General features: G+C 34.8%; 4 protein-coding genes and 1 long non-coding RNA gene across 5 annotated transcripts; 3 read left to right on the forward strand and 2 right to left on the reverse strand.

Annotated features, from left to right (window-relative positions):
* Nucleotides 1–39,754: 39,754 nt before the first annotated feature.
* LOC141700336 (putative histone H2A variant 2) lies at nt 39,755–44,024 on the forward strand. The gene is made up of 3 exons (XM_074504133.1): nt 39,755–39,948; nt 40,622–40,753; nt 43,482–44,024. The coding sequence occupies exons 2-3, from the start codon at nt 40,631–40,633 to the stop codon at nt 43,776–43,778; spliced, it is 420 nt and encodes a 139-aa protein (XP_074360234.1). The 5' UTR covers nt 39,755–39,948; nt 40,622–40,630; the 3' UTR covers nt 43,779–44,024.
* Nucleotides 44,025–45,560: 1,536 nt separating this feature from the next.
* LOC141700335 (beta-carotene isomerase D27, chloroplastic-like) lies at nt 45,561–48,513 on the forward strand. The gene is made up of 7 exons (XM_074504132.1): nt 45,561–45,777; nt 45,882–46,021; nt 46,172–46,264; nt 46,551–46,612; nt 46,948–47,054; nt 47,791–47,883; nt 48,147–48,513. Exons 1-7 carry the CDS (start codon nt 45,561–45,563, stop codon nt 48,185–48,187), a joined length of 753 nt encoding a protein of 250 aa, XP_074360233.1. The 3' UTR covers nt 48,188–48,513.
* LOC141700337 (uncharacterized) lies at nt 45,930–52,270 on the reverse strand. The gene is made up of 5 exons (XR_012566297.1): nt 52,161–52,270; nt 48,130–50,925; nt 47,964–48,047; nt 47,479–47,584; nt 45,930–46,062 (listed from the first exon to the last, which is right to left on the reverse strand). It is a non-coding gene; the product is annotated as an uncharacterized LOC141700337 (long non-coding RNA).
* A 4,329-nt stretch (nt 52,271–56,599) lies between these two features.
* Nucleotides 56,600–60,432, reverse strand: LOC141700338 (uncharacterized). The gene is made up of 4 exons (XM_074504135.1): nt 60,104–60,432; nt 58,670–59,944; nt 58,232–58,421; nt 56,600–57,413 (listed from the first exon to the last, which is right to left on the reverse strand). The coding sequence occupies exons 1-4, from the start codon at nt 60,251–60,253 to the stop codon at nt 56,830–56,832; spliced, it is 2,199 nt and encodes a 732-aa protein (XP_074360236.1). The 5' UTR covers nt 60,254–60,432; the 3' UTR covers nt 56,600–56,829.
* A 6,935-nt stretch (nt 60,433–67,367) lies between these two features.
* Nucleotides 67,368–69,142, forward strand: LOC141700334 (uncharacterized). The gene is made up of 2 exons (XM_074504131.1): nt 67,368–67,853; nt 67,928–69,142. Exons 1-2 carry the CDS (start codon nt 67,368–67,370, stop codon nt 69,140–69,142), a joined length of 1,701 nt encoding a protein of 566 aa, XP_074360232.1.
* The last annotated feature ends 2,947 nt before the right edge of the window (nt 69,143–72,089 follow it).

Here is a 72,089-nt window from a genome sequence, read left to right on the forward strand (position 1 = left end):
CCTCAGTGGAACTACTTATCTCTCTTTTATTACCTGCTGATGCCAAAAAGGGGGAGAAGGTAATTAAGTCCAAATGCACAACCAACAAGACACTGCAAGGAAAGGATGATGGAAAAGATGACCAAGGAACCTCTGGAATGGGTAGTGGTCATAGTCAAGGTAGAAGGTTTACATCAAGACAAGCTAGTCACAGAACAAGTTCTAATACTGGGAAAAGAATAAGTTCTGCTGCTGGTAAAAGGATAAGTTCTGATGAACTTCTAGATCTTGATGAGGAAATGTCAAGACAGTTATTTCTTCAAGAAAATCCAGGAATGGACTTGGAAAGTTTAAAGGAAGAAGAAGCCAGACTTAAATCAGAGAAAGTCACATCTAAATCTGAAGCTTCTGGTAAAAAGTTACTTCCAAAACCTAAAGGCATTGTTATCAAAGAAAGGACACATACTGAAGCAACTTTGGCTAGATCACAACCACAGATAGATCCAAGATCCAAGGGTAAAGAAAAGGTTGGTGAACCTATCAAGCCTTATGTACCTCCTGAGGAAGAAGAAATTACTGATGGAAAAGATGATCTTGCTCTGGCTACAAGAAAAGTTCTTAAAACAACCTCTGACATGGCTCAAGTTGTTCAGAGTCAAGAAATTGTAAGTTCTGATATTCAGAAGAAGCAAGTAACCTCTGACAGTGCTCAAGTTAACTTGATATCAGAAAATAGATCAAAGACACTCCTACCAGGATTCACTAAAGCAAAACAGACTCAATCTTTGAAGACTACTGCAAGTGGTTTTGAAGCAAGAGTAGTTACTGGAAAGGAAGCTAGAGATAAAACTGGATTGGGAAGTGCTGATGAAAGAAGAGTACACAACACTACCAATGATCCAACTTCCTTGAGTGAACCAGGTATTGGAGCAACTCCTGAGAGATTGAATCAACTGGAATCTGTACAGATGGTTTACCATACCTACTTGAAAGAATACATCATGTTGTATTTCATGACAGATGGTAGGGTTTATCATATAAGACAAAATGCCATTCCTTTGAAGTATTTTAAAGAATTGGAGCATGTACTTTTCTTACTTCAAGTGGATGACAGAATAACAGAGACTGCTGTAAACTACTTAAAAGAACAGATTCAGAGACAGAAAAGGCTTTATTCTGTTAAGTCTGACAGCAGATATGTTCCAAAGTACAGAGATCACAATGGTGATATTGTTGATATGAAGCCTAATACTGCACAGATCAGAACGTATCTTGGTATTAAGGGACTTGAATTCAATCTTGAGTCAGAAAAAGCTTATGTCATAAGACTAGATCAGGAGTTAAGAAAAGCAAAGATTAATGATCTCAGAGCTGCAATCTTTCAAACTGGTGAAGATACTGCAGAGCTTAAAGGTGTTAAAAGGAGAATGATTGATGAACTAAGATATGCTGAGAAATGTTTGTTGAAGAACTATCTCAGAACAACTCCTGACATCAGAGAGATCAGAAAATGAAGAAGCCAAGTCGAAGATCTACAACTGCTTAAATTCTGATATTTATACAGATTGAAGTTGTTATCAGAAGTTGAAATTGGTAAAAACTTTAAGGACTGTAAGTTGTAGTTATCAAGTCTATTTCTCATGCATTTGTACTTAATGTTTTTGACATCATCAAATATCTGTTAAACTTGTATATTTTGTTAATTTACAAGTTGGGGGAGATTGTTAGATATATTTGATAATGTCATGGCTAATATGTTTTATGTTTAGCTTTCAGATCTTACGTGAACAGGATAAATCAGTACTTAACTGTTGATCAGTACTTATACTGGAAGTCAGGACTTAAGGATATCAGTACTTATATTATCAGGAGATAATCATCAGAAGATAGATATCAGAACTTAAGTGTTGAAGGACAATCAGATAAGGACAGTAGCTGATTAAAGGAAAGAAGATTGAGATAAACATAAGAAGAGATATGCATGAAGAAGGAATTCCGTGAAGAATGGAATACTTGGAAGAAAAGATATCTGATTGATATATTTTAAGAAGCAGAATTATATTCCATATCAATTAGCGATTATCTTGTAACTGTGTAGTATATAAACACAGACATAGGGTTTACACTATAAGTGTTATCATTATTAGAAAAGATTATTCATTGTAACCCTAGCAGCTCTCGTGATATTTGTTCATCACTGAGAGGTAACAGTTCCATACTGTAACAGAGTTTATTGTTTCAATAAAGTTTGTTTTCTGTTACTTAAGTTCTTAAAGTTCGATTTGAGTGTACTATACACTGTATTCACCCCCTCTACAGTGTGTGTGTGACCTAACAGTGGATATCCAACAAAGATTCCTTCATCAGCTTTTAGATCAAATTTAGATAGCTGTTCAGGATGAGTCTTGAGAACAAAACACTTGCATCCAAATACATGAAAGTACTTCAGATTTGGCTTCTTTTTCTTCACCATCTCATATGGTGTTTTTCCTTGCTTGTTAATGAGTGTTGCATTTTGAGTAAAACAAGCAGTCTGCACAGCTTCAGCCCAGAAATAGGTTGGAAGCTTTGCTTCTTCAAGCATTGTACGTGCAGCTTCAATGAGAGTTCTATTCTTCCTTTCAACAACTCCATTTTGCTGTGGAGTTCTAGGAGCAGAAAATTCCTACTTAATTCCATGGTTTTTGCAGAACTCTTCCATTATCAAATTCTTGAACTCAGTGCCATTATCACTCCTTATGGTTTTCACAGAATCTTTGACCAATTTATCCAGATGTTTGACATGATCAATCAAGATAGATGCAGTTTCACTTTTTGTGTGCAAGAAATACACCCATGTGTATCTGGTGAACTCATCCACTATGACCAACGCATATTTCTTCTTTGCAATAGACATGACATTCACTGGACCAAATAGATCAACATGTAGTAGATGATAAGGCTCAAGAATTGATGATTCAGTCTTGCTCTTGAATGAAGATTTTCTTTGTTTGGCCTTCTGACAAGAATCACAAAGGCCATCAGGAGCAATTACTGACTTTGGCAGTCCTCTCACAAGATCTTTCTTGAATCAGAATTTACACTAGAAGGAACAATGGAAACTTTCTTCAAAGAAGGTTTTAATTAATAATAATCATAGTACAAACTATGATATTCCTTACAAGTATAAATGGAATGCCATAAACTACCACAATGAAAACAAGGATTTTGTGGTTTATATCTAACAGACTGACTCTTAACTCCTGATTTTGAAGGTAAGGAGTTAATGTTCTTATTCTTCCTGCAAAAAGAAGCCAGATGGTTAGAACTTCCACAGTTATGACATGTTTTCCTAGGAGCATCAGGAACAGGTTTATAATTATTGCTTTTATTCACACCTTCCTTTCCATTCCTATTTTTCCTAGGTGATTTTACCTTGTTTACATTCTTAACATCTTTCAGCTTATGCTTAAGCTACTTCTTAGTCATTAAGCCTATGTTTACTTCAGTTGTCTTTTCCTGTTTTAGTTTGTCAGAAGTTAATCCCTCTCTAACTTCTGTTTTATCATTATCAGACTTTACAGTTACAAACTTAACAGGTTTTAACTTTGGCTTTTGCTTAACAACAGGCTTAATTTCTACAATTCCTTTATCATTCTTATCCTCTCCATAACCTAAGCCCTCTTTCCAATTTTCACTACTTAGCAAATTTTGAGTTGTTCTGCCAGAGTTAGTCCAAGTCCTGATTATCTCTCTTTCCTTTTCTAACTCAGTTTTTAGAGATTCATTCATTTTTAGCACTTCATCCCTAACATAAAAAGCATCATCTCTATCCTTCTGAGTTTGATGGAACATAACTAACTCTTTTTCTAAGAAATTATTTCTTTTCTTAAAAGCAAGATTTTCAGAAGCTAATCTTTCACATGTTAAAGTTTGATCTCTATAACTAACAAACATGGTTTTAAGATATCTTCTCAACTCATTAATATCATCAGTATGAAAAGCATAAGTAGTCTGAGGTACCTTTGTTTCAGCAGCTTCAGAACTGCTCTCAGCACTTTCTTTATCAGCATTTGCCATCAATGCATAGTTCTCCTCACTTTCAGAGTCTGAGGTATCTGTCCAGCTTTTCTGCTTTGTGATAAGAGCCTTGCCTTTGTCACCCTTTACCTTCTTACAATCAGGAGATATGTGACCTTTCTCACCACAGTTATAGCATTGGACATTGGTATAATCTCCTCTATCAGACTTTCCTCCTCTGCCTTCAGATCTTCTGAAATTCTTCTTATCAGAACTTATGCCTTTCCTGGAAAACTTCTTTCCCTTCCTGAACTTCCTGTATGCAATCTTTGTGATCCCTTTCACCATAAGAGCACACAGCTTCATCATCTCCTCATCAGCATCAGTCTCAGGCAAGCTTTCAGAATCTGAGTCATCATCACTTTCAGAACTTGATGACTCAGTATCAGACTTTGTGAAAAGAGCTTTACCCTTGTCTTTCCTTGAGGTAGCTGCCTTGGGGAATTCTTCTTCAGCCTTAAGAGCAACTGTCCTTGACTTTCCTCCTTTCCTCTTGCTTCTTTGTTCCATCTCAAGTTCATGAGTCTTGAGCATTCCATAAATTTCATCAAGAGTTGTTTCATCAAGACTGTAGTTGTCTCTTATTGTTGTTGCCTTCAAATCCCAATATTCAGGAAGAGCTAACAGGAATTTAAGGTTTGAATCTTCAAGATCATACTCCTTATTAACCAGTGACAGATCATTCAAGAGTTTGACAAATCTATCATATAAATCAATCAATGATTCATTAGCCTTTGAGTCAAAGTGTTCATACTCTTGAGTGAGTATTGTCTTCCTGTTCTTCTTAATTGTATCAGTTCCCTGACACCTTGTTTCCAGAGCATCCCATATCTCCTTAGCAGTCTTGCAGTTAATTACCCTATTTGACATTACATTATCAATGGCACTATGCAGTAAGTGTCGTACCTTAGCATCCTTAGAAATTGATGCGATATCTTCAGCAGTATAATCACTCTTTTCCTTTGGTACGGTCTTTGCTGCTTCACCTACAACTGCAACAGCGAGCTTGGTTGGTTTGTGAGGTCTTTCCTTGATTCTATCAAGATATTCTGGATCTGTAGCTTCCAGAAACATGGTCATCCTCACCTTCCATATGGCATATTCAGATGGTCTCAGTATGAGAACTTTGATGGTTTCATACCGACTTTGAATTTGTGTCTTTGGACGTTCTTCAGTTTTGGTAGGCTTAGTTGGAGTTTCTGTGTCGGACATGATTGTGTTTGGATCTTTAACTGTATGTGTGTTAACAGATAAGCTCTGATACCACTTGTTAGGTCACACACACTGTAGAGGGGGTGAATACAGTGTAAAATACAATCAAATCGAACTTTTAATATTTCAAGTAACAGAAAACAAACTTTATTGAAACAATAAACTCTGTTACAGTATGGAACTGTTACCTCTCAGTGATGAACAAATATCACGAGAGCTGCTAGGGTTACAATCAATAATCTTCTCGAATATGATAACACTTATAGTATAAACCCTATGTCTGTATTTATATACTACACAGTTACAAGATAATCGCTAATTGATATAGAATATAATTCTGCTTCCTAAAATATATCAATCAGATATCTTTTCTTCCAAGTATTCTATTCTTCATAGAATTCCTTCTTCATGCATATCTCTTCTTATGTTTATCTCGATCTTCTTTCCTTTAATCAGCTACTATCCTTATCTGAACGTCCTTCAGCACTTAAGATCTGATATCCATCTTCTGATGATTATCTCCTGATAATATAAGTACTGATATCCTTAAGTCCTGACTTCCAGTATAAGTACTGATTCCCAGATAAGTACTGAGATCTGAAAACTAAACATAAATCATATTAGTCATGACATTATCAAATATATCTAACACAACAAATCCAGTTTTGTAACCATTCTTGCTAGTGTACTTCCCTTTTCCTTTCCAGCTGTTGTCTTTGTTGAAAGACTATCCTTTAACATTGAAAAATCTTGGCTTCTTTACTCTAATGTTAGAGAATTTTCTAGCCAAATAAGCAATTGACTGATCTAGCTCATCCAGTTCATCAAGAGTGTAGAACTCATCTTCTTCCAATTACAGAATGACTTGTTCATGTGAATTATTTGTTCTTTGCTCACTTGTTGAGGCAACTGGAGTTTGATATCTTAGCTCATCAATAGATGTTTGGATTTTATTGAAAATTAAAGCACTTGAGCCATCTACAACATGTCCCTGACCAGATCTCAATGATTTCCTTTGAATCATTCGTAGTTCATATGTTTTGAGAATTCCATATAGAACTTCCAGTGTTATTCTGCTCAGATCTCTCCCTTCCCTGATTGCTGATATTTTATTTTCCAAATGATCAGGGAGAGTAAGCAAGAACTTTAAGTTCACTTCTCTAGCTTCATAGTATTTGTCATGGAGCTGCAAGTCATTTATCAGCTTGTTGAATCTTTCAAACACATCTGTTATACTTTCCTTTGGCTTAACCATGAAACCCTCATACTGTGAAATCAGTATCCTTCTCTGATTTGATCTAACTTCCTTAGTTCCCTCACAGAGTATCTTAATCTTTTCCCATATTTGCTTGGTAGTGTCACAGTTGATAATGTTGTTGTACATCACATTGTCAAGTGACTCAATCAATATCAATTGCAAGCCACTATTCAGGAAGACTTTCTCTTTTTTAGGCTCAGTATACTCAGAAGGGTCTTTTGGAGCATAATGAGCTGGAATGACCATATCACCATCTATTGATTCTTCAACTCTAACCATAGGAGTGAAGGGCCCATTTTTGAGTATCTGAATATATAGTGGATTGGCCATCCTGATAAACAGTAACATTTTTTTTTTCAAAGATTGTAGTTAGCTTTTTCAAAGGTAGGAATTTTGATGCTACTGATTTTTCAGTGTATTCATTCTTCCAAGATCTTGAATCTGTTTACTTTCAGATTTTGCTCTGATACCACTTGTTAGGAAATGAATAACATGCAGATGGGGGGTGAATGTGTTTTACTGTTTTTAAGCTTTTCTTGAATCTTTTATGGTTGAACAAAGTAAATTAAATCTTGTAGTAAAAATGTGTTCATGCAGAAATTAAGCTTATAGAAAATAAAGAACAAAAATCTTCAAAACTCACTTAATTTTACATTAAAATTAAGAATATTTTGCTACAAAATTTCTAGGCTCTTTGTTGATAAAGAGCCTAGCTTCTTCTTGAGAGAGTTATAATATTTTCTACCTAAATTGTTACAACTGACTAAAGGACCAATGTTAACTTTATAATTCAGTTAACTGCTGGTTTACACAGTGTACAATAAGAGATGCTATTAGCTTTTGTAAACAGTCACTTGTCGTTTCTATTTATTAGGAAAAGTATATATTCTATTTCTGGCTTAGCATATTTTTAGCATCCCGTGATTATCTTGATCTTCCTTTATTAGTTAATCTTCATCATTGATCTTGCACATTCTTCAAGCTGCTTTTTGTAGACTTGTCAATCCAGCTATTTAGATTATTTGTTGATTGTTAATCTTGGATATTGAACTGATCTGCAATTTTGTACTTTGAGATTTTACCTCGAGATCTCCATTTGGTCTATAGAGAACTTGACATCTCGATAAATATATTGGCTTATCAAGATCTCTAATACTCTATAGTAAATTTGACTTGTAGAGGTCTCTGAGTGCTCTATAAGAGAATTTGGCTTGTAGAGATCTCTAGTCTTCATATCTTCACCTTGATTTATCGATATCTCTGAGTTCTCTAATGGTTTAATGACTTATCGATAACTCATAGTTCTTTAGTCAAATTTGACTTGTCGATAACTCAGAGTTCTCTAGTGAATTTTGGCTGATCGATATCTCTGAGTTCTCTAGTGGAATTTGACTTATCGATAACTTAGAGTTCTCTAATGAATGTTGACTTGTCGATAACTCTGAGTTCTCAAGTGAAGAAATGACTTGTCGATATCTCCAATCTCCATGTCTTCAATTTGGCTTGTCGATATCTCTGTGAGTTCTCTAGTGCCTTTCCTGACTTCTCGATAAGTCATTTTGAGTTCTCGAATGACTTCTCTATAACACTAAATCTGTGACTTTTAGAGATCTTGATTTATAACATTTTTCCTAAAACAGATTTATTCAACTCCAAGCTTCTTCATAATTCTTCTGAGGCATGATCTTCTTGATCTTCTTTCAGATAGAATTCATAGGCTTGACACTGTTTATAGAAAAAGACTCCAGTCTACTCCTTTGACATTTTTACAGACTTTCAGTGTTACAAGTACAAAATACAAATTTAGATAACAATACAACTTACTTAGGGTTGACAAATTGTCTTAGTCTTGTTAAAGCACAGTCATGTCTTACACAGCAGTGAAGTATGCAAGTTATTATCTAAAAATTAGGCAAGATTCTGGTGGAAATCTACCAAAGCATTACAGGAAGAAGAAGTTATATCATGGCAGAAGTTCATGGAATTGTTTCTAGAAAAGCACCTACCAAGATATATACAAGAATAGTTTGAATAAAGATTTCTGGAGTTGAAGCAGGAGAATATATCGGTAGCCGAGTACGAAGTTAATTATTCTGAATTGGCAAGGTTTGTGCCAGAATATGTGAATACGGAAGCAAAGAAGGCAAAGAGATTTTAACAAGGACTTGAGTTGTTGATTTAGAGTCAAGTGGCTCTTCTTGAGCTAAGAACATTTGCTACAGTTATATATAAAGAAATGATTGTTGAAGGAGAAAGAGAGGCAATAAAAAGGAAAAATGAAGGGAATTAAAGGAAAATAGAAGATCAGATCGAGATCGGGGTTCAAAGTTCAGAGGAAAGTTTGGAAAAAATGTTGGGAATCAGAGTCAGAAGTTCCAGAAGTTTAAGCCTGGAAATGGAAATCAAAAGAACCGTTTCAGAGATCAGGTCAACGAGTGAGAGACAATAGGCCTTTAATTCAGGAGTGCAAGGTTTGTGGAAGGAGACACCCTGGGAAATGCAACAAGCTAAACGTTACTTATTTTAAGTGCAACAAGAAAGGCCAAAATTCATCCGAATGTACTAATGTCGTGGGAAAATCATAGGTGACTTGTTTTAAATGCGGAAAAGTTGGTAATATGGCGAGGAATTGCAAGGAATCCGTTCAAAAGGCCAATGTTCTTAGAATTGTTGGATCGCCTCCTCCACCAATACAACCAATTCAACCGAAGCACGGACTTTTAATATGATAATGAAAGATGATGTCTAGGACGCGGATGTGGTAGCAGGTACGCTTGCTATAAATTCTGTAGAGGTCAAAGTGTTAACGGATTCTGGAGCTACCATATCTTTTATATTTGAAAATTTTGTTGATAGATTAAAGTGTGATACATATCCTTTAGAATCTAATTTGATTATTAAAGTAGCGAATCAAGAGATAGTTACTGTCAATAGGATTTGTCCTAGTTGTGACGTCGTAATAAAAGGTTGTGAGTTCTCTGCCAACTTAATACCTTTTAAGTTATGAGAATTTGATGTTATAATAGGTATGGATTGCTTAGCTGACCATGATGCGCAGATTGAATATAAGAATAAGAAGGTGAAGTTAAAATCTAAAAACAACACTGAAGTAATATTTAGAGGGAATAAACAAGATAGAAAGTTTCTAACAACAATTCAGACAAAAAGACTATTAAGACAAGGATGCGAAGCTTATTTGGCTCATGTAAGAGATGTCGAGAAGGAATCACTTAAGATCGAGGATATTCCTGTAGTTAGCAAATTTTCTGACGTATTTCCTGAGGAGTTACATTGGCTACCTACAGATCGAGAAATTGAATTCAACATTGATTTGGCTACAGGGATAAAACTAGTTTCCAAAGCTCCCTATCGTATGGAACCCATTGAAATGAAGGAGCTAACGACGCAGTTGCGAGAAATCTTAGATAAAGAAGTTATTCGACCGTGTGTCCCCATGGGGTGCACCAGTGCTGTTTGCGAAGAAGAATGATGGAAGTATGAGATTATGTATCGATTATCACGAACTCAACAAGTTGTCTATCAAGAATATGTATCCTCTACCACAAATCGATGATTTGTTTGGTCAATTGAAAGGAGCTACGTCTTTTCTGAAGATTGACCTAAGATCTGGTTTCCATCAATTAAAGATTAAGGCGTAGGATATACCTAAAATAACATTTCAAACGAGATATGGACATTATGAGTTCCTAGTAATGGTGTTTGGACTAACAAATGTGCATGTTGCATTCATGGATCTTATGAATCGAGTCTTTAAAAAATATCTGGATAAATTCTTGATTGTATTAATCGATGATATCCTGATTTACTCTAAGTCGGAAGGGGAACATGTGGAACATTTAAAGATTGCTTTGGAAATCTTGAGAAAATAAAAGTTATACGCAAAATTTTCAAAGTGTGAATTTTTGTTAAAGGAAGTTTAGTTTCTTGGCTATGTAGTTAGTAGTGAAGGCATTAAAGCGGATCCCGCAAAGATTGAAGCTGTAATGAATTGGGAAGAGCCTAAGCCTCCAACAAAAGTAAGAAGCTTTTTAGGATTGGCTGCTTATTATCGAAGGTTTGTGCAAGATTTTTCTAAAACAGCTGTTCCATTGACCAAGTTGACGAGGAAAAATGAGAAATTTATTTGGACATATAAGTGCGAGGAAAGTTTTCAGGAATTAAAGAAAAGTTCAGTTTTTGCACCTGTGTTGGTTCTATCCGACGAAAAGGGTGAGTTTGTAATCTATAGCGATGCTTCTCATAAAGGACTAGGTTGTGTATTAATGCAACATCGAAGAGTGATAGCCTATGCTTCTCGTCAGTTAAAGCCTCATGAGCAAAAGTACCCTACTCATAATTTAGAATTGGCCGTGATTGTGTTCGCACTTAAGATTTGGAGACATTATCTGTACAGAGAGAAGTATGAGATTTATACGGATCACAAGAGTTTAAAATATATTTTACTCAGAAAGAATTGAATACGAGACAAAGGAAATAGTTGGAACTAATCAAAGATTATGATTATACAATAAATTATCATCCTGGAAAGGCGAATATTGTAGCAGAAGTTTTCAGATATTAAAGAAAAGTTCGGTTTCTGCACCTGTGTTGGTTATATCCGACAAAAAGGGTGAGTTTGTAATCTATAGCGATGCTTCTCATAAAGGACTAGGTTGTATATTAATGCAACATCGAAGAGTGATAGCCTATGCTTCTCGTCAGTTAAAGCCTCATGAGCAAAAGTACCCTACTCATAATTTAGAATTGGCCGCGATTGTGTTCGCACTTAAGATTTGGAGACATTATCTGTACAGAGAGAAGTGTGAGATTTATACGGATCACAAGAGTTTAAAATATATTTTACTCAGAAAGAATTGAATACGAGACAAAGGCGATGGTTGGAACTAATCAAAGATTATGATTATACAATAAATTATCATCCTAGAAAGGCGAATATTGTAGCGGATGCATTGATTCGCAAAGAAAGATTGAACATGTTATTCACGTCGGCAGAATTGGCAGAAGAATTTGATAGAATGGGCATTGAGATACGAGTACATGAGTTAATGTTAGAAAATGGAAAGTTTGAGGCATGTTTTTGACATGTTCTTAATGTAATTTCCTAAATCTAATTGTTGAAGGTTGTTCCTTGTAATGAGGACTTAAACTTTCATGTTTGGATCTAAGTCATTTTCTTAGTGTAATCCATAAAGAAATTGAATTGAAGTTAGTAGCTTGAAAAGGGTTGTGTGGGTTTGTCCCAAATTGATTAAGTAAGCGAGGAATTTTATTTAATGTTTAATTATAATATTTACTGACTTATTATATAGTTTGAACATGAATATTGAATCTGAATATCAGGATTTGGTGAAATGTACTGAACTGATTATCCACCGGTGTACAAAGTGTGGATTATCCACCGGGGTACAAAGTGTGCATTATCCACCGGGGTACAAAGTGTACATTATCCGTCGGGGTACAAAGTGTACATTATCCACCGGGGTATAAAGTGTACATTATCCATCGGGGTACAAAGTGTGCATTATCCACCGGGGTATAAAGTATACATTATCCGTCGGGGTACAAAGTGTACATTATCCACCGGGGTACAAAGTGTGCATTATCTGTCCGGGTATAAAGTGTACATTATCCTTTGGGGTACTAAGTGAACATTACCCATTTGTGTACAATGTATGGATTATCCATCGGTGTACTGAGCATTATCCACCGGGGATGGGTTGTTTCTGATTCTGAAAATATTCATTAAATGCATTTAAGTTAGAATATTTATTTTAATTAATATAACATATTCAGTTATGTTTTGGGATGTATATATATACTGAACAAAACATTTTGGAATATAGAGGTTGAAATATACATACGTAAAACCTTAGTTATCATCTTCCTTCTTTTTCTCTCCTCCAAAATTATACAGATTAGCATAGTTTTTGGCGACTGAGGTCTGATCGTTGTTTGTACATCGAGTTGCTATGAACCGGTGTGCTGTTGTTGTTTTATCCTGGGGGTCATTGCAGTCTCTGAACACAGTAAGTGAGGGTAATAAACTCTTCAAGAACAGCCTCTTCCTCTCGAGGGATTGGCGACTCAGCTGTGATTGAAAGCTTTATTACACTAAGCTTTCTTTCTCTTATTATTTTTCTTTTATAGTTGCTGATTATATTTGATTTACGACCTTCGTGTTTTATTTTTGTTATTGGTGCTATTGCCTTTGTTCTTGTTATTGGTTATATAACGGGTTAAATGGCATTTTGGTCACTCAACTGACCGCAAACTTGCAGTTGGGTCATCCAACTCAAAAAGCTTTCAATCACATCATTTTACTCTTAAAACTTTTCATCCAGGTCACTCGCCGTTACATTCCGTTAAAAACTTGACGGAATGTTGACTAAGCTTTGTGACTTGGCTTAAATAAATTCACCGTGGCATGTACAGTCAGCTGATGCGGCATTTTGGTCACTCAACTGACTTGAAACTTGCAATTTGGTCATCAAACTGAAAAAACTTTCAATTGTATCACTGACCATTATGTCCATTAAAAATTGAAAAGAAAATCGAACGAACTGGTCTTATACAACAACATTAAGGCCCCTCCCATCACACCCTTTTACAACAAATAAACAGATTACCATTAATGATTTTACTCATAAAAACTGGGGGTGCACATGGGTCGGGTTGGCCACGTTAAATGTATTTTAGCAACCCGACCCATAGTTTAAAATTTTATAACCTAACCCTACCATTTGTTCGTTGGTTTTGATCGATTTAAATTGAGCTAAACGGATTATTAAAAGCCATTAAAAATAAATAATTGTTAAAAAATATATTTATGATAAGAGAATATTGTACAAACATACGAGTCCAAAAATAAAACCACTTTACGAGTCATTATAAAACAATTTTGGGATTTTGAAATAAAATCCCAATAAAAATTTTGAGAATTTTTTTCAAAATTTTGAATTTTTTTGAGAAATTTTGATATTTATAACGACTTTGATATGAGAATTGAACACCATATTGATACATTTATTTATTGCATTTATATGTTCCAAAATTTTGTAAGAAAGAAGACAGTGGTTGTAGAGGTGCTCTTCGTTCAGTTTTTTCCCCAGTTTTTAATGGGTGTAATGGTCAATGACTTGAATGATTTTTTTTTTGTTTGATGACCAAATTGCAAGTTTTGAGCCAGTTGAGTGACCAAAACATCGCTTCATCCGACTGTAATGCCATGATAGATTTATAAGCCAAGTCACCAAGCTTAGTCAGCATTCTGTTAAATTTTTAACGGAATGTAATGGCGAGTGACTTAGATGAAAAATTTTAAGAGTAAAATGATGTGATTGAAATTTTTTTGAGTTGGATGACCCAACTGCAAGTTTGCGGTCAGTTGAGTGACCCAAATGCCATTTAACCCATTATATAACTGCCTCATTGTGTTAGTATAGTAGTAATTTACTATTGTTAATTTCCCAATAATCTTGAAGAGTTTATTTGTTATATAGCTATTTACGAGATGGTTATCGAAACTGATACTCCTGTTGGTGAGACTCCTGTTGTTGTTGGTTCTGGTTCTGGTTCTGGAGTTACTGCGTCCACTATAGATTGGACCATGTACAGATTTCCACAACCTATTGATTTATCGGGCATGCCTGATAAATTCAGTGGGGGGCTTCTTTTTCTCGCTGGCAGAAAAAGATGAAGCTCTGGTTAACTGTTAAGGGTCTATGGCCGGTGGTACAGTATGATCCTCCTATTGTGGATCAAGAAAAGTCTGAAACTATGACTGTTTATGCGCTATGGGCTGAGAAAGATGGGGTGGCTAGAGCATCCATTATGGTTGCTTTAGCGAACACTCTATTTGATGTTTATTCGTCGGATGCTTACAGTGCTAAGCAGTTGTGGGAGAAGCTGGACCAAACCCATAATAGTGATTCTCAAGGTCTTGAGAAGTATTCTGTGGCGAGGTTTCTTGAATTCAAGCTGGTGGATACCAGGTCCATGACTGAGCAAGTACATGAGTTTAAGATGTTGGTGCATGTTTTGGGTGAGTCTGGAATGGACTTACCTGAGAAGTTTATGCTGATGGTTGTGATTGAAAAACTCCCTAAGTCTTGGGAGGAGTTTGCTCTCTCCCTGAAAAGACAGAAAGGAGAGATCACATGGACAAACCTTATGCTGGACATCTCTGTGCAGGAACAGCACAAGTCCAAACAAGGACATGTGATGCCTGTTGAACATGGGAGTAGTTTGAAGGTGAACGTAGTGACTGTTGGGCATAAAAGGAAATCTGTCAGTAAGAAGGATAACACTAAACCGAAAAATGATAAGAACAAGGCTAAGAAACCAAAGGCAAACAAACCTTGTTGGTCTTGTGGACAGGCTGGCCACTGGAGTAAAGACTGTCCAGTGAAGAAAGTAAAGAAAGCTGGAGTGGTAGCTCAAGCAAACACTGTGCTTGGACTTGCAACCACTAGTGGGCCTGTGGCTAACATGGTTGTTGGTGAGGTTGTTGCCTCTAACGCCAACGATGGGTATGTTAACTACAACCCTGAACTACTTTCCACTTATCTGTCTAATGAATGGTTGATTGATACTGGAGCTAATGTGCATATTTGTGCTGATATTACTCTGTTTGTATCTTATCAACAGACTCATGGAGTGACAGTGACGATGGGGAATGCTAGTGCTGCTCAAGTGCTTGGAATAGGAAACATGGACCTGAAGTTTGCTTATGGGCGGATTCTATCTCTCACTAGAGTGCATCATGTTCCCTCTATTCGTAGAAACATTATTAGTGGAAACAGTTAAGAATGGCTTTGAACTTTCTCTCAAATGTAATAAAGTAGTTATTACATATACTGGTATTTTTTATAGCAAGGGTTACTTGTCTGATGATTTATTTTTAATAAATGTGGAGCCTGTTTTGGGCAGTTTTATTAATGATAGTGTTGCACCTTCTGTTAATTATGTAGAATCATCTGATTTGTGGCACTTATGACTTGGTCATTTAAATTTTGGTGCTCTAAAGAATATGATGAATTTAGAGTTGATTTCAAAGCATGCCATTGATAAGAAAACTAAATGTCAAGTATGTGTGACTGCTAAATTAACAAGGAAACCATTTTATAATGTTGTTAGGGATTCTGACTTGTTAGATTTAGTACACATAGATATATATGAATTTGGTGGTGTGTTAACTAAGGATCATTGTAGATATTTCATTACCTTTATAGATGATTGTAGTAGATATTGTTATGTTTATTTGTTTAAACATAAAGATGAAGCATTAGATAAATTCATTATGTTTAAAAATGAAGCTGAAACACAAACTGGCAAAGTATTTAAAAGGTTGAGGTCGGATAGACGTGGTGAGTATACGAGTACCTCGTTTAATGAATTTTGCGCAAGCAATGGTATAGTTCATGAGGTGACTCCTCCATACACACCTGAGTCTAATGGGGTGGCAGAGCGAAAGAACAAAACTTTTAAAGATATGATTAACAGCATGCTGATTAATTCGGGGTTGCCTAAGTACATGTGGGGAGAGGCTCTGAATACGGCATGCCATATTCTGAACAGAGTCCCTCTAAAACACATGGACAAGACACCTTATGAATTATGGAGAAAGCGTAAAACTAGTTTGAGTTATCTTCGTGTGTGGGGGTGCCTTGCCAAGGTACTTGTCCCTGAACACAAGAGAAAGAAACTAAGACCGAAAACTGTTGATTGTGTCTTTCTGGGCTATCTTGAAACCACAATTACTATGAGATTTTTAGTCTTATAATTTGACATAGATGGTATTATGGCGAATACGATAGTTGAGTTTCGTGATGCAATATTCTTTGAGGATGTATTTCCTATGAAGACTGGTATACCTCAAGGTACTCTTGATGATGATCCCACTCGCACATCGAGTTCCGTTCCCGATCATGTGGAAAGGATGACGAATGTGGGGGCGGAACTTGGTAGTATCTATACTCCTAACGAAGTAGAGGAACCTAGAAGGAGTAAGCGTGCAAGGCTAGTCAAGGACTTTGGAAGTGAATACATCACTTATAATGTCGAGAACGAACATTTAACTTTCCGTCAGGCCATGGATTCTTTGGAATCCAGGTTCTGGAAAGGCGCCGTGAAGAGTGAGATGGACTCCATTGTTTCTAACGGAAAATGGGAGTTAGTCAATCTCCCTTCTGGGTGTTCTACTATAGGATGTAAGTGGATTTTCAAGTGAAAGTTAAACCCTGATGGTTCAATAGATAAGTACAAGGCTAGGCTGGTAGCTAAGGGTTTTAGGCAAAGAGAAGGAATTGACTATTTTGATACATACTCTCCTATTGCTAGAATGATAACAATCAGATTGCTTATTGCATTGGCTTCCGTACATGGTCTTATCATCCATCAGATGGATGTAAAGACAGTTTTTCTTCATGTTGACTTTGAAGAAGAGATTTATATGGATCAGCCTGAGGGATTTGTTGCTTCTGGTAACGAGAGGAAAGTATGTAAGTTAGTCAAATCCATTTATGGCCTAAAACAAGCTCCTATAGACTGGCACAAGAATTTGATGAAACTGTTTTAGGCTTTGAGTTTTTAGTTAATGAAAGTGACAAGTGCGTCTACTATAAAGTTAGAGGCAATGAATGTGTGATTGTGTGCCTATATGTGGATGATATTTTGTTTTTTGGAACCAATATTGAGATTATCAATGAGACAAAGAGTTTCTTGAAAAGGCACTTTGAGATGAAGGATATGGGTGAAGCTAGTGTGATTCTTGGGATCAAGTTGACTCGGTCAACCGATGGAATAACCTTGTCACAGTCTCATTATATAGAGAAATCTATACTTGAGAAGTATGGTTATTCAAATTGTAGAATCGCTAGTACTCCATTCGATCCTAAAGTTGGCCTTATCAAGAATAGTTCAGGTGTTCCTCTATCTCAGTTAAGGTATTCTCAGATTATTGGGAGTTTGCAATATCTTGCTAATATGACTAGACCAGATATTTCTTATTTTGTGTCTAAGTTAGCTAGATATACAAGTTGTCTGAATAAGACTCATTGGGAGGCACTGGATAGAGTTCTAAGATATCTCAAGGGAATAATTTATCTTGGCTTGCATTACCGGAGATTTCTGGGGGTACTCGAGGGGTACAGTGATGCAAGTTGGATAGCTAAGAAATCTGGTTCCAATGGAGTGACTGGATATGTGTTTACCCTTGCAGGTAGAGCAGTGTCCTGGAAATCTTCTAGACAGACTTTGATTACTCGGTCTACTTTTGAGGCTGAGTTGTGTGCACTTGATGCCACGGGGACGGAGGCTGAATGGATACATGGACTCATGAGTATGTTACATATAGTAAGCAAGCCGCTTCCTGCCATTTCTGTTCATTGTGAAAGTCATACAACTATCGACAAAGTCAGAAGTGTAGCAAGAGTTTTATAACTCTGAATGGGGTCAAGTCGTAAGATGAGATGTTAGCAGTACATCTTTAGAGATGCCCAGCTAAGCGAATGTTATTGTGAGGTCGCAATTAGAGGAAAGGGTTATTCCTCGAAGCATTCGACAAACAGGATCGAGACACAACCATAACGTCTTAAAGCCGCAGATCTGACCATAGCTTTTGACTTGTCGTCGTCTATGGAGTGTGGTTACACTTCACGGATAAAGATTCAAGGTGAAATATTCCATCTATATCTGGTAGCCATCGAAGTAGAGGACTTAGGAGGGTTCAAACCTGGGAGGGTACCGACTCTGAAAAGCAAGTCATGATAAAATCTGATATGCATTTCTGTATGGATTTGTGGGGTATTGTTAGAAAATGGAAAGTTTGAGGCATGTTTTTGACATGTTCTTAATGTAATTTCCTAAATCTAATTGTTGGAGGTTGTTCCTTGTAATGAGGACTTAAACTTTCATGTTTGGATCTAAGTCATTTTCTTAGTGTAATCTATAAAGAAATTGAGTTGAAATTAGTAGCTTGAAAAGGGTTGTGTGGGTTTATCCCACATTGATTAAGTAAGAGAGGATGTTTAATTATAATATTTACTGACTAATTATGTTATTTTAACATGACTATTGAATCTGAATATCAGGATTTGGTGAAATGCACTGAACTGATTATCCACCAGTGTACAAAGTGTGGACTATCCACCGGGGTACAAAGTGTGCATTATCCACCGGGGTACAAAGTGTACATTATCCGTCGGGGTACAAAGTGTGCAATATCCACCGAGTTACAAAGTGTACATTATCTTTCGGGGTATTAAGTGGGCATTATCCATCGGTGTACAATATATGGATTATCCATCGGTGTACAAAGCATTATCCATCGGGGATGGGCTGTTTCTGAAAATATTCATTATATGCATTTAAGTCAGAATATTTATTTTAATTAATATAACATATTCAGTTATATTTTGGGATGATTATATATACTGAACAAAACATTTTGGAATATAGAGGTTGAAATATACATACGTAAAACCCTAGCTATCATCTTTCTTCTTTTTCTCTCCTCCAAAATTATATAGATTAACATAGTTTTTGGCGACTGAGGTCTGATCGCTGTTTGTACATCGAATTGCTGTGAACCGGTGTGCTATTACTGTTTTATCCTGGGAGGGTCATTGAGTCTCTGAACAGAGTAAGTGAGGGCAATAAACTCTTCAAGAATAGCATCTTCCTCTCGAGGGATTGGTGACTCAGCTATGATTGAAAGCTTCATTACGCTAAGCTTTCTTTCTCTTATTATTTTTCTTTTATAGTTGCTGATTATATTTTATTTATGATCTTCATGTTTTGTTTTCATTTTTGGTGCTATTGCCTTTGTTCTTGTTATTGGTTATATAACTGCCTCATTGTGTTAGTATAGTAGTAATTTACTATTGTTAATTTCCCAACAGTTAACACATAATGTAGTTTACGCAATGACATTTATGTCCGAAATACTAAAAATGATTCGACGTTGTCAGGAGCAATTGATGGATCATGAACAGGATAAACTGTTTGGTGAAGAAATCAAGGCTAGAAAGGATGATAAAGCTATATATATATATTCTATTCACGCATTTGGATTTTTAATGTTACATAGTTAAAACATGAGATTTTACATGAAGCGCATAACTCAAGATTTTGAATTCACCCCGAAAATATGAAAATATATACGGATTTGAAAGAGAACTAATGGTGGCCAAATATGAAAAAGGAGATTGTTGAATGGAACAGTAAATGCTATACATGTCAGAGAGTAAAAGCGAAACATCAACGACCGAGTGGGTTACTTCAACCATTGGATATTCCCGAATGGAAGTGGGAGCACATCGCAATGGATTTTATGGTAGGATTGCCAAAGACGAAAGCTAATCATGATGCAATATGGGTGATTATTGATCGATTAACTAAGTTCGCGCATTTCTTGTCAATTAATAAAAGATTCTCATTGAAAAAGTTGGTCAATTTATATTTAAATAAAATTATGGTGCGGCATGGAGTACCAGTTTCTATCTTATCTGATAGAGATCCTAGATTTAATTCAAGATTCTGGCAATAATTTCATGATCATTTGGGTACAAAGTTGAAAATGAATACTGCTTACCACCCACAAAAAGATGGACAAATCGAGAGGACTATTCAGACAATCAAGGACATGTTAAAAATCTGTGTATTGGATTTCAAAGGAAATTGGGATGATCATTTTCCATTGATAGAGTTATCGTATAATAACAGTTATCACGCAAGCATTGCATTCCACCATATGAAGCGTTGTATGGAAGAAGATGTAGATCTCCTGTGTATTGGGACGAGGTTGGTAAACACAAACTGTTGGGTCCAGAATTGGTCCAACAAACAAAGGAAAATATGGAATTAATTCGCGAAAGGTTGATAGCCGCTCAAGACCGACAAAAGAAATATGCAGATCAGAATCGGAAAGATATGGAATTCAAACCCGGAGAAAAAGTGTTAATAAAAATATCTCCATGGAAAAGCTTATCAAGATTTGGAAAGAAAGGAAAGTTAAGTCCCAAATATGTTGGACCGTTTAAAATATTAAAGCAAGTTGGAAAGGTTGCGTACGAACTAGCTTTACCCCCAGAAATGTAACATCTTCACAATATGTTCCATATATTGTTATTGAAGAAGTATAATCCAAATGCACGTCATGTAATAGAACTGGAACCCGTGGATATACAACAAGATCTATCCTATATAGAGCAACCAGTTCAAATACTAGATTGAAAAGAAAAGACGCTTAAAAATAAGATAGTACCAGCACTAAGAGTTTTGTGGAGAAATCCTAAGGTCGAAGAGTCAATTTGGGAACTTGAAAGTAAAATGCTTGGAAAGTATCCCCATTTATTTACTCAGGAGAGATTTTGGGGACATAATCATTTTAAGGGGGTAGATTGTAACGACTGGGATTTTGTGCATTATTTTATGCGGATAAAATATAAATTACATGACTTGTGTGTAATTTATGTCAATTAGTGAAGGAATATATAAAAATACATTTTTCCAGTTTGACGAGTCAGTATAAGACTTGAGATATGATATGTGAATATGATCGGGTCAGAATGACTATTGGGCCGTCAGTTGAGACGCGACCCGTGAAAGACGATAATGTGAAAAGTGGATTTGATGTTATTATTGAAAAAGAGAATTTATTGGATTATGTGAAAAGTATGTGTTGTGAAGAGTTTTAAAGGTTTTGGTGATTATTTGGATGCAAGTATGTGAAGCCATATCGTTATTTAAATTAGCGATTATTTGATAAGTATGTAAATAGATATAATTAAAGCTAAATGGAAACACGTGCGGATATGAGATTTGATTAATTGGGATTTATATGTATATATTATTTGATCCCTACGTGATTGAATTTGTGATTGTAATTTTTTTAATTATTTTAAATAATTTATTGAATGATAAATAAGGGATATTAGACCTCTAAATATTTTTATAAAATCATCAGAGTATGATCAAATTATGAAATTTATTTTATTATCTCTAAAATAGTCCTAGAGACTTTTTAAAAATAAGAGTTGGAATTTTTTTTAAGGTCTAGGTATTTTAAAATGTTTTTTCAAGAGTTATTTCTATATTATGGGCTATCTTGTAAAATCCGCACAAAATAAATCATTCGCTCAAATATTATTTTAAAAAGACCGCGACATAGATATTTTCATAACCTTCATTTTAAAAATGAGTTTCGAATTTATAATTACTTTTTCCTATTTATTATTGAATTTATCAATGATATTCAACATTGTTTTGATCAGAAAATTGTTAATTGAAATGTTTTTTGAGGAAATTACTAAACTGCCCTTGGGCATATAAACCCAAGAGCAGCACTCATGTTCTCTCTCCTTCTCTTTCGTCTCTCACTCTCTTCTCTCGAACTCTATCTGTTTTCTCTTTTCCTCTCTCGGTAACCACAACCCACATCGCCTGATTCTTTGATTTTTAGCTCGAATTCGAGCTTGTTTCTTGTTGTAGTCCTGGTTTTGTGCTTGCATATGTGTATCGTGTATGTATCATACAAAAATTTTGAGAGCCCAATTCGATTTTGATTCGATATGTGATTATTCGGTTCAATTTGTTGCAATCAGTCATGGATACGTGACTGGTAATCGTTATCGACGAAGTTTCGAGTTGGAAACCCTTTCGGGGCACCACCGGAGCTTTATCGTCGCCGACAATAAGCTCCATCGAGCTGGCAGTGGGAGGTGATGCACGTTTGAGCCCTATAAATCGTTATAATCCTATTTCCATTCATGCATGTTAAGTTCAAATCAAAGTTTGAATTTTCGGTTTCTTAAATTCGAAATTTTGATTCAGTATTGATGTTTTATAAATGATTATGGTTCATTAATGTGTTAAATATAACTTGATGTCGATGCATGTTTCTATCGTGTTTATGCAGATTTTTTTAAGGGTTTAAAATTTTTAATTTGGTTAAGTTGTGTATTTAGTCGATAATATAATTCATTTATGTTTTAAATTACAACATGAGATCGTGCATGTGTGCTTTAGATAAAATTCAGATTTTAATTGATTGAGGATTATAAGTTTTAAGTTGAAATTTGTAAATGGTAATTAGTTGTGGTGTTGTTGTGTATTGTTGATTGGATTGGTTAATTGACTAGCGTATTTATGAACGAGTCATGTCGGATTTTCGGTAGAAATTATGTAATAACCCCAAAATTTTGAACTTTTTTGTAACCCTTATGAATAGTGTTTTTGCTGATATTGCTGAATATGAAAACTTTTCATGTCACACTATGTAGGGGTTCTTTTATTTTTATTCTGAGATCTTATTAGTACTCTATATGATATATAAGTATATGTAAAGATCGTCAGAATCCAAATTCGAACACTTTGATTTTTCCCGAAAATCCACCAGATACCGAAAGAATTGAGTATAAGGTAACAGGATAAAAATGATTTAAATTAAAGGATTATAAGATAGGATCATAAAAGGAATATAATGTATTGAGAAAGGTTAAAGAAACCCAAGTAATAAGATCCCGGGTATGATCCCTCAAATGATAAACGAAAACGAAAGTTAAGCGAACCGTATAACAGATCAGCGGTCATTAGCCAAGTAATTAGGAGTTAATCAAAGGGTTAGTGGAGAGTGATGTCATCTCACCAACAAGAAGAGGACAAGTGTGGGAGGATTACATAACATGATGACCTAAGCATGACCAAAGAGAAGTGTGTTGTTGGTTGATTAAAAACCACACAAAAATCACCATGGTTAAAAGGTAAATAATTAAAACAAAAGCCAAAAACAACCAACTAACAAATCATTTCACCAAAACACAAGTTGACTTCACTTTTCTTCAAGAAAAGCTCTCGGCCTCTTTTCCATTTCAAGAAGAAAAAAATCAAAATCCAAGTTCCAAGCTTCATTAATTAGTGAGGTAATTATCTAAGATTCCTTATGCATAGATATAGCTATCCTATAAGTTTAAGCTTCAAATTCCTTCACAATCTCTTCCTAAAATTCATGGAAGAAGAGGGTGAATAGTGTTTTTCAAGAACTTAAAATTTTGTTCTTGAGTTTTTGTTTAGATTAAGCTTTGGTAAGGACTTTCAAGGGTGATTTCAAGCTCCTTAGTTACTTTTACTCACCAAGGAAGGTATAATCTCAAACCCTAGCCCTACTTTTGTATATTTAGAGCTTTTGTGTTTAGTATGGTTCATGAGAAGATTGATTATTGAGTATTTAGAGATGTGTTGGTTTTGTGATGTGTTTGGAGTTGTAAATCTTGTTGATTAGTTAAAGAACTTAAGTAAAGCTTTTAGTTCATGTTGGGAAGTAGTATAAATTTGGAAATATTGAGTTGTTGGGGCTGTTGTAGCATTTTAGGTATGGAGTTTGGTTGTATGGTTGAATTGTGGTTGATTGGTGGTTGATTTAGAGTAGGATAAAAATTGGTAATCGCGTAAACATAGCCGTCGTAATGTCCGATTGACTTTAGACTGTTTTGTTCTTAACATCAGGACCCGAGGACTCACTGTTAGGTTTTGACCATTGTCATGATTAGATAGTTCATGTTACGAGCTTCGTTTTGATATGTGGTTCGTTTGAATCCGATGTACGGTTTAGGAGAAACGACCGTTTTAAGTAACGGCGTTTCGCGAACGAACCATTACCCCTCGCCTTACTTTGGAACATAGGTTAAAGACCTTAAAGGACTAATTGGAGTATGAACCATGTTATGCTTTAAACTATTTACCCTTAGTGTTCCGTGGGGTTTTTATTCAATATATATAAACTTCGTAATCATCCGTCTAAGCTTCAAAGGTAGATTTAATCACACGAGTTGACCAATTACTTTGCATTTCATTTATCTTGATCTTGGTCAACGCATAGTTCGTGTATATAGTATAATTATGAAAGGTATCACTTATAACCCCTTCTAGCATCTTCAGTGTTCTGGGGGATTATAAGTCGATCAATAGTAAACTTCGTAATCATCCACCTAAACTTCAAAAGCACAAATTCAAAGCCAATTACTTGTACTTCTATTATTTGGACCTTGGCTAAGAATTATAGAACCTATAAAGTTGCTTGAAGTTAAAAGTATACTTTGACCACATAATCGTCAAATCATAAGTATAATAAATCCATAAGCCTAAGAGCTTAAAAGGATAGGTACAATTCTGAGATTGTAACCAAAGTATTCTTCGATCCATAAATATATAATCGAAAGAAGAAGAATACAAAAGAAGTCATAAGCCATAGTGCTTATACATATATACAAGACTTCTTATTACTCCGATAAACATATATTTTACAAAGACGGAGTAATCATGAGTATACTTGACATATAAATATATATTCCGAGTAAAGTATACGTATTGAGCTTGAAGATCAAATAAGTCATAATCCATATTGATTATACATATAAAGGACTTCTTATATTACTCCTATTAACATATAATCCATAGAGACGGAGTAATCAAAAGTATACTTGATATAACATTTTATATCTCAAGTCAAGTATACATATAGAGTATTAATATTCTTATTTGAATATTATACTATCTTTTGGGCTAGTACCGTAACATACTAGTTCAACACATATTTTCTCTATACTTTGTGTTTTGTGGATTGTCTTATTAGTTTTGCAGTGAGTTGAGGTGACGTGAGGTGATCTTCGTTCTAAGACCCAAGTCTCATACGCACTAGCGGGGAGTTAGTCGTATTTGCACCGTGAAGAAGAGGAAAGACCCAAGACCGGATACTAAGATCCGAGACCGGTGAAAGCTAAAGAAGCTAAGTCCACACAAGGGATCTGCATCAACTTTGAAGAGATAGCGGGAAGTTATTATCTAAGATAAGTTTGTGTAGGAATTACATTTATTTTGAGGTGGTGACCCTTGTGTTACGCACCAAGATAAGTATTTGTAAGGGTGTAAAGGCTTCTCCGCCTATTAAAGGAGCGAGTTTATATTAAGGGAAAATCCCGAGTCCGGGAGAGGAGCTCGGGGACTGGAGTAGGGGTGAGCGGTTCTATTAGAGGTTGCGCCATTGCAAACCAGGATAAAATCGCCGTGTGGTATTTTCTTTCCTTGTACTTTATTTTCCGCACATATAAACTGCATAACCACTCGGTAAAGTTTTAAAAAGGGATAAAATTATTTTAAAACGCCATAATAAATTTTAAATTGGTAATTAAGCTATTCAACCCCCCTTCTAGCTTAATATAGCCCTCATACGAAACCTAACAATTGGTATCAGAGCAGTGCTTTTTAACGTGTTTGTTAAGTGATTTGCAGATTTACAGGCACAACAAAAAGTGGTCCAAATGGCGTATATTAATCTCGTTGGTTGTGGTGAAGGATTGTCAAGCTCACGACCTCCTCTGTTCGATGGCACCAACTTTGCAAGATAGAAAACTAGATTTTGCATTTATGCAAGATCTCAAGGAGTCAAAGTTTGGATGGCTATCGAAGACGGTGTTCACATACCTACCAAAATTGTCGATGACATCCTCATCGAAAAGAAGGTTAGTGAATACAATCTCGAGGAAGAAGCCACAATGAATATAGCCGACAAGGCATAAATGGTTCTCACAAGTGCACTTGCGGAAAAAGAATACAAAACTGAAAATCTGCAGAATTTAATGTACCCTTTCCACTATGATATCCCACTTGACAAACCATGCCAAACATCAACCAAAACCCAAACTAACCCTCAACCAAGGTAACCTACTGAACTAACACTCCCACACACAATATTGGCTTAGTGGAGATCATCCTTATCTAGAGTGCAATATAGCAAAACAAGAGTCAAAATAATATACTAATTACAAGTCATCTCAATTTCGCAAATACCAACTTAAATCCTCCATATATATATATATATATATATATATATATATATATATATGAATCAAAAACACATAACAATGAGAAAATATCATAATTAATATCCTAACTTAACTGAAATTAGAGATTATTAACAAAAATCAATCCAAATAATAAAGAACTTTCGAAAATCATGAGTTAAACCTATGCATGCATACTTTCGAACTTACAAGCCAAAAAAATATGGTTTCCATATAAATTTCATCATAGAATCAACATGCAAGCCTAGCATTAACCAAAACTAATATGATAACTTAGCATGCAAAGAGTTTTATCAAGTTTTTATTTCCAAATCCATGCTATTATCACATAAACACACAAAAATCAACAAGGCAACAAGAACACCATCCATTCGGCTCCTAACAAGTCATGGCCGAATGGATTAGGGTGAAAAAAACATTTGCATGAGTGTGACACACTCATGTCTAGCCATTCTCAACCCTATGATAATATATCTCATGGTGAAAGCCTTCGTATCACAAGAATCAAGGGTGTTCACTTTGAGTTTAACAAAACACTACCATGCAAGATCAAAACGTAGATTTTTCACCCTAAACTCTTTGGATTATTAAAGAACAAGATATGGGAAGTAAGATTACTTAAATGGAAGATGGATGCTTGAATGAAAAATGAAGAAAAAAAGGGGGTGGGGGCTTCGGCCGAGAGAGAGAGGGCCGAGAGAGGGAGAGGAGGTGAGAGTGGAGTGAAGTGAAGTGAGAGTGAGGTGAGAATTATGACAACTTGTCCTTAATTTTATGGTTTTAATTTGATTAAAATGTGAGTGGAATTGAGAATTGACAAAAGTGACCTTCTAACAAGCTTGTGACAATTTTGCATGCAAGGGTAAAGAAGTAACTTGGCTAGTGAAGTAGTAGTTAGTGGGGTTGGAATTTCCAAATTTGCCCTTATCTTGAATAGGGAGCAACATGCATGCATGGACAACTAAGTAAATTGCAAATTAAAAATCAACTAATTTATATAAAACAATTGCTATAGAAATAAATACACTTCCATAAATCACAAAATAAGTATTATAAAATAGCTTATGATTTTAGAAATTTAATGATATAAAATTTGAAAATTTGTTGTTAAAAGATTTTAAAAATCGATTTTTCATATAGAATGAAATACTTTTGATTATCATTTAAAAATACTAAATAATAAGATTTTCCTTTCAAATTTTTTTATATAAACTAGTACAATAAACACTTAATTTATAGGCACTCAACATATAGATCACCCACATTTATAATACCACATAATTTAAATCTCAATTATAAACACACAATTATATATAGATAAGGTTTAGAAATACCCGTCGTAACATGTTACATCGCATAGTTAGTACAGAAGGTGGCCAGCCTTTAGTACTTGATAAGCAATTAAACAACATGTGGTACCTACTAGGCTTCTATCACACAGATAGATAGTCATTCGGAAATACCTCCCCTTCTGGAAGGGTTTTTTCTTCTCAGTTTACACGAAATGAAAAGGAGAGAAAAGAACAAATTTAAGAAAAAAATATGGTCACAAAATATCTGTTTTGGAATCTACCTCTGAACTATAGAGGTTTATCACAGGAGAACGAAACATATATGCATATATATCAACATCTAGTATTATCGCATAGCAATTCATGTGCCTAAATATTTACTAATCCATCTGTCATTTTATGGACCCATGCTTTTGCTCGAACTTATGAACAACCACCTTTGAAACTCCCTCAACATCGGAAATCGAATATGGGATTTCATTCTAGACATCGTTGTTACTAGAATTCTACGCTAGCCCCACAACCTTCCTCATATGGTAATACGACTCTCTATCGATTAGAAGGATTATTAATTCAATAGGTAGATAATCGACTAGTTAGTCTATCAATGATAACTTATATATCACCATGATCCGATTAGTGGTACTCAATCTTAACATCCATTACAATACAACTCTCACGGTTGTTACCGTCTCATTATTCAAAGAACCATTGCTGCATTGCTATAGTCCACCATGGACTTACGATAATCATTCATTTTCCTTGAAATCTTAATATCTAACCATACGGAGTCCATACCTGTCGTATCGAATTCTTTTATGGAGGCAACATAATTACCATTTCATGATTCATAAAGAACACTCCTGAACTTGGCGTACATATGACATGAAGCAGATAAGATTACAGAAGAGTTTCAATCAAAGAAACGATAGCAGGTTAACGCCATTATTAACCATATGTCTTTATTAGGAGACATGAAGCTTAAAGGTTCATTTAATTATTTCGTAACATGGTCCTGGATTATCTCAAGATAGGACCTTCTAAGATAGATAGACCGCCCACGGCGATTGCATGAATTAAATCTTTACCAAATTACTATTACGGTTAAGTATCACACAATCATCAGAAGGAATGTCAATCTTTCACACCATAATACAACATTCACGGCTTTAACCATCATCACTGTATTCCTAAAGCACGAGCGCCTATAATTGCTCTCTTACACTTAGAGTGTCGGCCACCTCATTGGCCTTTCCTGATAGTAATAGTTCCTTATAATCAATGTCTTTTGAACGATCTCCAACTAAACTTTCTACCTCATTTCCAATCACTACTTGTGTGAAAATGCTCTTCCTTAAGCTTTGGTGAGAAAAAAAATATCACCATTTTTCTATACGTTATTGCCTCGGTCTTTAGAGGCAAACATTGTCATGACTGACTCTCGATCATACTTAGGACGTCTCTTAGCTTGGGTCCTTCTTGTTTCACCAATCTCGACCTTCATTGGGTCGATCTATACTTTCTTATGGTTCAACACGTGTCCACCTGGCATTATTATAATTACGTCATATTTCCTTTATCAAAATTTATATTCTTCAGAACTTTGAATATTACCCTTCTCCTTGTAAAACCTCTAAGGTTATCCTTGAATAGTTCCTTTATATTCCCTAGATACAGGGCATATCAATATATCATTTACTAATACTAGAACCATTGTCTATGTACTTCTGAAAAATTTCTTCACTGATCCTTAAAGGTTGTTGTTACCTTAATCCTTTCCAATTCATACTGTCAAAACTCATATTGTCCCTATTAAGGGTGAAATGCCAACCTTTATGCATTTCCCTAGGGTTCATCTCAAGTTATCGAGGTTCTATCCTTATTTCCATATTTTAAAAAGGTACTTGCATCCTTCCATGGATAAATCAAGTCTTATATTCTTGATAAGGGTATCTTATTCAATCATTCCTGCCTCGATAGTCTATACCTAATTTCACAATAGCATCCTCATTCAAACTGAAGTCTATCCATATGGCCTCCAAAAGATAACAATGGTTATCCGCTTTTCTTTCCTGATTTGGTAATGATAAGAAGGATGTTCTAGAAGATATTGGTCGTGTTCAACGTGAACTTCTTCTTACTAAATCCTCATTTACTTTTATTGTTTATCTCAACAGTCATCTCAATGTTGGGATATCTTCTATACTTGGTGTCTCCCTTTTGGGCATCAAGTCACATGTGTTACATACACTTCACATTTTTGAAGGTATTTCCCTCATCCAATTTCTTAATTTTTTGCTTTCCTGTCTCCTCAGTCCATCCGTGTTCCCTTATTAATCCATCGATCTATCTCAGAGTTTCATCGAATACTCTCAACTTAAAGGGGATTAATTATACGTATCGCTTACACCTTCAAACCTTGACTTTATCTCATGATCAGTCACCATCGCGCTGATGATGACACACTTCTCTATATTTATTGCTAGGGTTTCTTAGGGTTTTACATACCTAACTCCCTTATCGCTTCTCAATTATATTTCCTTTATATCCCTTTATGCTCATTCCCATTTTAGTCTTTTATTTTCGTTTCTATTATAACCATTTCATAAATCAACACAACATAAGCATTGATTTCAAAATCCCGTCATTCTGGATTCGTGTCCTTCAGACGAACCTTGACGACTTTCACAACCTAGATTCACGATTCATCATACATGTCCGTCTTTGGTCTCGTTTTAAAACTTCTACACTTTTTCTCTATCTTCCTTAGCCTTCCACCAGCGGGTGGCCTCTCTCTTAGGAAGGTAAGTGGCAAAAAAAGTCCTTTGCGCTTCGTCGATCATTTAGAATCTCAAATGATTCCTATATTTTCTTTAGCCAGGCTCTTGCCTCGTCTGGGTCAGCTTATTCCTTGGAACTCTGGGAGCTTAGCAACTTAAAGGTCGTGAAGGAATTTCCCACCGCATTGTTTCCTTAGGGTGGTGGTTGGGGATAAAAGTATAAGTTTTGTTTAGGCAGATCCATGAATTGCCCTATAGGAGTACCGTCCTGGCTCTCCCTATCTTGCTCGACTTTTGTTTTCTCAGTATAAAATATTTCATCCTTCTCCCATAATCGGGGTTATCTAATACGTTAAAATCCTTGTTTTCCTCTTAATTATGTTATGGGTTCCTTCTATCTTGATGGCGACCTCCCTGACTATCACATTCAGGGTTTACCCTAAATCTTATTCCTCGAACTATGGCTTTCATCTAAGATCCCGTCCTTAAGCTCTTGAACGTTTGGAACCAAAATTCTATAGGAATACCTCATTATTGCCTTATCATCTTTCTCGGTATTAGTCTCTTCTCCAGTCATTGGCTCTCTGCCTTCATTTTCACTTTTTTCTCTTGGCACAATATGATATTTTCCAATAATTCGGGCTGTATTGCAATCTCAACAGCTTTTCGATACCGGCTCCGGTTACCTTCACTTCTATTTCCATTTTCTCAAAGTATCTTTTATCAACTCTCACAAAGACATTATCATCTTGAGTCTCTCCTTTCTACTAAGGGTGTTAGCCACCATATTGGCTTTCCCTGGATGATAAAGAATCTCATAATCGTAATCCTTGATCAGCTCTAACCACCTCTTATGGCGCAAGTTGAGCTCTTTCTGCATGAAAATATACTTGAGCTCTTATGGTTTTTGTAAATCTCGCACTTCTTACCATACAAGTAGTGCCTCCAATCTTTCGGGCAAAACTATTGTCGTGAGCCCAAGATCACGGGTGGGATATTGAATTTTATAATCCCTTAATTGTCTTGACGCGTACGCGATTATCTTGTCGTGTTCTATAAGAAGCACCCTAATTCCTTATGCGAAGTGTCACTACAAATCATAAAATCTCTTTTTCCATCTGGCAACGCCAACATAGGGGCCATCACCAATCTTTTCTTCAGTTCTTGGAAGCTGTTCTCGCATTTCTCTATCCATTTGAACTTCTCAGTCTTACGAGTAAGTCGCGTTAAAGGGGCTGCGATCTTTGCAAACTTGAACGAACCTACGATAGTAACCGGCCAATCCCATCTCTAGTAGTCACCTTGACTACGGTCATCAATCCTCAGCGGTCCTTTCTTCATTCTTGTCAGGATCCTCCACGGGGTCCTCTTCAACAACAATCCCTTCTGGGATAACATCCTCAATCGCTACATTCTTAATATGAACAACATCTGGTCCCTCGTTAGAGTGCTCCATTGGATTCACAATCTGATCCCTAATATGTAATAAAACAGCATTGCGTTGTTGCTCCTCAACCTCAGGGTTCGGTGCCCCGCTACCCTATACGATAACGAACTATGTTGCTATCATGATATTTATAAGGGTTCCCATAAGGGTTTTAACTGTCATTAGACTATGAACTTGGCAAGAGTTCTTATTATCTTAGTGAACTTATCATTTTAACGATGCATCATCTCTGAGGTTTATAACGCTTAGCCCTGATACCATTTCTTTAACACCCCCAAATCCGGGGTCGGGGATCCGGGTTGTCATGAGTTCCATTCCCCTTAATAACATTTAATCTTAATAAATAACCAACTACTGCATACTGTGACCCCATAATATACACACACACACCACAAGTTAAAGTCTCAGAGATGAATACCAAAAATAACACAAGTCATTTTATTCCACAATTATAAGCCATTACACCTCAATAGGGTTTTGGAATAAATTTACATTTTCTTTATCATTATAACAGTTCATAAATATACATAAGTCTGGTACATCAACAGTTGAAAACCTAGCCTATTGGTAGTTCCTACCTCAGCTACAGCGGCATCAACGCCTACAGGAAACCGCGGAACGTTTCCTATCCGCTCGCGAGTTGGGAGCTTGGTTCTGTTCATCTTGTCTAGCTGTTGTTGTGTGATGAAAGAATAAAGCAAGGGTGAGCAACAAGCCCACCAAAATAACATGTGTAATAATTAACAATATATGAGCATTCTTATAGTACTCATAAAAGTCTTGGTCAAGAAGAAATGAACCAAGTTTGACGCGATCAAGTCGCAAAATATTAAGTATATATGTATATATACTTTTCAAAATCTTTGAAATCATCTTCCATGCATAATATACACAGAGTTCCAGTTTATAACTGTATAAAAATATCGTTGCAAGGTGATCTCATATATCTAACCTTGTCTCATGTTTTTCTAAAAAATCTTTGTCATGCATAAGATAATCCTTTACTAGATATAAGATGAAAAGATGAAGTTACAAGATACTCCAATATACTTATATCTTTTCCGAATACTGCTTGAACTACCACCGTTCAAGGTATAATCAGTTTCAAAAGTTCATCACATAGATGAGACTACAAGATAAGACTTGAATATAATCAATCTTTGAAATATCATTCAAAAGAAATGAAGTTACGAGATACTTCATTAATTCCCGATATATATACACCTATATATATATCTCATACACTTCTTGAAATCCTCGGTTAAGAAAAGTATAAACAGAGTTGTAATATCCAATGAATTTAGAAAGAAGAAAACTTTGGCATAAACCCGATATCTTGCTGATCAGGAAAAGATACCAATTAAGTAACATTTTCTACTAGTAGATGGATGAATCCTCCACCGGTCATCACCCTTGCCGCATTAGGGCTTATGTTGGACCACCACCCGGTCTCTTACGCGTTGATGGACTGCCACCCAGCCACTTACACTTTGATAGACCGTACCCCGGCCTGTCGCTTATGCCGACTCATTTAGAATGACTTACTTCCCGAATGTTGGGCATGTAATCAAAAGCTCTTTATCAAATCAGCAACCTCGTTATGAATATAAAATACACCACAGAGCCGGATCCTTTAGGTTTTGAGCGAGTATTTAAATCCTCTTCGAAAGGAAGATCTTAAATTGGAAAATGAGTTTTGGGGTCCGCTCTAACTTTTAAAATCATTTTGAAGACTTGAAAACATTTTTGAAAGCCTTTGGAATAAGGATGATTTGATAGAATAAATCAATTCCAAGATAATCAAAGAATATTTGAATATTATGCTATAAATAATATTCCAATAACGAATAGCTTTTATCAAAGCAAATGAAGTAAAAGTTTTGAAAATAACTTTCTGAAAATATTTAATGTAAGAATGATTGACGATATCAATCATTTCTCGAATACTTGGCGAATAACAAAATATTATTCTTTAAGAAAATAATGAATATTATTTAATAAAATAAACGGAGTCATAAGTCCTCGAATGAATATTCAAACTAATATTCACATATATTTTAAAACTATCGAATAAATATTTTCGATTAATAGTTTTGAAAACTATATATATATATAATATACTCGGGAACATCGTCTCCCGGTTTTAGAAAAATGTTAACCTTTAGGTCCCCTATACTAAGGGTATACGCAAATAATGCCTATCTCTAGCATAAGTATTATGCAGTTTATAACAATTGAATCAACAATGAGATATCAAGATTATGAAACAGGCATGCATATACATATATATATATATATATCAACATGCTTCAATATATCGCAAGATTTGCTAATAACAATCATGCACTTATCACAAGATAATGCATATACATATATACATCACAACAACAGTTATACGGGTAGAAAACTTGCCTGAGTGTCTCGGGGTAGACTTAAACTTAGAGTGGGTCCGGTAACCTATAAATAACATATAAGCCAGAATTAAACCATGGTCGCTTAAGAAACTAGACTTTATCCCCTTAGACTCTATCATTCGCTTCTGCGCTTAACGATTTTCATTAGTCGCTCGAGTACCCTCGGTTCCACCATTTTTATAAAATTACCCGTTAACTGTTTTAAGGCGACTCTTTCGCGAGTACTTTACCAACTGCCTAATCCACTTTACATATTTGTTTCGTAATTCAATGAGTCTTTTAAGGGTCATAAATAAGGTCTTAAAGTTACGCGAGGGGTAAGGGTTCGTTTGCGAAACGCCGTTACTTGAAACGGTCGTTTCTCCTAAACCGTACATCGGATCCAAGCGAACCACATATCAAAACAAAGCTTAAAACACAACCTATCTAAGATTGGAAGTTTTTAGTTCGTAGCAGTGGGTGTTCAGGTCCAAAATTTATGCACAAAACAGTTAAGGAAAATTGGGCATTACGACGGCTATAACCTAACGATTTCCAAATTTTACCAACACCGAATCAACACCAATCCAACCTTAACAATCCAAACATCAACCACAATCAACCCAAAATCCTAATCACCATTATCATCCAAAAAACCAAATTTAAAACTAAGGGTTCAAGAGTTTATACCTTCCTTGGAGAGCGGAGAACTACTACTAAAAAACCTCTAGGAATCTCTAACTATCTCTACCAAGCTTGGATCTTAAAGAAAACATACGAAAACAAAATGTTAGTTCTTGAAAACACTATTCATCACGAACTTTGAGGAATTGTTTAACTAAGGAATCCTTGGAATCTTGGCTTCAAACTTATAGCATAACTAAGTTGTGAAATATAGGATCTAAAGAAACAAACCTTGTAATTTTCCATGGCCTAGAGCTTGAGTTTTGAAAATCTATTTCACCATTTCTATGAAAAGGTCGAATGGAAGAAGTAGAAAAAAATGGGGGGGAGCTTTTGCTTTCTTGGTTTGCCTTGGGAAATGAGAAGGAAATACTTGGTGGAGGATGATTCTTGAACAAATATCTTGATAAAGTGATGACATCACTTGCTTAAATCATTGCTTGCATCATTCCTTTGCCACATGTCACAATCTCATGGTGTGAGGGTGTCTTTACTTACAACCACATCTTTTAGCTTCTCTTGGAAGCTTCCCTCCCATGCTACTTGCACGTGCTTGCCCGTTGGTCATTTATTTATTTTACGGTTCACTTAACTCTCATTCTCGTTAATCGTTTGAGGGATCATATCTAGGATCTTATTACTTAGGATTCCCTAAACCTTTCTTAATATTTTATATTCCTTAAATGATCTTCTCTTATAATTCTTGAATTAAAATCTTTTTTATCATGTTACCTTATACTTAATTTTGTCGGTATCAGGTGGATTTTCGGAAAAAAAAAACAAAGTGTTTGAATTCAAATTCTGACGATCTTTACATACCCTCATATACATTATGGAGTTATAATATGATCTCAGAATATCCATTAAAGAACCCCTACATAGGGTGGCCTGACAATTTTTATTAATCAGCAATATGAGCAAAAGTTACTATTCACCAGGGTCTCAAAAATTGGGGTTATTACATAAACCTTTATGTGTTAATTGCAAAAAGGGCATGATTGTAAAACCAAATATGTGCTTACGTGGCTTCATGTTTACTTGAGTATAAATAATGGATCAGAGGGACCAGTATATACAAGAATATGGATATGAATGTGTTTTATGTGATCGATGTGAATAAGATATGTGCATGTATAATTGTTTTTATATGCAAAAGTTGGTATAAGGTGATTTAAGGGTATAAGGCACACTCATCTACTACTCGTATAGTGTGATCAAAATTATAAGTAAAATTACGAGTTGGTTTAGTTTACGCGAATTGGAGTAGAAAGTTAGAGGTTCAGAGAAACGTTGATTACTTATAGGGTCCCTAATTAGGGTTTACTGTTGTGTTGTAGATTTGAAAAGACAAGGCATTCGAACTAGGTTGGAAAATGAAGTTCTAGGTGGCAGTAACTCAACCGCTATGAAAAAGAACGCTTTATGAGGTAACTAACTCTGCCATTTTTTTATAATTGCTAAATGAGAAAAAAATGATAGTAGAAAGTATTTATGTTATGAAATGATAAAGATAATGAATATGGTAATTTTGTTATTCGATCTTGTTGATAAACCTTGTTATTAGCCTGATTCTTTCCGGATATGATTACCTTGTTGGTATTTTGTTCTTTTTAATATCCATATTCCCTATACTCACTGATGAATCATTTTTCCCAATTAATACCTTTAATGTCCTAAATCCCCATATTGATAATACGCATGCTTTGTTAACACCCTTATTCGAGATATTTTTGTTTAATGTACATTGTTAATACCTATACTTACCTTGATCACGCTATAATTTACATTTTTCCCTTATAACCTTGTTTACCCCATCTGAATTCCTGAAATGAAACTAAGAATGATATTCGACTTGTAAGAGTCCAAATGATTTCAAAAGATGGTAATTGTTAAAAATGGAGTTAAGTTTAAGGAAAACAAGAACTTTCCAATATAAAAGTTTTCATTGAAATCATAAAGTTTGAATATTGCGTAAAAGGCTAGTGGGGCTAGTCCAACTAAATAAGAAACTAGCAAGGCTAGTCCACTATTAAAGGCCGATATAGTGCCTTAGGTACCTTATGACCAGATGGAGGTTGGTACGGGCTGATCACCCGTATTATTGTTAAAAGATGGATATTCAAATCGAAGGTTCTAATTTTATAAAAAGGAAGTAAAGGTTTTTAAATTGTGCTTTAGGCACTATTTCTATGTTGTGTTTTGATTAGAAGTTTAAAAATAAGTAAGTTAAATCTTTCCAAAGTTCTGATAAATCCTATTCATAAAATGTTGATTGTTTTAGTTAATGAAATGTTCAGGATTATGACCTTGATCCCTTGAAACCCTATTAGAGAGGTCCTTTTGATTAATGTTAAGTCACTGCCCCACACACACATATAGACACACATTGATATATAGAATTGTTTTATTAGTTACTTGTTGAGCCTTTTAGCTCATATTGTTTGAATAGATTTAACTTTGACAATTAAGCAAGAAGATGGATAGACTTAGACGCACCGCTCGTAAGAGTGTCCATGGTCCTTTACTCACATTTAGATTCCAGGTGCCATATCAGGTAGAAGATGGTGTGAGGAAGCGTTGGTAGTCTTTTAAGAAATGTAGTAGTTGATATTCAGATACATCTGGGTAATCTGGCAATTCCATGTCAGAATTGTGTTTTGAATAATTTGAAAAAGAGTTGTATAATAATTATTATCCAAATTGGTAGTTGTAATCTTGTCTCATACTTTATCATGTGTCGATCCTTGTAGGTTTTCGAGGTTTATTTTATTGATGTTATGGTATTTCAATTATCATAAAGGTGTCGTTGGTCCTCATTCCTAATTCCGAGTTTAAGGGAGTCACAAGGTCGATCGGGATTTACGTGACTAATTGGCTGAAGGTCTCATTTGGAGATGGGCTTGGGTTACATTGGTCGAAAACCAAACCTTATCCATGAAAATTTTACCAAGAACTACGTGAGACTTGACCCTTATAAATAGGGTACGTAGGCACTTGTATTAAACATGAGTTGACACTTGACAAAGAGTAAAGAAAACCCTATTGTTTATTAAGGAGTCATTATACAAGCTCAACCACCACCATACACAACCTTCCTCCGTCTTAAAACACCATCATTGATCTTTATTTCGGCCATCAACCTCCAAACCACTATTAAACAAAATTATCCCTTTAACAGTTTTCTTGAAGAGATAATAGAAAGATTTGGTGTAGCCGTGAGAACCGTGTATACCTGATTTGTCAGAACTTGTCCTAAAAATTGACCATAACTGTGATATCATGCGAATTGTTCCCAATAAATCGTTATTATGAGCGCCTTGCAGATATATAATATCTAACATTAAAACACGAAAAAACTCTCACAATCAACTCTCACGAGTAGAGACTACCAAACTGACAAAAGCGGTATGAAAAACTCAATTCCAAGGTTGAAATTCTCTCAAAAAGAAGAAAGATTTTATTAAACAGAATAAAAATTAAGCCAAATACAGTACAATGGGCCTTATAATCAACCAAAAAGGTTGATGATAACCCCTAAATTGAATAGGAGATTTAGGGTTTGTTGGAAAGAAAAATGAGAAGGTGGTTGGTTCTTTTTTAACTTCTTCGATAATATTTGGGGTACTTGAAGCATCCACGATCACCTATCAGGTAAAAAGTCTAGGTAACATTATGATATAGATATTAGTTAAAAAATATAGCCCTCCAACCATTACACATGTTACTGTATCACATCTTTTATATTTGTTGATCATGTAGCCGATTAGCAAAAAATCCACGTAAACTTTCCAACTTTATTTAAATCTAAACCTACTCTACGCATTAATATATGCATATATATATATATATATTACACTTGATACATATGTACTAAAATTCTTATATATATTTAATATTTTAAACTTTAATAATTATTTTAGTATACATTGCATATTTGTATGAATAGTAATAAATATTATGTAATAGAATTTTATATTTTATAATAGATATAAGTCATGTTTATTTATTATGTTTCGTCATATATAAATATGTTATTATATTTCAATTATAATATATAGTAGATTACTATTATATTCAATATATTTTCACGGAATATATATATATATATATATATATATATATATCGTAGTTAACTCGCAGCCGCTACCCTTTGGGTGCGCACTGGGTGCGCACTGGGTAAACCCTACGGGCTCACGCAATAACATGCAAATCACGTGAACCAAGATAAACTGCATTTAAGTGACAAACTCTGACTCATGAGGCATAATCATAAATTCTCCTCCCGTGGTATTCGAACGAATATATATTTTATTCTTTCATTTTTTTAAATATAACATTTAAGCTATAAAATTTTCATAGACACACACACATATATGTAAAAATGGTAATAAAATATTTTTATTAAATATAACTGACCATTATAGTTGGTAGTTGGTACCACTGGAATAAAAACTCTTATAAATTTAATAAAATTTTAAATTATTATTGTTTAAATATTTATTTTAGCTAATTAGTCTCGGACATGCTCTACTCAAATTCAGAAGATTAGGTAATTGGTGTAGTGAATTTCCTGGAAATGTAAATGAAAGAATGAAGACCAAAAATCCCTATAAAACATAATTCAGCCCAACTATAAATTGAAGGCCCAAAAAGCCTTGAAACTCTACGGCCTACGAAACTAAAAGCCCTATTAACTCAGCTCACTTGCGTAATCCACAAACTTAACAAAAGTCGTTGACCGACAATTTTGAAATCGATGAAAAGTCTACCCCGGGAAGTACAAAGGGACACACACATAAATTACCCAAACTCAAGGGACTGAATTGTAATTAACATAAATTAAAGGGGCCAAAAGATAAATAATAACAGTAAATAAAAGTAAACTCTCTCTCACCCAAACCCCATCTGCTTTCTCTCTCTAGCATTCGTCGCCTCTCTCTTCACGGAAACACACAAACCACTCTAAGGTACGCTTTCTCTCTCTACAACTTTATGTATACGTACACGCGTGTATGTATTTGTTTATATACATGAATTGTGATTTTATTTGTTAATTCGTTGAGAAAGCTTCGATCTTTGACCAGAATTGACTAGATCTCGTATGTATCTCTTCACTGTTTTATATAGATGTTATTTTGATTATATATAAAGTTTAATTGGGCGTGTGTGTAAGATTGTGTTTGTTAATTGTTGCTTTTCATTGTATAAGAATTTCAAGTTTATTTGTTTCTGAGACTCGAGAGAGAGAGATAGGGAGACAGAGATACGAATTTTAAGTTTATTTGTGTAAGAGACTCGAGAGAGAGATAGGGAGAGAGAGAGAGAGGAGAGTGAATTTGTTGATTTTAGTTTTTCTATCCTCTACAAATTTAAGATTGTTGTGTAGGGGGGGGAAAGAGAGAGAGAGAGAGTTTGTTGATTTTACACAAATTTTAATTTTTTTTTTGTAAGAGAGGGAGAGGGAGAGAGCCACACACACACACATATATATATATATATATAGAGAGAGAGAGAGAGTTTGTTGAATTTATACAATTTAAAAGTTTGCTTGCGTATGAGAGAGGGAGAATTTGTTGATATTATTTTTTTGAATATTTACAAATTTTAATTGTCTGTGTGCATTTAATTTGTTTTGTTTAGGGGATATAGATGGCGGGAAAAGGAGGAAAGGGACTTGTAGCAGGGAAAACTACAGCAGCAGCTGCTGCAGCTAATAAGGGGAAGGATGACAAGAAAAGGCCGATTTCTAGGTCATCTCGTGCTGGTCTTCAGGTATAATAATCCTCACTCTTTGCAAAGAAATTAGTGTGTAATTGAACTTTTTATGATTATTGTATCGTTTTAGGTGAATTAATGTGGTTTATGTTTAGTGTTTAAGAATTTAAGCAGATTTAATGAACTCCATACGTATACCAACCTCCTTATTTGCAGCGATGACTTGTGTTTTGGTTAAGGACTTTATAGTCATATAAGTTTACATTGTTAGGAATGATTTAGAAAACAAGTAAAGATAGACAATAAGTACATCTCTGGGTATTTAATGGCTGATGTAGAATTATTTAAATTTTAAAATAAGACTTACAGTAGTAAAATATAAAGAATTTGACCTTTATTAAAATTTTAAACTAGGGAGTCGTCTTTAGATAGTTTCTCTCTCTCCATCTTTATGTTTTATAAAATCTGATGGCTGATGGATAAGTATGTAAGCAAGTGATTTCTTGTAATAATATGTCAAATAGGCTTCTTGACATTACATATTGATTACAACCCTCTCTCCCTCTCTCCCTCTCTCTCTTCAAACATTTACATACACTATATTAAAGTTTGTGTGGGTGCATACTTAACACAATATTAAAACTTCTAAAATTCAAATGTATCCTGTTGAAGGGGGACAAGCTTTGAGAAATACCTGGTCACTATAATTTGAGAGATTCTTATTTGTCACTCAATATGTGAAAGCTGATTAGGTATTAGTTTTTCTGGGAGTTCTTATCAAGATATGTTGTGGTTTGTTGTAATGTTTGTTATCAGGAAAGTGTTCAATGTCTTCGTTTAATAGTTTAGGAAGACATATGATAGTGATATTTGCCTGAATTTTTGTTTACCACTATAGACTAATAAATTTTTGCTATTGTTATTGTATTCGAAGTTTCCCTAAGTTCTATGATGTCTTTGCATAATCATATATGTATTTTAATTGAAGTATTTTACTCTCTATTGCTGGTGCCTTGCTCCATCTTTGAAAGCTCCAGAGACCAAAGTCAATATTTGTCCTTATAATCTTGTTACAGGTAGTTTTTTATGTTATCTGTGATCTTAAAAGAAACTGTAGCTATAGACTTCAATTCTGAAAGATAGTAAGAAACATGTATTGCAAAAGTCAAATTGTTAATTTGTGATGGTAAATAAAGTGTATCTACTTTAATTCTGAAAGAAACATGAATTATGAAAGTCAAACTGTTACATATACTAAGTTGCTAGATGTGTTCTGTATAGACTATAGAGTAGAAGCTAGAGCCTAGAGGTAAGAGATGTACTAGGGAATAGTACTGCTGGAGAAGGCTGTTTCAAGCTAGTGATCCAGACATGCTATGCTAGAGCAGTATCCGCTTGCACACTAGGTGAAACTCACCACTTAAGTTCACAAAATCCTTGAGAATATAAATTTAAATAACAGTGAGTATCGGTAGAACCAAATAGGCTAACGAGTAGAAGAGGCATGTGCTATTAGAGCTGGTAAGTTGAATATTAAACAGTCATGAGAAACTTTTTAATCACTAGTTTTGCAACAGAGTAATTTAATTGTTATACAAGATATGCTATGCTAGAGCAGCATCCCCTGCACACTAGGTGAAACTCTTCGCTCCAAGTTCAACGAAATCCTAGACTGTAAGTTTAAATAACAGAGAGTATTGGTAGAACCAAATAGGCTAACGAGTAGAAGAGGCATGTGCTATTGGTACTAGTAATTTGAATATAAATCAGTCTTGAAAAAGTTACCGACAACTAGTTTTGCAACAGAGTAATTTAATTGTTATACGAGCTTATTTCAGAGTAGTTAACAGTAGTTCATATTCATAGACTGATCTTTTTTTTTCATCAATTAAATGATCATCTTCTTGCTCGGTCTTTCCTGAACTTTTTTTTTTATAACCTACAGGTAACTTTTTAGTTTTTTCTTTAGTGGTTTACATATTTGAATTTTTTTTCCGAAACCACTAAAGGCTAACTGGTTTAGTTCTTGCAATTAAAATCCAGTCAATGGACCTCATGATTGTCAACATATACACTGTTAATGTTATTTAAATGAGCTTTAAGCTTATAAGTCTGTTTTAGATATCCTTATGTCTGTGGCGGATGCAGACTTAAAAGTTAAAAAGTAGGGAGACTTTGACTATAATGTGGTCATATGTTGCTTGTGTTGTTGATTTTCATGTATCTATTGTATAGATATGTATTTTCATGGTTACCTTCCAATGTTTCACAGACATATTACATGGTCCCAACTGTTGCATTATTTAATCTGAGTGATTTTGAGAAGATGTATCATGTATACGCAATTTTCAAATAAGAACTCATCTTTATCTTGTCCCTGGGTTATTTAGTTTGTTGGTCTGGCCATGAGTCATCTAATATATAAAACTGCATATATGGTTATCATGTCATTCCAGTTAGTTGGTTATTATGTCCTTGGTTGTTGCAATGGCAGATTGCTAAGCCATCAGTGCACCTCTCAGTTAGATGCTACTGCGGGTGTGCATTTTAGCCATATATGCAGGCTACTAGAAGTTGTGTTGCCGTTTTTGACAAATTTGTCTTTTTTGTGCTGTTGTTTCCCTAATCGTGCCTAAGGTTGTTTCATTAAATCTGTCAGCTTACCTTGTTTTCATTGTTTGTAGGATTATAACAAACCTATTTGCTAGTATATTGTGTATGTTGCAAGTTTTTATAAGAAATGCTTAAGTTGATGGTAATTGATTTTTTTTTTTTGTGTGTTCAGTTTCCAGTTGGCCGAATTCATCGTCATCTGAAGACAAGGACTTCTGCCAATGGGCGAGTTGGTGCCACTGCTGCTGTTTATTCTGCTGCTATCCTTGAATACCTAACTGCGGAGGTACTTGAGCTGGCAGGAAATGCTAGCAAAGATCTGAAGGTGAAGAGGATCACACCAAGGCATCTGCAGCTGGCTATTCGCGGGGATGAGGAGCTTGACACCCTCATCAAAGGAACCATTGCTGGAGGTGGTGTTATACCCCATATTCACAAATCCCTCATCAACAAAACCACCAAGGAATAGGTTATCTAGTCACGCGTTTCAACTTTGTTCAAGTTTCAATAGTGTGCTCAACTATGGCTTAGTATGGTTTCCTGTTAAGCTGTGCTGGATTCCTGTAGTGTAGTTTAGACATTCTTGGGTATATAACTCCATCATCGGTACTCTTTTGCTCCACAGCTTTAATTAGGAAGAGAATTATTAGTTGGGATTCAATTTTATTCTTGTTTGCTAACCTTTTACCGTGTTATGGCTTGTGTTAACTTTTAATGCTTTCTGGATTATCTTCGAACTTGGGTTCCAACTGCTATATGCTGTTAAAATTACGCTTATTGATTTTAAATCTTGGTGTAAGCTGTAAGAAGCGTCCAACCGAAACGTCAAAACCTATTCAGTGTTTATAATATAATAAGTTTCTCTAGAAAAGGACCACAGCAGATTTAAACATAATTTGAAAAAAAGCTCTGATAAAGATGCGAAAAACATTGTCAAATGAAGACACTCCTTGTTTTATTTTTCTTTATAGTTGTTTACCCTAGAGCTACGAAGAGAGGTAAATGTTAAAAATCAACATATGAAATGTAAAGAGAAGTTGACACATCAAAGAAGCTTAATCGGCCGGCCAACGTAGTTGTTCAGCCTACCTTGAATTTTTCCTAGAAGATGTCGACCTCAGTTTGTCTTGCCAAAGTTTATAAACCATTTGCAAGCTTATATCATATACATTATCGGTTAGCCACTTGCTTGCAGTTACAAAACAGGGAATCTATATATTGTCTCTAGTACACAAGTTAGGATCTATAATACCTTGAGTTCTTGTGATTATCGATTTTATTCCGGTTGCAAATACTAAATGTTAAAATTCGGAAGCAAGTAGCAGTAGAACAAGCGAATGAAATAAGCCTGTTTGAATCCAAGAACAAAACTTGAAAGCCAGGTCCAGACAGGGTGTATAGAGCAACTAAAAGGTGAGTTTTAGTTACCACACAACAACAATGCCAGAAGCACTCCGCCCGGTTCAGATTTGTTCTTAAAAAGTTAAAAAAAATATATTTTTTTTGTTCTTACGATTATCTAACTATATATTCTAAACAAATGCTTGAAACAAATCACAGGACATTTGTGTCATGTGATAGGACCTTCGTAGATGGTGATATTGAGAAACAAGATCAAACATTTATTTACAAGCGACTGAAAGAGAATGTAAATATATATAATCATCGATTGCTTAATTGTTAGATTCCTACCAAATGAAATAAATTATATCGAAGCAGTAAAAAATTCTTCGATTTCTTATCTGTTATGGCTTTCGCCGTATGAAACAAGTCATATCTAAGTTGTAAAAAAGTAGTTTCACCTAAACAATTCTACCATCTTAAGCGTCTAATATGAAGAATTTGTATGGTGAATTTAGATGAAAGAAATTAAGAACTAAGCATGATTTGATTAACATGCGGGACCCAGAAGATTAATGCATGAACATATATGACTGGCCCTCCTCTCTCGTGGCTTGTGTTAAAATATTCACCAACTAGCAAGAATCGATTTAGGCCGGACATGAATGACGTAATGGTGTGGCTCTTGTGAACTTTGCCAACTGTCTACTTTTTAGCATGACTTATCTTTTGTTTTAGTGCAAGTGTTACATACTTGAGGAATATTTGTGGTTAATATGCTCTACCATACTGTTTTGTTTTTATGCAACATCCCCAGTGAGTTCAAAACACTTAAATTTCAGCACTTGAAAATCAAGAAACACGATATCAAATCTCAGAATTCAGGAAACACACCTTAATATTTGTAAACATGGATGCAAGGCTTGTTCAGCATGTCGCCGGCCCAACCTTGCCTCGTATCAGACAACACATGCACAGACATAGATATTCTCCACGTATTGTGGCTGTGATGACAAGGCCAACAGAAAACATTGAAAGATTAACAACTTCAAAGACTGAATATAATGACAACTGGTTTGACAGAATCGCTATTAATCATCTCTCACAGAGTGTGCAAGATACAATAGGTTTGCTACTTCATTTCCATGTACACAGATGATAGATATATATCTAGTGGTTGAGGTTGAACCGAAGGTATGAATGCATACATATGTTTTCTATCATATTACAGGATTCAAAAGCAGCAAGAAGGGATATGAAGGTCTGGTGGAGGCCACAACAGCAGCGAGGCAGCACTTCAGCCCAGACCAACAATTAGAATTGGTCACTCAAGCTCTTGATAAAGCTTTTCCTAAGCCTATCCTCTCATTCGTAAGTTCTTTCATCACCAATGCCCCCCTTCCTCAGTCTTCCTGTTTATATCAATATTAATCAGCATCATGGATGCTTCCCTCTTTATGCAAACATACATAGATATACTTGCAAGAAGTACATATTATTGAACTAAAATTTTAATGGCAGATCAGGACAGTGCTACCACCATCTAAACTTCAAAGGGAATTCTTTGCAGTGTTTACCACGATATTTTTTTCCTGGCTAGTTGGCCCTTGCGAGGTATGAGTTACTCTGATGTGCAAGATTTAATTATAACAGTCATAAGGAGGTTTAAAGGAAGCACCGATGAATATAATATTTAGTATCATGAACTATGCATGCTACAGTCGAAACCTTGTGGAGTACTAGTTAACAGCAACTCCCAAGTGTTGCATCATATTTAAAAATCGTAACACCAAGTGCAATAGCAAGCAGAACGTAAGTTCTTGTGCATCAAGGGATGACAAGTACAATGCTTATATTTTCTTATATTTTCCATGAGTAATGTATTATTTTATGATACAAGGTGAGAGAATCAAAGTTCAACGGAAAAGAAGAAAAGAATGTTGTCCACATCAAAAAATGCAGGTACAGTAACTTATTGCCTTCTATAGAGTGCAACATATACAGAGTATTAGTTTGTGAGAGGAAGTTCCACTCTGGTCTATAGGAACCAGTTCCGCAAGCTAGGCCATCTGGACCCCCTAGGGATCCACTCAAAATTCTATAAGTAGGCATAATTAGTACCTTGCAGAAACAAGTGAAGTTAATTTGGACAAATTTCCTCTGTGCCAATGATGCCAATTCCCTTTACTCTTCTTTTACTACCATGTCATCATGATAGTTCTATCAATCAAATCATTATTAACATCATCATTGGCATCATAGATGTCACTATCTTATATTGTTGTTATAAGTTTCAGGTTTTTGGAGCAGGGTAATTGCGTCAATATGTGCACTAATCTATGTAAGATGCCTTCTCAAGCGTTCATTAAGGACTCCTTTGGAGTACCATTCAACATGGTTCCCAGTAAGTACCGATTGATAGGAAGCATATGTTGATAGATAGGTTTGACAATTTTTATGCATAACAATTAGCATGTCCTCAAGCTTGCATACAAAATTACCAATTCGTTGTTTGTATATACTCCAATACAAAAGGTATAATTATAAATATGATTTTAATATAGAAAATACACTTACAATATTAAATCAAAACAACTATAATATATCTTCATAAACTATACTTTCCACTTGAAATAAACCACTGGCCAACATGAGACAAAAGAAAAAGGGTGATCACCAGACAAAGCAACAGTAAACACACTAACATATGCACATCTCATTAAACAACTCAATGGAAGGTCCCACTAATGAACCACTAAGGGTGCAGCATACATTATAGCAGCGCTAGAGTTGTATAGCTATTTATTTGCACTTAAAATGGAAGTTACCTAATAGCTAGCCTCCGATTAAGCTCGAGTTATCAGCGATATGCAATCCCACCATTAATGATAACTTGATAAGGGTAGAGGAGATTCTTTCTAGTAAACCTGTCATCTGTATGCAAAGTTCATAGTTTCCATAAGCGTGTCAGTCACCATATTTTCAATCAGACACTGCAATATAAAATTGTGCTTCCGAGCAATTTATTATCAGCGATGAACATATACAGAATAATACTTGACCATACAGAATCAGTGACATGTCTTAGTTTACATGGTTATATATGGTTTTAACACCTACGGCCTGTTATTTCTTTGCAGATTTTGATGATATGAGCTGTGAGATGATATTTGGTCAGGAACCTCCGGCACTAAGTGAGGATCCAGCATTTGCACAACCATGCTACAAACTATGTAATTTTTCGAAACCAGTTCCATTCTTTCATAGATATGTTCCCGATTATTTGTAGAGACAAACCAAAAGAGGATCTAACCTTGACAGTAACACCAAAGGGCCAAATATCTTGCAGTCAGTAGTTCCAAGCACAGATTATGTGCTTAGGAAACCTGAGCTTTACCTGAAAAAATAATAACTCTGATATGATGTATTTACAAACGTTATGGATCAGTTATGAAATCTTGTGCTTATATGTGTGTTACCTATGTAATTCCTGCAGGCAATGCAAAGCAAAAGCACAGTAGATCCTGCACTACCTGACCCAGAATAGAAAAGGCCTACTGACATTTTGAAATTCTGGATTACTCGCGACTGCATGTCAAACTACCCTTTTCCGACAATGTGCAGATGATTGGTGACAGTCGACAATATAAGGATAAAAAAATCAACATATACTCAAACACATATATAGAATCCTTCAGAATCCTTTATATGCTAACGTATTTAAAGCAACTGCTTTTAGCGGTCAAGTCACTGTATCAAAGTAATTGCTATAACCAGAACCAAAGAAAGATGATGGGCAAACTACTTGTATCACACATATTATAAGCATTCGTTCATATATATTCCACATAAACCTATTCCTAGATGGCATATGTCGAGAAGGCCGCAGCATTTATCCTAAGACTAATTAGAGTGTAAACTTTCAAATTACAAGTACAAGCACAGAGTAAGGTTTTAACAACCGCTTAAACAGTCAACTCATCTTTAACCGTCTTCAGAATATATTTAATCAGACGTAGTTAAGAAATGAAATTAAATAATTTGGTACAACATAGACTTTTTTATTGTTGGGGTAAAAATCTTATTAAATTGGACTCACTAAATTTTTTTCCAGCAATATATGACAAGTGATGCTCCGATCTTCCTCTTAATGCAGTGACAAGATTAATCAAGGATCCTAAACTCAAAGTTTTCAATAGTATCATTGTGGTAAGGCCACAATGAGGCTATATCAAAAAATCAAGTTTAAACTTCAAACTGAACTTTATGCCATAATGTAGTGACCAAATACCATCATTTGTTTGCATAACCCAGGCGAGAAAACAAAAGGAGACAATAAAATTGAACATACAGCTCTTAAATGAAATGTGAAAGATCATAGTGCCGGCTTGTAAGATCATGGTGAAAGAGCATAGTGATGGAGGAAGAATTTCAGATTAAGCACAGTGTTGTGAAGTTATAACCAGTTCTATACTAGAACCAATGATACAGATAATAGTGTCATCACTTTAAAATTACAGTTCCACCATCAAACTGTTCAATATCATGGCAACAGCTATGAAATGAAACTTCGATGCACTAATCAAATACAGGAAAATAAGTTAATGAAACTACAGTATCTTGAGTATGAATCTCAGAAGAAAACTCTCAGGGACCAGAAGGATCAATTTTCTTCAATCTCCATTGCTGTACTACGAAGACTTGAGAGACCTGGGGCTAGCATGACACCTATTGTACTTGTTATTCATTGCAAATGTAAAACCTATTTAGCTCTTCTGATATCAAAAGCCCTTTGACTGGAGATATATTGTGGGGTTTAAGGGTGGCAAAATGGACCTTAGTGTTTCCCACTTCTCTGATTCAACTTACCAACCTAATTTAGTTGCAAACTCTTCTGTTTATCGTGAAAGTGGTCTAATGGGACCCATTATGCTATTTGAGAAGCTCAACTGTGGCAGATACCCTCCAGTGTTACAAAATTCAAACTATACGATAAAATCATAATCTTATAATATATACTAAGATGGTAGAACAGGAAATAGAGGCTTTCGCCTTTAAAAAGACTCTGAATCTAAGCAGCAGAAGCTTTGTAAACCAAAATTTTAGTGTACAAAGTGCAGGCAAAATTACCTTCAATAAAATGAACTAGAGAAATTTCAACTCCTGACATAAAACATACTCCCTCCGTCCTTTTGATTTGTTATCAAAAATATTGGGCACGGAGATTAAGAAATATGTATAAAGTAGTGGGAAAAAAAGTGTGTGAAGTGGTGGGACCCATTGATTTTTAATGTATAAAAGGGAGATAGTGAGGATAAAAGTAGTGTGAAAAGGGAAGAAAAGTGGGGAAATGGAGGGACCCATTGACCATTTTTGGTAAGTTTTAAAATGTAAAGATATGGATGGGACATCCCAAAAAAGAAAGTGTAAAGAAATGAAAAGGACGGAGGGAGTAACATTTTTGTATCTAAAAATACAGATCATCCAGTTAAAATGCAATTTTGGCATAATATTGAAGCACACAAACAAGCACAGAGGCTTTTATTAATTAAGTTTCAATTGTGAAGTGCATTAATCATCTACTAAGTTGACTAATTTGATTCAAAAGAAGTGTAAACATAGTCTAGTTAGAGGCTTAAATAATTAAGCTCCAACTGTGAAGTGCATAACATAAATCAGTTTTCAAGTTGGGTAGTGGTGACGATATCGGAATGTCTTATCACAAGATATGATCTTACTAATAAAACTAGATATATGTTATTTGACAAATTGATGTTAGCTTCATATATCAGGTCAAACGGGGAAGGCTAAGTAAACATCATCGGCCTGCCACAACCCACAAGCTAAGTACATGATTAGAGTTTAATTCTAAATCCAAATTTCAAAAATTACATATTAGGATGTCGAAATCTATAAGTCGAGATACAAAATAATACATATACGTCTTGAAACTTTATAAGTTTGGTTATGAAGATACACATTAAATGCTAGCAAGATAGGAATTTTAGTTTTCTGAACAAGATGTAAAAATTATACTTTACAGCATCAGATAACAACACTTTTAAGCAAACACTTACTTATTATTCATTCTCGCACAATGCTGGGAGAATCCAGAAGCTATACTATCTATATTAATGTTTATGCTTCTGTTTTATAGACACTTGAACGACTCAATATAAAAACTTTAATTATTAAGTTATGTGGTTTTGTATTCACCGGGAACCTCCAAATCTAAATTACTTCTTCATTCTAATTAGTACTTGTGACATAATTACCTGCACACAAAGAAAAAAAAACTTCTGACGTGTTAACCCCTACCCATTCCACACACACACAAAGAAAAGTTACAATCAATATAATGCGTCGCATACTCGCAGCTATAAGCAAAAAAAATCGCATACTAGGCAAGTCTAACACTTTGAAAATTCCCGTGTGTGCAAATAGAGAGAAAAAATATCTAACAATTACCAACTGTTTGTATTTAAATAAATAAAAACACCATTACCATTTACGCAAAACTTCGACAATGTAGGTACATGTGTAGGGTTATTTATCAAAAAGAGAAACCATGTGTTGTCAATATAAGCATTTACTAGTAGTACATAAAACGCATATAATGTCAAGGTAAGAACGTGACAGAAAAATAGAACAAGCTAGCAACTATGCAATTAGGGAAAAAAACTAATTAAATCACAGCATATCTGAAACAATAAAAATATAAAGGATCAAGCACACATATGCTACGGTGCTGAGGAAGTCCTGCGGACATTCTACCAAGGCAACAACAAATTCATGCAGCAACAATAGTTGTACAATACTCAACAATTCCAAAGCCAGTGTCTTCTATCCATAGCCAATTTATACTAGCATCGTCAATTAATAAACTATCAATATCAATTGCGTCGCTTTGACTTGCCTATATTTATAACTTAGATTCCCTTCATGTCACTACTCACTATCAGCATTCTACGGTCACAGTACACTACGATACTATTACCAGTAAACCACTATAAATTCTTTTCATATATGCCCGTAATATAACAGGTAATGCTACTATCTCATCTCTTAAACATTTTTCGCTTAATCCATTTGTGATACATTTTTGAAAAAATAGAATTTATCTCGATAACAAAATGTAATTCCGCTTTGGAAATAAATCATTCCGTTCCCAACACACACTAACTGAATTTTTATTAGAAAAGTTATCATAATCAATTCGTCGTCATCATTTCAAGTAATAAACATTGACTCTAGCAATTAAACACAAGGTCTTCCTCACCACATACTTAGTTTTCGCCTTTCGGTGAGTTATACAAATCAAATTCAAACAAACATTACACTAATTTAAGCAAATAAGTAAGGCAGAGAAATTAAATTAAATGCATTTTACAAAGCATGAAATCACTGAGCAAAGATAAGTAATGAAGGCACAGTAAACAAATGTGTGTGATTACACACACTTATACAAACATGTATGTATACATAAGCAATTTGCATATGAAAATATTACCTCATTTTGAGAATTTGAGTGTATTAGTATCTGACAATCTCGTGTTCCTTGAAAGAGACGATGAGAGTGAGTTTGCTTTACTGTATTTCATTTTTGCTAGTGCTACAAACAGATGGGCCTACAGAAAGTAGAGACTTTATTTCAATTGTGGGCTTAATGAAATAGGCCCGGTTAAATTTGGGACTCACTTTAAAGCCCAGTTCTTGTATATTTGAAATTTGAATATTCCCATGGCCCATGGGTTGAGTCCTAAAACCGTTGAGAATCTATTCATTGAAAATTTGTTTATTTTCAAATGCAAAATTAAAGATTATTTCACCAAAAATTTGTGCATCCCCAACCGACGTTTAACTAAAATGGTTGGCTAAAATAGATAAAATAATCATTATGTAAAATTTGCTTAACCTGCTAAGCTGAGCTGGTTTATTCCGATGGAGTTGACTATAATGATATGTTGCTATTATTTCAAGTTATTATAAATAAAATATTTTATTTTATTAGAGTGATAAATGATATGTAATTTCACTACAGGTCTATGAGTTTAACAAATATAGTCATCATAGAAATATTGACTAAAATTATAACTAATGTGAAAGCACCATTGGAAGAGAGATTTTTTTTTACATAATAGCTATAATAATTATTTTTGGTATGTTTGACATCTTTTTAGTTAAGAGCCCATTGGAGATACTATAATCCCAATTAACATATACTAGTTGGTAACCCGTGCAAAACACGATTAAAAATAATAATATCACATTATTATTTATATAAAATTGAAACTCATAATCCGTGCAAAATACGGATCTAAATATAATAGATAAAATGTTGTTAAAATATGTTGTTAAAAAAATTGAAGTTAAGTGTAACTCTAAAATTTCACCGTATAGTTCTAGTTATGCATGCACCTAATTATTTACTTATACAAATCTGACATTTTAACTTATTAATACGATTATTTTAAATTAAACTACGCTTGGATGTTTAGCAACAAATAAAAAGCGAAAGAAAATAAAATTTACAGAAAGTAGAAGTTAATTTTTGTCGCATGGGATTTTATTACGTAAAATTTTAAAAATAGTTGTATAATTTTTTAGTGAGTACCAAGAATTGGGACCTAAACATGGTTTCACTTATTAGTATAGATAGTTGATACTCCCTCCGTCCCAAAAAACATCTTATGTTTGACTTTTTATACTATTCATGATAAGCGATTGACTACTAATTTACTAATTTACGTGACTACGTCTAATCTATAAGATCAAATATGGTCATGAGTGATCTTGTTAAATTCGTATTTATTAGTACTTTAATACAATGAAGTTTTTATATTTAATATTAATACGAAACTAAATATATTAACATCAAAAATGTGTATTGGCAAACGTGTCAAACACAAAAAGAAAAAAGTATTTAGGGACATAGGGAGTAGTTGATAACCCTTGCGAAACACGGGCCCGAGACTAAAAATGTCGAATTAATATTTGTAGCGAATTATTCATAATCTGTGCGAAACATGAATTATAATTAATATATTAATATCAAATATTAAATTGGTACTTGTAAAAATAGTTATGTGGTTAAAAATAATCGAATTAGTTATGAAATTTTCCACTATAATTCTAGTTTTTATTGTTTTACTTGATATATAAAACTAACATATTAATTTTATTTTTGTGAAACGAAATGTATCTGTATCTTACGAACCAAATATATGTTCTTTAAATAATTTAATATTAATTAATATTATTTGATAATTATCTTATAATTAGCCTATTCAATATAGTTTATTTAATATTACCTAATTATTGATAAAAAAATAATTTATAAATTAAAAGTAAATAGATGTTATTAAACTTAATTTAATATTACTTAATATAATCTAAATACAGTCCATAAATTTGTTATTGTTAAAATATATTTTTTAATTTTAAGTAAATAAATGTTGTGATGGAAAGTAACAAATACAATCGTTAAATCAATAATTTTCAGTTTAAAAGTTAATAAATATTACTAAAGTCATTTGTTATTATTTATTTATTTTTAAAATAATATTATCCAATTTAAAACTAAACTGACACTAAGATTGACACTAACTAATAGAAAATAAAGTTTACAAATAATACAAGTTAATTAGTGTTAATAGTTTACTTTGTAGTTAGTAGTTTTTCAAAATAAAAGTAAATATATGTTATTTTACTTAATTTAACGTAATTTAATAAATTTTAATATAATTTATAAATAAATAAAGTTTACAAAAAATATAAATCAATTCGTGTTAGTAATTTACTTTGTGGTTTGCAAAGAAAATAAAATTTACAAAAAATGAAAGTTGATTTGTGTTAAAAACAAAGTTTACAGAGAATATAAGTCAATTTATGTTAGGTAAGTACCAAAATTTGGTAATTTTGGTATTTTGGTACTTTTAGCACGAAATTATACATGGTTTTGGTTATTAATAAAGACACTAGGATTGACACTAATTAATAGAAAATAAAGTTTACAAAGAATAGAAGTCAATTGATGTTAATAGTTTACTTTGCAGTTAGTAGTTTTTCAAAATAAAAGTAAATACATGTTATTTTACTTAATTTAATATAATTTAATAAATTTTTTAATATAATTTATAAATAAATAAAGTTTAAAGAGAATATAAGTCAATTCGTGTTAATAATTTACTTAATAGTTTGCAATGAAAATAAAATTTACAAAGAATGGAAGTCGATTTGTGTTAAAAACAAAGTTTATTGAGAATAAAAGTCAATTTATGCCAGGTAAGTACCAAAATTTGGTATTTTGATACTTTTAGCACCAAATTATACATGATTTCGCTTATTAATAAAGAGTATAGATTTTAGGACAATTGTTTTACTAGTTTTTTTTTAACTTCACACCAATTTTTACAAGTAATTTTAAACGGAGTTTTAGGACAAAAAGATGAAAAATATACTAATAACTTCGCAGGTAAGTTGAAAGGAGATAAAAAAGAATTTATTAAAAATTTCTTATGGTTCATTTTTAGATAATTTATACGACAAATACATACGGTCGAATATAGTAAGAAAATCAATTTTTATATTTTGGTTTAATTACAAAGCCATGAAAGCATGGGCAGCACTGTTCAAAATGGGTGATATATGTATGAGGAGACCACATAACATAATAATTGAATGCTAGGGGGAGATACAAAGCCCACAGTGGGCTGCACAGAGCCCATATGGGGCGCCCCCACCGGCCCACCCCATTTTAGAATTTTCTTAGGTAATAATTATTTGTCGAAACCATTTGGTCAAATCAAATCATTAAAACCACGAGGGCTTAGGGTCAGTTTGACCCCATTCTTCATTTTTATGGATGATTTTGTACCATGAGTTTTGATTACAAAAAGATAAACCCTCGGGACATCGAAACCAGGGGCTTAGCTAAGTTATCCGGTAAAAGGGTCATTTGCACCCCCTTAATTTTTAAATATCTTCTTATTTATATTATATAACATTTACTTCTTTAATATTGACAATCAAATTTACAATAATCAAAATGTGAGTCAGAAGAGGAGCGCGAATCAATTCGAATCTATATTTCTAAAAGTTTTTTACTTTCACCATCTCTAAATATTACAAAGAGGGTTTCTCCTTTCTATCTAATTTTATATTATTTTGATACTTTGTGATGTACAAAAAATAATTATTTAACTTTTTCCTTCATTTATAGTAATAAATGACGTGAAATAATGATATATATATTTGTATCTAAGTATCATATCCTTTTGAAGTTAAATATTTTTGTATCTGGTGCTATAATATAGTAATAGAACGAATATAACATTGGTGCAATGTTTAACCCACCTGCAATACAACCCAACATTTAGGATAAAGCTGGTTAGTGACACATGCAATCTTTATGAGTCTAAGACACAAGCCACATGCAACTTTTACTATACGGCTATACCAAGAACCAAGATGTGTCCTTGAACAAAGTTGGATCTGATGAACTTCACGTGACGTGACTTTCTCTCCCTCTTCCTTTTTACACCACCTAATTTGCTTTCTGCAACCATATGCATGCATCATCAATGTACATGAGGTGCAGAGGTTCATTTTTATAAGCAAGCATGTCACTTCATACAAATAAGTGCACTATATCTGTATGCAGGCAGCACTATGATTAGTGAAAGTAACAAGCGCATAATTACCATTTACTTTCCAATTTGTATAGAATATTATGCTAGTCAAAAATAACTCTATCAGACACTTCATACAATTGTTAGAATACACTTGTTATAAAATTATAAGCATGTAAATGCATACGTTGTTGGAGTAATGTAAATGTACAAAGAGAACTCGTTGAGATTAACAATTTAACATAAAAACAATATCCTTTTATCAAGGTACGAGAACACAAGCCTGCTTAGTACTTAAGGAATTGACACCCTTAATTACTTGCAACTTGAATCATTTTATAATCTTAATTTACTGTCAACTATGCACTTGCAACAAACATTAGTATTATTTCAGCAACACACTTCTGTCTCTCACATAGTCACACCACATGCCAATGTGACCGTTAAAAATTAGTCCTTTCTAAATATTTCACACCAAACATTACCAAAACAAGTTAATTAGTATTACCAAAAGGGCGCCAAACTTGATGCCCAAATTTCCCCTCTATTTCAGAAAATTATCTTCCTACGAGGCGCCAAGAATCTGCTGTTCCCGGCAGATTCAGCCAGATCTCGTATCGATTCGCCAATTAAATCCTTGAATATCAACCTCTCCATGTCCAAAACTGCGTCCGACATCTCTACGGGTAAATCTCCCCATCCGTCTCCAGCTAGGTCCTTTTTAAGCACTCCGCATACTATTCCAAACAGATCTGCGGACTGATCACTTGGCTTCTGATTTCTTTGCAATTCGGACCAGATCTGTCGCGGCAATGGCTTTGAAAGGTTTGAATTTTTAGTGGAGAAAGCCTTCCAAGGAGGCAATTTTTTGCTTTGATCAATAATTTCTGTAGCAATGTCGAAAATAAGCCTTCGATGGACCCTAGCTTCTTTAGAATTGTCCTTTCCTTTGAAATAATGTTGCTTTTCGACAAACAAAAATATATCATCATCCTCTCTTAGGTAGCTTGAAGCTCTCAATATCTGTAATACGTATTTGTAATCACTGTCGTCAATTTCATCTTCGAACTTTGAATAAGTAGACGAGATCCCTGGGCTCCCTAGCTCCTCTTCATCTAGTTCAACTGATTCATCTAATACAAAGAAAGGTAGAGATATATTAGAAAATTTTACATGCCACCTAAAAATTTAGAAGTATGACAAGGAAATTGATCAATTCTTTGGAAATAATTTGCTTGTTTGTCAAAATAAAATCTAACTTAACCAAATTCCAAACTTGAGTCTGGGCGTGGAAATTTTATATGTACGTGAAAATGAGCGTACCGCGTACTTAAGAGCAAAGCCAATGATTGTGCTAGACTTGTTGATCAATTTGACATAGTTCAATTTTTTTCCCATTGCCCTAAACTACTTTGATATTTTCACCTACATTCAAATTTTTTCAAATGATCAATTTTAATGAGGTGCGACATTATATGCCCTAAGCATGATACTACGTAAAACAATACTTAACCGATTTTTAGACCACTAATTTCAGATTTTTGTGATGACATGATCTACCAGCTAGCGCATTTACAAACAATTAAGACAACAATTTTGGCAATCTATATTTCTACATCGCAATTAGACAGACAATAAAACGTATCAGTCAATGTCAGAATTCAACACTACTGAAACAACATTGAATACAGTTATAACTTTCACTCAGTCATAACTTGATATTAATACTTGCCGCCCCATTCTGAATCTCAGACCATTACCATCTTTAACCTAATCTCAGTCACGTGACTTCACGTGCCCGACTCTTTTCACTCCTTGCTCGTGTTAACAACCAATTTTAAATCACAAAACAGAAAAAAAAACAGTAGGGTTGTTCTGAGTCAAACAGGGTCCCTACTGAGTCGTATAAACCAAATTTATGTGCGGTAAAATCTATTACCGATGTACGTACCTGTAAAACTAATTGTTCGTTTCATGACAGGTGAAGGGGACATTGACTCGTCCTTGTAAAATGACGAGTCAAGTACTGAGATCGGACTTGGTTGCGACTCGGCTGAGTTCATCTGCGCAATGCTGTGAAGTAGCTTGTCACATCTTTCTAACAAACTTTTGCCTTCTTTGAAATCTTCAGATTTGCATCTCTACAAAAAATTAAACATATAAGTAGCGTTATTAATTAATCAAACGGATTCGGTATATCCCCGTTGTTAATTTACAATACCAATGCAAAAGGTAAAAAATCCAAACTAATAGAAACTACAATGCCGAAGGTTAAAATGTACACAACTAGACAAGTTATTACTATTATATACGATTAAATTTGAATGAAATGTATGCGTAAATTGATAAATGAGTAAAAATTAACAAAAAAATAAATCAAGACTATTACCTCAGTATCAGTTTCAGAAACGGTGGATGAATATGATGATTCATCTTCTAACACAAATGTAGTCGAAATTTTCTCCTTGGGATAGATCTGAGCAGCAGATTTTCTGTTTCTCGGAGAACGATTTGCAGCTATTTGATCAGACACATTTCTTTTCAGAGTAATTCTTGGCGAATTTATCGGAGAAATTCTCCGATGCTCCGGGGAATCAGCTACTCTTCTTTCACTAATCAACTGATTTCTTCTCACATTTGCATTTTTCACATTTATCTCACTTCTTGTCGATGAGCTCACATTTCTACCTCTTGTTGGACTCCTCATATTTCGATTAACACTAACTCTTTCCCTACGTGGACTAACAGCTGGAATACTATCACTCCTGCGATATTCTGTTCTGGACCGATGACTTGATGTCGGAGAATTGTTACCGATTCTTCGGTTAGAAGAGGTAACAGAATGCTGCTCATCATCATCGCAAGGAAATGAATGATTTCTTTCGTAAACAATGTTTTTATTTTTTACTTGACTTTGAGCCTTTTTCGAATGTAAAAGGCCTTTGAGTTGCATTGCTTCCAGTATTTGCTTCAACGTTTCGAGATCTTGTGATTGCTCATCTATTCCTTTTAATTTCATTCTTCTTTCTATTTCTCCGTAGATTGAAACAGTTGTTTGCTTTGGCTCAGGAAACACATCGGCTGAATCAAAGAAATTTTTTCGCTGTTGAGGCGATTTGAAGCCTCTCGATTCAGTTCTCGAATGCTGTGGTTTTTTAATCGGATCTGGAGTTTTCTCCCTAATCACATTGCTTCTGATATTGGGATTAGGCTGAAAAATATTGTTACTCATTTCTCGCGAAACTCGTGATTCAGAAGCAGATCTTGTCAGCTCAGCTGGTTTCGTAATTGGCTCTGGTGGTGTTGATTCCAGTCCCATTAGTCTAGCAATGACACTCGTTGATCGCCTACTATTATCATCTCCGGATTTATTTGTGTTTGTTCGGAGACCTCCTTTTATTGAATCAAATGTGGCTCTGCTATCTAGTGACAACCGTGGTGTTTCTTTCGAGAATTTCCACGAATATTTTGTCGCTTCGTTTAATTCGAAGATCGGATGAGGTAGCGAAGACCTTGGCGGTGTTTGTACTTGTTGCGCTGGTGAACGGAGCTCTGGTGATTTGTATCGGTCTGGACTTGGCGTCGTCATTGCTCTAGGATAAGACTTCTCTGGCTCCTTCAGTGACTTCTCTGATTTATCCGTCTCCGGTGGAATACTACCACTCTGTACAAAATATTAAAATTAGCATTCGTAACCAAACTAAACCAAATCAAACATACTTAGTATAGTCGCTATAGCGGAGTCTGGGTATGATAAAATATATGGAAATTTTAAACGGTAAACGATATCATAATAAATAAACGAAAATATAGAGGAACTTACTGTGGGGGGAGGGAGGCGCTTGGTGGTGTAAAGACGCTTGCCAGTCAACAGCTGATGTCGATCAAAGATCTGTCGAAAACCGGTGAAACAGCCCATTTGTTTTTGGATATGTTTCTCAAGACTCTGGTCATGAATCATGCCTGTAGTCATTTTTTTCTTTGAATGTAAATTAAATATGTGACCGGAGCTTACTCAACCTGAAAAACACACCCACACACACTCAGAACATAAAATTTAGAAACAAAGCTTCACATAGGGCAATAGTTTTGGTAATAATTTTCTCTCTCTGGCTCACTCACTATCCAAGACTTTAGCTTTTTTCAGCTGCAACTCCCGCTTTCTGCTCTTTTAAAGCGTTAGCGTAGCAAGTGGGGAGAGATAAATGGGTCAGCCTAAAGAAACGGGTGGGTTGCTTTTTACCTTTTCTTTTGCTTACCCTTCAATACAATTTATTCAATTCAAGGTAATTCGTTAGAATTTTTTAACTAGTGCCATTAATTAAATTTTATTATTAACATTCTAATAAAAAGTTTCTCTTAACTTATTATGGAAAATGTTAAAGGCAGAATTATTTCTTAAGTTCTAGGGCGAAAGAATCATAAAAATTTCAAACTACCACTTGACGAACATCAATTTGAGAAAAAATAATGCGAGAGTAATTTAAGTTTTTTAAGATTAGTATTTTCACAATATTTATGATCTCTAACTTAAAAAACCACATGGATTTAACATTTCACATTATTATTCCCCATAATTTTGAGAGTTAAATTTGTGGTTGGGACTTGGGAATGAAAACAATTTATTTTACAATTCTATGTAAATCTATAATATTTTTACTATTTTTTGTTTCATTTTTATTTTCATCTCTCAACTATGTTCCAAATTTCTCTTCTATCTATGGTTGAATCTAAAATCCATTCATCCCAACTTAATATATAGACTTGTGTAAGACCAATACACCTAAGAGGTTGGGACAATATACAGGCGTAGATGCATTTGCTTTGCTAATAATAAAGGTTGGGATAAGATTTAAATACAAAAGGTACAGTCATTTAAAATTTGGCATTGAAAACTAACAAGAAACATTGAGCGTATATAAATGTTAGGTATCCTCTTTTTAAAGAAAACAATGCTTTGAAGTCTGTTTTGAAGTTCTCATTGTCCTGACATTTTGTTGTGTCTCGATATTATGGGGAACAACCGAGCAAAGATAACAATGAAATATACATATAAAATCCAACCGGCTAATCACAAAAATGGTACACTACATAGAGTAGCGGACATGGAATAGAAGGTTTGGTATTGTAGGTCACAGACACATGGCAAAAACTGGGAGTTACTGGACATTGACAGCTCTCCTGCAGCCCCTAAATCTTATCAGACAAATGACTAGAGTTCTTAGCAATTACTAGGTTCCTGTGTAATTTAACCACATGCCTAACAACAAATCAAACTAGTTCTCTTCAGCAAGTCAGCAATAGGCACAATTGGGAGATAGACTCGTGTGTTTCCGTTCTAAGGTTAGAGCAGTTTTTTGTGTTCTCTTCTTACAGCATTCGGAATGGCTGAATATTTCTCGCAGCCACCGGCCCCCTTCTCTACGACCTTTAAACCTACGGACTAATGGGCTCCTTCCATTTTTTGGTATATTAGAATGTAGAAGTCATTTTTTGGATACATTTGTTCAAAAAATTTCATTTATGGTACATAACGCCTGTATTTGTTGGATTCTACAACTGACAGGCGTTCTGAGTCATTTTAATTTATTTATTTTTCTCTTTTTCCCGTGATGAAGTTGTGTTAGTGTGTTTTTGAACGAAATAAAATTAGATAAAGGGCTATTTTTGGACTCCCATATTAAAAAATGGAAAATGTTTTTAATAATTTTTTTTTGTTGGCTTGTAATGTAAACCTAATTTATGTGTGTATTTTTTAATTTAAATAAAAAACCGTACAAATAAGATTTTTCTAACTCCGAAAAGGGTGTCGTGCAATGTGAGTGTATAATTTTTAGGTGAGTGCATGTTTTGGCACGTGCGTATGTAAATAACCGTAGTTTTTTTGGGATCCAAATTTTTTTGTTGTGTTGTAATGTAAACCTATATTTTGGGAAAATTTTAATTTTGAATTAAAAATTTATATGGCCAACACTTTTGTAGCTTCGAAAATGGTGTCTTGAGCGGCGAGTGCGTAATTATCACGGGAGGGCAAATTTGTGCACGACATATTTAAATAACCGGAAATTTGTTTAGGTCCATTTTGTAGGTATGTAAAAACATTTGAAGTCTGTATGATTAAATAATAAATAAACATTTGGAGTTTTTTTTATTAAAAACTAATATCACTAACACTTTTGTAACTTCGAAAATGGTGTATTGAGCGGCGAGTGCTTAATTGTAAGCGAGGGCATGTTTGGGCGTAATTGGCAAAAAATTTGTATATGTTACATTTTAGTTTTTAATTTGAAACTCGAGAAAGGGTGTCATGAGGGATAAAGAATTTAAAAGTACGTTGTAACGGAAAATGGATAATGAAAATGATAAAGTAGGAAGTACATTGCAACTGAAAAAAGGATAATGAAAGAACTCTCAAATTCTTTAGTCATCCGCAGGATTAACAACGTAATGATCAAATTCTTGATCTTCAATCTCGTTAGCTTTCTCATAATATTCTTCCTCATCCCCTTGAATGTGAAGGGATGTATGCTTATGACCTCCCTCCCCATTTTTGTGGGTTGATGCGTGCCTACTCGACCGAGTTTGACGCGGTGACCACGGGTCGGGGCCGTGAGTGCTATAACAGATGTTTGTAGCCATACCAACATCATCGGGGCCTTGAGAAAAATTCCCAAGTTTGACAATATACTTAGCATATTTCTTATCCCACTGTTGTTTCTCTTCACGTATCTTTTCACTCCTACACCTTGCGACTACATCCTCGGCCTCCCTTTTCCTCATCTCAAGCTCGTCCTCCATGAAGTGATAGTATCGACACATTTCTTTTAATTCATAATCATATTCTTCCTTTGAAATGTTACCAGCGTTGAAATTCTTATTAATGTTATCTTCGTACCGGATCGATGATTTCATAAACTCGAAGTGCATTTCCCCGTACCCAATAAACTGTTCATTGTCACGGACGGCGAATCCTTGTGCAGCCCGTATAGCTCGCATTCTTCGGATAAATTGTTTGACCTCACTGATTTTTGCTCTGTGAGATTCAGTAGGTGCCTGAGATTCGGTCCATTTATACCAATTAACTTCCCCGTTGTTACGCATTTCCGAGCATACCTCAGAGCACGGGGATGCTGCATCAAATAAACGTTTCGCTGCATTGGAGCTAAGGTTGTACAATGCTTATAGATCCAAACCTGCACGCATATAATATTAAGTATCAAACATGGATCATGTATATAATAGTATGCATGAAGGTTGTAGTGTGGATATGTACCTGTAATAAAGTCATGGAACCACAAAGCTCCGTCTTATATCCAATACTGGCAGAGCATAACCGTCGGTAAAGATAAGCCAGACATGCACTGCCCCAGCTGTAAGTACTGATGTGTTCTACGTGCCGAACAAATGGGAGGAGGTTCAAAGGTATGTGGTAACCACTGTAATTCGGCACAGTAGAGCCAATAAGCAGAAGCAAGTGTGCACGCGTGTGGTACATGAGCTCACGCTCGTACACGCTCGTAGTCATCACCAGCAGAAGAGTGTAAACGTGAACAATCACCAAATTGACGAACCAACCAACTTATCTTAATTTCACCCTTCTTTATGACATCCATATCTAGCTCTGGATCTAGGGCAACACCAAGAAGCTCATGGAGTAAAGATGCACCTACATCACCTACAATAGGTAACACTGGACGTCCGACACTGCGTAGGCCCAAAATGTAGTAAACATCCTCCAATGTCACAGTGGCCTCCCCAAAACGGAGATGGAAAGTATGAGTCTCCGAACGCCAGCGATCAAGAAATGCGGAGATGAGGCCAGCATCACGTCTCATACTCCCGGTTAGCAGAACACCCATGAAACCAGCTTCTCTTACGGCATCGTGGATACGTTGTGGTAGGGGGTTCGCCTCAATACAATCCCAATATGTTTTGAAATTCCAACATAGCCGTAAATGATCATCAGTACCCTGCAAATAAATGCAAGTAAATGTCTAATTATGCATTTGAAATACACAGCAAGTAAATTGTAACGGATATAGGGAAAATGAGGTGTACCGTGCCATCCCACACAAACTTTGAACGATGTCTGTTCTGTTGGTTAAGTAAATCCCCATCAATTGGTCCCGGGTGGATAAGTTGTCGTCCAGCCATTTAATCCTGTAAAATAAAGGAACTTGCTATAAGGCATTGTAAAATCTTAGAAAAAAACGGGCAGCATTTCCGCTCTATTATCACTTTCTCAATCCAAAAAGCCATCCAACAAACTCAGTATAAAAAGCATGTCATCCAATGAATGTACGAACTAATTATTTTGGTGATAGCAATTAATATAAGCAGATCATTATTAATTACAAACAAATTTCAAAATCTATCTAGTGCAATTTTGTTACAAAGACATGTATCCAATTTTTTCTCAGTATCCGTTTCAAATAGCCATATTAATACAAAATCCCGGGAAAAAGTCACTAACTTTACTTTTAAAGTCATCCGAAATTAATATAAACCTTACTTAGACAATCGTAGATACAAACTTTTTACAATTTGATGCATTTTTATATTTATTATATCATAATTTCTATAATTATTCATATTTAAATTAATATAATATTTTAATTTTAATAAATAATTATCTATACTCGAATAAATTAATTATGTATAATATAGAAACACTCAGATCAATTAAAAGATCACACCTTTTTAACTAAGAGAATTCACCTAATTTGAGTTACACATTGTACCTTCTTAATTAATACTACAGTACAACGTCAAATTTGATGCATTTTTATATTTATTATATCATAATTTCTATAATTATTCATATTTAAATTAATATAATATTTTAATTTTAATAAATAATTATCTGTACTCGAATAAATTAATTATGTATAATATAGAAACACTTAGATCAATTAAAAGATCACACCTTTTTAACTAAGAGAATTCACCTAATTTGAGTTACACATTGTACCTTCTTAATTAATACTATAGTACAACGTCAAATTTGATGCATTTTTATATTTATTATATCATAATTTCTATAATTATTCATATTTAAATTAATATAATATTTTAATTTTAATAAATAATTATCTGTATTCGAATAAATTAATTATGTATAATTATCACGAAAGAAACTATAACAGTAAACAACTGGGCATAATTAACTGAATTAAGTAGGTAGACAAATCACATTCAAATTTATCACACCTTTTTAACTAAGAGAATTCATTTTCACCTTAACAAATCAACTCTTAAAAAATCAACCCCAATAAATTAAATCGACACCCGCCGCACAGACAATTTGAAATGTAAAGCATGACTAATTAGATTAACAGTAAATAACGGATGGCTAATTAATTAACATCAATTAACATCAATCAATTAACAGTAATGAAGAGAGAGAGAGACCGCGGAACGCCTGTTAAGAACGTCGGTTGGCATGGTATTCTTCCGTCGGCGATTCCTTTTTCCCTTCTTTTTCTCTTTCCTTTTCCCTTCTTTTTTCCTTCTCTTTCTTTTTCTCTTTCCTTTTCCCTTATTTTTCCTTCTTGTTTTTTATCCGCTCAGAACTCTTCTCCTAATACTTTGTATCTATGTTATTACTAAGTTAAAAAATTTATATAATATTACTTGATAAAATATTTTACTTATTATTAATATGTTACTAAGTAATATTACATAATTTTATTAAATTTTTTTTATTAATAATTTAGTTATTAAAATCTAAATTACTTTGTATTTATATTATTACTAAGTTAAAAAAATTATATAATATTACTTAGTAAAATATTTTACTTAGTAATAACATGTTACTAAGTAATATTACATAATTTTATTAATTTTTTTTATTAATAATATAGTTATTAAAATCTAAATTACTTTGTATTTATAATATTACTAAGTTAAAAAAATTATGTAATATTACTTAGTAAAATATTTTACTTAGTAATATATATTTTAATTTTTTTATTAATAATATAGTTATTAAAATCTATATTTCATTTAAAATATATATTAGGTTAGTTGGAACTAATAAGATAAATCTTTAGGAAAATAATATTGTTCATACTGCAATTCTAAGGTATGTCAGCATTACATGTATGTTTGTTTACATGTACAATCTTGATTTTGGTTTCCTAACTGTTAATGTTGTCTTCAACGCAGGGAGATGGAAGGCCAAGTCAACGTCAATTTTTTTTGGGGTGGAGTAGTTATTCGAGATGGTAGTAATATCAATTACTCTATCGATCCAAAAAAAATGATGTTTATTAGGTTTGGTACCACTTACAATGAGCTTAAAAGTGTCGTATATAATTTAATGAACATTAGTTCGTATCAGTGGAATTTAAAATTGAGTTTAAAGTATCCATATCTTGGTTAGTACAACCTAGTTGAAGGTTTTTATCAAATGGATATTTTATGTGATGATGATGTTACACGCATGTTAAATGTTCCTGCCATGTTGCTAAACGTTCAAGAAGATGTTTCTTTGTTTATCGAAACAGAAGAAATTATTGTTGATGACCCATACTCATTCCAGCATAGTTCCGGGTCACAACCAACATCAACAACATACGGTGGTGATGTACAGCCACTGTGGTCAAATGTACTTTTTGATCAAGGTGTTGGGTATGGAGGGAGGACTACTAAACATGGTGGAGGGTCTGGTAGGGGGGCTAGTGAACATGGTGGACAGTGTGAAGGGGGTAGTAGTCAATATGTTGGAGGGTATGGAGGGGGGAGTATACAATATGATGGAGGCTATGGAGGGGGGATTAGTTAATATGGTGCAGGGTATGGAGGGGGGAGTAGTCAATATGGTGAGGGGTTTGGAGGGGGGACTATTGAACATGGTGGGGGTAATGGAGGGTGGAGTAGTCAATATAGTGGAGGCTATGGAGGGGGGACTATTGAACATGGTAGAGGGTATGGAGGGGAAAGCAGTCAATACAGTAGCGAGTTTCAACAGGGGGCTAGTTATGAAAGTGATGTGGTGGGAAGAGGTTCAGGTCAGCGGTTAGCCCTGCTGGCAGATGGAGTTGTAGCCAATTCATCAAGTGAGGAGAATTTTCACCTTCACGATGATGACGACGAGGAATCTTCTTCAAGATGGTGAAGGACATTCAGAGAGAAATGAAGAAATTTCCAATACATTTTCGGTACTTCGAGAAGAACATCATGTTCCAAGGGTTCCATGGTTTCGCACAGAGCAATACACTCCACCAATCATAGATAACCCTAATGATATATATGCTGATGAAGACCTCGACAAGGGGGAACTGGGTGAGGGAATGTGTTACCGTGACAAAGCAAAGCTCTTGGGAGCAGTGAGGCGTGCACATATTAACACTGATCGTACATATAAAACTACAATGAGTAACAAAGAACAGCTCATTGTACAGTTTCGGGCTGAGGGGTGTAACTGGAGGATGAGGGCTGCTTTCATGCATGATTCTGGGTACTGGCGGATTAATGTTAATAGAGAGGAACACAAATGCATGGTCGATCAGCCGTTACAAGATCACAAGAAGTTATCTGCAAGGATGATTGCGCAGCTTGTAAAACCACTTGTAAGTAAATATTTAGCAAACGCCACTTATTAAAGCCGAATTTTGTTTGACATTTACTGTTTTATGTGAAACAGGTAATAGATACACCAGAAATTCCCATTAAAACCATTATCCCGCTGATCAACAACGAGCACAACCACATAGTGGGGTACAAAAAAGCGTGGAGAGGGAAGCAAATAACAATTGAGGAAGTGTATGGCAGTTGGGCTACAACATACCAAGCTCTACCCATGTTCCTCGCAGCCATTATGAAGACAAATCCCGGAACCATTGCTGAGATCGATGCTGTCCCTCATACTAAGGAGCGGGGCACGTCCGTCTGCAAGCGGATTTTTTGGTCTTTAAAGGCAATGATGGACGGCTGGCAACATGCACGTCCTGTGATTTCAATAGATGGGACATTCTTGAAAGGAAGATATAGGGGCAAACTACTTATTGCTATGGGTGTTGATTCGAACAACCACCCGTTCCCTCTCTGTTATGGCTTGGTTGATGAGGAGACGTACGAGAACTGGTCTTGGTTTTTGCAACGACTTCGAAGACATGTCTGTCGGCAACGGACCGATGTTTGCATCATTTCTGATCGTGCTGCCAGCATTATCTCCGCCTTACGAGATCCTCAAAACGGTTTTGCTGAGCCACTCGGCATCCATATATTCTGTCTCCTCCATGTAAGAAGTAATTTTTGTAGTCATCACCCAGGTGGTGAACTAAAAAAATTAATGTGGAAAGCTGGAAGAACCACACAAGTCTCAAAGCACGACGCATATATGTCAAGGATTGGTGAAATTTCCCCCACAGCCCTACAATATCTTGCTACAATATCCGTGGAGAGGTGGACACTTTCCCACGATAGTGGTGTTTGCTACGGTCAAACAACCACAAACATGCTTGAGGGCTTCAACTGCAACATAAGGAGGGCTCGTTTTCTTCCAGTAACAGCAATGATGGAGTACATCTTCTACAAGGTGGTCACAATTGTAGATAAACATCGAAACATAGTGGATGATGGTCTACAAGAGGGGCAACAATTATGTGCACGTTCCGCCGCTATGTTAGCTAAAATTCGGAGAAAAGCAACAGGACATACAATTATTACTTTCCATCGTCTCCGCGGGATTATGAAAATACTAACACATCAGTACACAATTGAAAAGGGCACGGTAAAGGGCGGTAAAACCCAGGTTGTCAACCTCAATGACCGTACGTGCACCTGTGGAAAATGGGCGATCCATCACATGTTGTGCTCCCATGCAATGGCAGGTTGTATAACACATGGATTGAGTTAGGAGCATTTCATCGATCATTTCCATAAGAACTAGGCAATGCAGGACTTGTACAGGCCAATAATTTATCCGTTGGAACCAACTGAATACTGGAACTACGACTTACCCGTACATTGGCAGGGGTATGGAAAGTTAGTGCCGGAAGAGTCCTTGAAAAAATTAAAGAAAAAACACGGGGATAAGGGACAATCGGTGCGGATCCGAACGGAGATTGATGGTCCGCGGTCTGGAAAGAAATGTAGTTTATGTAACCAAGAAGGTCACACCAAGCGTAGTAAGAAATGCCCAGGGCGCCCACACTAAAACACGTGATCTTCTTGTCAAACACATGTACTACTGCTATTACAAGTAGTCTACTTGTAATATGTGTTAGGTCCCAATATGTTTGTAGAAGGGGGGGTTGAATACAAACTACACCGAATAATCGAATTTAGTGCGGAATAAAAAATTGAAACAAAATTCAAGTTAAATAAAAATATTATTAAACTTGAAAGGTGTTACAACAACTGTATCGATTACAAGGAATTAATCTCAAATTAATTATCACAAATTTAGAATAAATTCGACATGAACTTTTTCTATTTTTGCAATAATTAGAATCAAATGCTAAATGCGATTTGAGATTAAGTTCTAGAGATTTTGATCCGCTAGATTGTTACACAAGAACAAGATAAAGATTTCTAGTGGTTTGGATTTAACTTTACAAACTAGAAATTAGATCTTGAATTAAGCAGATGAAAAATGAAATATTTGTTGTAGCTTCGGTGTTCTCTTTTTCTTGACTTGTGTATTGGATGATATATGCTTTCTGCTGCTTCTTTTTCTTTTTAATTCATTCAACAGAATTGAATTGAACTGGAATGACAATCCTGAGCTCAGCAAGACTTTCGGTATGACAATCAAATGAACTAGCAAGACTATCAGAATGAACTAGCAAGACAATCCTCTTAGCTGCTAGGACATTCGGTGAGTATTGAAAATGGCCTAGCATGACAATCGGTATGACAATCCTGATTGTCATGCTAGTTCATTTTCAATTGTCTTGCTGATTTAATGCAGATTTTAATCCAATTAAAATTCTGAAAAACCTTAATATTAATTCAGAATTAATTAATCAATTAATTTAATTAATCAATAAATCAATCTTTGCAGATATAATTTATTTTCTTAATTAAATTATATGACTTAATTAATTAATAGAGAATTAATACTAATCTTGAGCAGCAACCATTCTTCTGAAAATCTTCTGAAAATCACTGAAATATATGAATCAATTCCACCACTTCAATGTTGACACTCGATGTACTGTCTGGTTCATAAGTGACTAACTTCCGTGACGTTTCTTCATGTCTTGACTTTGACACTTTGATTTTCTTCAGATTAAATCCTTGTAATTAATGATACTCTGACGAGATCTCTGTCACTTGATTAAATCCACACTCTTGATTTATATCACTGAGGCATGATCAATTTCTTAAACTTCTTCCAGTGAATTAATTTCTCAAGTCTGTAGATGAACCTTGTTTCTGAATCCTTTGACAGATATTATTCTGTGAGATCTCTTTTGACGGTAGATCCACTATTTACTTATTACATTCTTATTTGAGTTGAGTTGAATCCTCGAATATATAAATAGGCTATGACATATGACTTACAATCTCCCCCTATTTGTTTGTTAGACAATAACACACAAATACCTAGAGGATAACTCAACTAACAAATAAGAAAAAGATATAAAAAGAAATGCAAAGTAAATAGTAGAAAAGTTCTGGACTAGATTTAACATTTTCCAGATTCCAAGTAGATGTTCCTCTAGACTGAACATATCTTCAAGTAGTTCCATCTTCATTTGTACAACCATATTTCCTGTTGAGAAGCCCATATCTCTCTTGCTTCTCCCCCTTTGAGAATCAACTGATTAAAGAAGATCACCTTCGTTTACCACCTCTCCCGTACAATAGGATCCGCAGATAAAAGCCAATGGTACTCCCCTTTCGAAAACAACTTCTTCCCTTACTAGAAAATCACCTTGTGTTTACCACCTCTCCCGTACAATAGGATCCGTAGTTACAAACAACAATGGTGTGGTGTAGTGTACATGTTTGATCTTTTTCTTCCTCCCTGCTATTTCTCCCCCTTAGTTGAGGAATCCTCCAAACTATTACTTAAGCTTTTATCTCCCCCTTAAAGAAGGAATGTATGCCGTCGTCTGAAGGAGTTCTCATATTTCACTTGGTTGAAAAAGAAATAACAAGAAGTTTCTCTTTCTTCCTCACTGTGAGTGTGTGATTCTGTTTAGTGTACCTCACATGTGTCTCACTCTTCTCTCCACTCGTGTTTACACTCATTCTAACAAGTGTATCACTCCTCTCATAGCTCCAACATTCAGCTGTACCTGCAAGGAAAATCACCTTAGCCGTCCTTAAGGAGGTCACAGGTGGTGCAATGGGAGTTCGCAAATCCCCATCCTTGTTAAACTCGTCAGATGAATCTGAGTCATAATCTACAAGTTGCTAGTATCCCTTTTAGGGTTCCTGATTTGAATTCTGGGAAGGTAAACAATGATCCAACGAATTTAGCATAAAGATCAAAGTTCCCTTCTAATATCTGTGAAGACATTTCCTTGTGACTCATCAGGTAATATCTGAATCATTGTCAACAAGTTGCCGATCTGCACCTATGTCAGATCCACTATCCGCAGATGCATCCAGGGAATTTAAGCCTGGGGAGGTAGACACTGACCACTGACATATGGCTTTTGGATCAGTATCCTCTCCTAACACCTGTAAAGGCAATTGGTCCACTAACGAACCTTAAACAATCGAATCTGACCTTAAAATGGTCGAAACTCTTGTTTCCGTCAACTCATCCTTTGTGTGTGTAACCTCTCCTTGTGCATCAAGAATTGTTTATGTTTGAAGTGGTGACACTACATCGGATGCCTTGGCCA

Source organism: Apium graveolens, unplaced genomic scaffold (genome assembly GCF_009905375.1).
Source record: "Apium graveolens cultivar Ventura unplaced genomic scaffold, ASM990537v1 ctg2172, whole genome shotgun sequence".
Lineage (NCBI taxonomy): Eukaryota > Viridiplantae > Streptophyta > Magnoliopsida > Apiales > Apiaceae > Apium > Apium graveolens.

What these genes read in the sequence shown, in the direction of transcription:
- LOC141700334 (XM_074504131.1), top strand. Translation starts at nt 67,368, where the DNA reads ATGACGACGAGGAATCTTCTTCAAGATGGTGAAGGACATTCAGAGAGA. An exon ending in CGCAGCTTGTAAAACCACTT is followed by an intron (nt 67,854 to 67,927) that starts GTAAGTAAATAT and finishes TATGTGAAACAG; the next exon opens with GTAATAGATACACCAGAAAT.
- LOC141700336 (XM_074504133.1), top strand. Translation starts at nt 40,631, where the DNA reads ATGGCGGGAAAAGGAGGAAAGGGACTTGTAGCAGGGAAAACTACAGCA. An exon ending in CATCTCGTGCTGGTCTTCAG is followed by an intron (nt 40,754 to 43,481) that starts GTATAATAATCC and finishes TTGTGTGTTCAG; the next exon opens with TTTCCAGTTGGCCGAATTCA.
- LOC141700335 (XM_074504132.1), top strand. Translation starts at nt 45,561, where the DNA reads ATGGATGCAAGGCTTGTTCAGCATGTCGCCGGCCCAACCTTGCCTCGT. An exon ending in GAGTGTGCAAGATACAATAG is followed by an intron (nt 45,778 to 45,881) that starts GTTTGCTACTTC and finishes ATCATATTACAG; the next exon opens with GATTCAAAAGCAGCAAGAAG. An exon ending in ACCATTCAACATGGTTCCCA is followed by an intron (nt 47,055 to 47,790) that starts GTAAGTACCGAT and finishes ATTTCTTTGCAG; the next exon opens with ATTTTGATGATATGAGCTGT.
- LOC141700338 (XM_074504135.1), bottom strand. Translation starts at nt 60,253, where the DNA reads ATGACTACAGGCATGATTCATGACCAGAGTCTTGAGAAACATATCCAA. An exon ending in TTTCTGAAACTGATACTGAG is followed by an intron (nt 58,422 to 58,669) that starts GTAATAGTCTTG and finishes AATTTTTTGTAG; the next exon opens with AGATGCAAATCTGAAGATTT. An exon ending in ACGAACAATTAGTTTTACAG is followed by an intron (nt 57,414 to 58,231) that starts GTACGTACATCG and finishes TCTTTGTATTAG; the next exon opens with ATGAATCAGTTGAACTAGAT.